The sequence below is a fragment of the Punica granatum genome, chromosome 8 (genome assembly GCF_007655135.1).
Source record: "Punica granatum isolate Tunisia-2019 chromosome 8, ASM765513v2, whole genome shotgun sequence".
Lineage (NCBI taxonomy): Eukaryota > Viridiplantae > Streptophyta > Magnoliopsida > Myrtales > Lythraceae > Punica > Punica granatum.
The window spans coordinates 8,615,951-8,687,045 of NC_045134.1; the positions used below are offsets into that span (position 1 = coordinate 8,615,951).

General features: G+C 37.1%; 5 protein-coding genes and 1 long non-coding RNA gene across 18 annotated transcripts; 4 read left to right on the forward strand and 2 right to left on the reverse strand.

Moving 5' to 3' along the window:
• Positions 1-12,557: 12,557 nt before the first annotated feature.
• On the forward strand, positions 12,558-16,134 carry LOC116188965 (U-box domain-containing protein 15-like). Of its 3 annotated transcripts, none has more exons than XM_031518423.1 (3): positions 12,558-13,293; positions 13,959-14,889; positions 15,800-16,134. In XM_031518423.1, exons 1-2 carry the CDS (start codon positions 12,683-12,685, stop codon positions 14,887-14,889), a joined length of 1,542 nt encoding a protein of 513 aa, XP_031374283.1. In that variant the 5' UTR covers positions 12,558-12,682; the 3' UTR covers positions 15,800-16,134. The 3 variants fall into 3 exon arrangements, with proteins under 3 accessions (XP_031374283.1, XP_031374284.1, XP_031374282.1); XM_031518424.1 differs by lacking the exon at positions 15,800-16,134 and adding an exon at positions 15,017-15,733; XM_031518422.1 differs by having other exon boundaries at positions 12,559-13,293; positions 15,797-16,134.
• Positions 16,135-20,625: 4,491 nt separating this feature from the next.
• Positions 20,626-24,447, reverse strand: LOC116188697 (probable disease resistance protein RPP1). Its single transcript, XM_031518181.1, has 7 exons — positions 24,317-24,447; positions 22,914-23,063; positions 22,478-22,692; positions 21,971-22,386; positions 21,497-21,817; positions 21,274-21,390; positions 20,626-20,988 (listed from the first exon to the last, which is right to left on the reverse strand). Exons 1-7 carry the CDS (start codon positions 24,445-24,447, stop codon positions 20,626-20,628), a joined length of 1,713 nt encoding a protein of 570 aa, XP_031374041.1.
• Positions 24,448-25,463: 1,016 nt separating this feature from the next.
• On the reverse strand, positions 25,464-28,369 carry LOC116189193 (stromal cell-derived factor 2-like protein). Its single transcript, XM_031518750.1, has 6 exons — positions 27,974-28,369; positions 27,262-27,402; positions 27,021-27,161; positions 26,439-26,488; positions 26,216-26,345; positions 25,464-25,745 (listed from the first exon to the last, which is right to left on the reverse strand). Exons 1-6 carry the CDS (start codon positions 28,076-28,078, stop codon positions 25,662-25,664), a joined length of 651 nt encoding a protein of 216 aa, XP_031374610.1. The 5' UTR covers positions 28,079-28,369; the 3' UTR covers positions 25,464-25,661.
• A 4,306-nt stretch (positions 28,370-32,675) lies between these two features.
• LOC116188400 lies at positions 32,676-38,530 on the forward strand. The gene is made up of 12 exons (XM_031517729.1): positions 32,676-33,036; positions 33,704-33,907; positions 34,006-34,187; positions 35,083-35,209; positions 35,308-35,505; positions 35,952-36,815; positions 36,914-37,024; positions 37,207-37,280; positions 37,412-37,463; positions 37,571-37,657; positions 37,747-37,790; positions 37,903-38,530. The coding sequence occupies exons 1-12, from the start codon at positions 32,935-32,937 to the stop codon at positions 38,243-38,245; spliced, it is 2,388 nt and encodes a 795-aa protein (XP_031373589.1). The 5' UTR covers positions 32,676-32,934; the 3' UTR covers positions 38,246-38,530.
• Positions 38,531-42,578: 4,048 nt separating this feature from the next.
• Positions 42,579-51,039, forward strand: LOC116188399 (titin homolog). 2 transcript variants are annotated; one of them, XM_031517727.1, is made up of 13 exons: positions 42,579-42,945; positions 45,589-45,792; positions 45,872-46,053; positions 46,427-46,553; positions 46,640-46,837; positions 47,168-47,989; positions 48,103-48,210; positions 48,538-48,614; positions 48,747-48,798; positions 48,902-48,988; positions 49,080-49,123; positions 49,233-49,286; positions 49,390-51,039. In XM_031517727.1, the coding sequence occupies exons 1-13, from the start codon at positions 42,844-42,846 to the stop codon at positions 50,765-50,767; spliced, it is 3,435 nt and encodes a 1,144-aa protein (XP_031373587.1). In that variant the 5' UTR covers positions 42,579-42,843; the 3' UTR covers positions 50,768-51,039. The 2 variants fall into 2 exon arrangements, with proteins under 2 accessions (XP_031373587.1, XP_031373588.1); XM_031517728.1 differs by having other exon boundaries at positions 48,541-48,614.
• A 12,339-nt stretch (positions 51,040-63,378) lies between these two features.
• LOC116189585 lies at positions 63,379-69,583 on the forward strand. Of its 10 annotated transcripts, none has more exons than XR_004152428.1 (6): positions 63,384-64,890; positions 65,084-65,141; positions 65,228-65,313; positions 67,515-67,619; positions 68,897-69,066; positions 69,158-69,583. It is a non-coding gene; the product is annotated as an uncharacterized LOC116189585 (long non-coding RNA). The 10 variants fall into 10 exon arrangements; XR_004152422.1 differs by having other exon boundaries at positions 63,385-64,890; positions 65,078-65,141; positions 65,224-65,313; XR_004152424.1 differs by having other exon boundaries at positions 63,385-64,890; positions 65,078-65,141.
• The last annotated feature ends 1,512 nt before the right edge of the window (positions 69,584-71,095 follow it).

Below are 71,095 nucleotides of genomic sequence, written 5' to 3' on the forward strand. Positions count from 1 at the left end.
ACTTAAAAAATTGTAGGTAAATAATTTACTTTCACATTTTGTTAGATGTATCTTTCAATGGTAGGACCAATAATAATCTGCAAGTATTATTTCCTATTTGCAATATGGTGATCGATCCAATTCATAAATTTAACCAAGTATATATAAACATCACATCTTATCATGATATATTAGAATTTAATTCAGAAATTGAAAATTTCAAAACATATTCCAAGATTTACAAAAATTTATAGGAAAATATTAAAATTAATTGACATGTTTACGCGCTGAGTATTTATAATGTTAAATTTTTGTATTTGAAAATTTGCCATTTCAAAATCGGAGACGTTAAAAACCACCCAAAAAAGTGGTTTTTCCTTCGCCGGAATAGTTTTTGGGTGATTCTTTAGGCTAGAAAAAGCTACCCAAACAAAAGTCAGCGCCCAAAATTCTTAAAAAGAAAATTGATCCACCCGCCCATTTACAACCCTAGTTTCCGTCTTGTCCAAAATTGATGGGAAATTCAACGTGGCTTACTTTGCACGTAAGCACGTTATCTTTTGAAACGAGACACGTAAATTTTTTTTTGTCGATTTTGGTTGAAAAATTGACGGTGGGCTGCAATTGAAACAAAATCAAAACATTTGGCATTCTAGATAATTTTTGAAAAAAGTATCAAAACTGCCCTTGTGATTTGCATTTGAGACAAATTGTACCTTATAGTTTTTCTAGAGACAAATAACACAATGTGATTCATTTCATGAGACATAGTGGACCTCACTGTTAATTTTTTCATCCTTTTGGTCATTAACCTTTTCTTTTTATCACTATCATCTCAAACTTTCAACTGTTTTGCAATTTGATCCTAAAATTCCGAGAAAAAAGGGGGAAGAGGCTTGGCCGCCGATCAGCAACCCGGACCCCACCACCGAGGTTTTCGACACCCACAAAGGACGTCGGAAACCTCGAGGGTAGGCTCGGGGTCGCCGATTGGTAGCCCTAGCCCCCGAATTTACTGGGATCTCAAGTTCGAGATCTCGATAGATTCGGGGGCGGAGGCTGCCAATATGCGGCCTCGACCCCACCTCCATGGTTGTCGACATTCTCTGTGGGTACATACGACCTCGGTGGTGAGGTTGGGGTTGCCAACTGATAGCCCCGACCCCTTCCCTTTTTTTTCGAATTTTAGGACCAATTGCAAAAAAGTTGAAAATTTGAGTCAAAAAGAAAAGTTTGAGAATCAAAAGTGACGAAAAAATTAATGGTGAGGTCCATTATGTCTCACGAAGTGAACTAGGGTGTTATTTTTGCCTTGAAATATCACAAGATCCAATTTGTCTCAAGCTCAAACCACAAGGGGAGTTTTGTACTATATTGGATGTGATTTGAGATAAACGTCAAATGTTAGGTTGCATGTGTAATTTTTTCAAATTAATTTGTTAGTGAATCTATGTGCATACATATATATATATATATATATGTATATATATATAACATAAGTGGAGCTGTGATGGGTCCCACCAGGTGGCCTCCAAAAGCTCGATTACTAAATGAAATTTTCTCAAATTTTAAAATTTTTAAACAAAGTTTTAAAATTTTTAAAATATATAAATATAGAATTGTGAGATTGACCGTTATTTTCTCTATTTAAAAAGGATCTTTTTTCCATTTTTTATCTTTAAATTTTTTTAAACATATAAATATAGATTTATGGAATAGAGCATTATTTTCTCGGTCTATTGAGCTACTTTTAAAAAAACGAATTTTTTAAATTTTTATTTTTTAAAAAAATTAAAACATATAAATATAGATTTATAAGACCAGCAATTATTTTCTCAGTATTTTAAACTTTCTTTAAGCAATTTTTTTTTACTTTTTAAAGCATATAGATATATCCACAAAAACAATATAGATATAGATTTATAAGACCGGTTATTTTTTATAAAAATTAAAAATTAAACATATTTTATGAAAAAAATCCCGATAAAACAAATCACTGGAGATCATATTTGCTTTTCAAATAACAAATTAGATAATATTTTTTATTGATATGATGTGTTTTATATTTTCTTTATATAAAGTAAACCAGTCATTTTTTTTATAGATGATAGATAATGTGTTATCTATATTATATTATATATATATATATATATGGTATGTCATAAATAGTGTAAATATAAAAGAATCATATTTTGTCCCGCGTAATGCACGGCTCCATGACTAGTATACATATAATATAAAGCTGAGTTGTTATGGGTCGGCCAGATGGTTTCAAAAGCATGCTTGTTGAATAGTTTTTGAATTCTGAATTAAATTATAGTATATTATGATAAGATGCGATATTTATATAACATTTACATTTACGGAAAAAGAACTGATGGAACTAGAAAACTTGGCTTCGGTTCGAAAGGAGGAAATGTGTGACAATTTTCAACCCTTGCTTCTGTGAATCTAAAGTTCAAGCAGTATGTGAGGCCTAATTATATTGAATTAGGGCTAGCTTAATCATCACTCCAAGAACTCTGAGTAGGGTATAGAACGTGATCGATTTTTCCTTTTCACCATTATATCCATGTTTTAAAATGTTAAGAAGTGAAGTTTATAATCAACAAAAATATATTGTTAGATTTAATTAATGACAGCTCGATTTCACTAATACGATAATTATAATGAGCTATACCAAAGAAAGTTAAAAAATTGAATTAATATGTTGACAAATAAATAGATGTATCGGATCATAAAAGTTTTAGAAAAACACCAATAAAGAACGTATTTTAACGTCTTCCGGTAGTATTATCTAATGCTCAAACGGATCACAATTTGTGTCTTTTGCTTCCCGTTTTTATATGGCAATAAATTCAATTTATGATGCCCTATAAAATGAAAAAAAAATTACTACCCGGATCTTATGATAAAGAAATTTGAAAAAATTTAAAATATCGTACTAGGAAAACTTATTAAAAAACTTCACGAAAATTCAAAAAAAAATTCATTAATTTTTAATAAGTAATATTGTGCTTTATGGAATATTGTCGTAAGTAATAGCAACTCATGACCAAATTATGAAAATCCTCGGTTCTATCCAAATCTTATCATGTTAAGAAAAAATAAATAAATAAATAATTAATTAATTATTCATTTAATTTAAAAATTAAAGATAATATTGCTTTACCGATATTCTAATGACCACCAAGACCTCATGAGAAAACTTGAAAAATTTTATGTTCTATACAAATCTTATCATAAACTATTTGAAAATTTGAAAATTTCTTTCGTACTAAAATTTATTAGAAAAACTAAAACGATTGAAAATAAACCAGCAATTTTATATTATGACATTTTTCGAAAACAAGTTTTTATAGAATACTTTTGTACAAGTTTTTTTTTTGGTCAAACAAGTTTGTGTACTGATAAAATATATTTTATAATGTTATAATTATAAATTTACATAAATATATAATACATAAAAAAATATTTGAAATGAATAAATAAATAGATAATTATGTTAGTATTTATTTGTCTGTCAAGCCCAACACTCTTCCACGTTGCGACAGTTACTCGGTATGTTATTCTCACGGTCGCCCAGCGGCGAGCCATCACGCCCTCCTGAACAACGACCGTTCACCCCCTTCTTCGTCACGACCTTTCCACTAGATATAATGCTTAACGAATGGGTTCATTATCATCTTCCATTTTCAGAGTTTCTGTCCAGTTCAACACAAATCTCCCCATTGGCGATCTAGAATTGATACTCCCGACATTGATGTTCCGTTTGATTTTACAGTCATGTTTTTAAAATTTTAACTATAACTTTAATTCTACTCACTACACAACAAAAATCAACACAATTATTACTTTTCCTTCTTTCTTCAATTTTTTATCCATTCAATTCAATTTTTAATATTAAATTCTCTCAACTATCCAATTTTTTTTTTACAATTTAACAGCACAATCATTACTTTTTCTCAACTATTCATTACTTATTCACACTTTTTCTCATAATTCAACAACATAATCATTACAACCCAATTAAAATATCAATCTCGCCAATCCTCTCGAAGACAAGGTATGCATTTTGTAATTGTTCACAAGTATGTTTCGATCTACTCAGAATCCTGAGTTCCCGTCCCTTTTAGGCAGAAGATTCTTTAAACAGTTTTGGCATTTTTCAATTTGTTGCTCGCATCCTGTTTGAAGAGATGTGTCAATCAAATTATTTCGGCATCTCTTGGTCATGCAAATACATGATTTCATGACTTTCATTCAACTTAATATAGACATATATCATTATTGAAAAGTTGTATTTGCCTATTATAAGACTCTTTGTTGTAGGCAATTGATGGGAGATCGAAACATGCGTCGTCCAAAGTTTCCTAATCGTATTTACATCTCGAGTGATGATGAACCCAAAAACGAGCAAGAACCTGAAGAGGCGGGTGAAGATTTCATCGAAGAAGATTTCGAGGATAATGGCAATTATGAAGATCCCCTACAAATGATGGATGAAGAATTTTAACAGCACGTAGTTCGAATTGAAGAGAATGGCATTAAAGGTATGGAAGCCAGAGAATCTTCGAATTGGAGGGCAAGTTGTAACGAGTTCCTGGGGCCAGCTTTGGTGGAGGAGTTGCCTCCTTTAAATCCAAATGAAGAAAAGTATCGGCTCAAACAAGAAATATGCTCTATGATAGATGAGCTGATAGATCAAGTAGACATTTTGAGCCAGACATCGTCCTTGATAAAGTTGAAAGCCGAGAGATCTTGTCACAAGTGATGTTGTCAATTTTATTTTATTTTTGGATTTTTATCCCATATATCACATTGTTTCACTTTTTTTTTAAAAAAATATATCATATACTTTTAAAATTATCAAAAATATCTCATAGTTTACATTTTTTTCCAAATTTATTCCGAAGTTATATTTTCCAATTAATGAAACGTAAGTAGGCTCTAAATATATTCCATGGTTTTATTTTTTTTCTCAAATCTATCTCGAGTAAAATGCCACAGTGGCAAGATCGTTAAATGTTGACGGAAGATATAACGGCGGGTTATATTTGAAAAAAAAATGTAAACTATGAGATATTTTTGATAATTTTAAAAGTGTGTGATAGATTTGAAAAAAAAAGTAAAACCATGAAATATATGGTGTAATTTGCTCTTTTTTTCCTAATAAAGTGTTTGTACCTAGAATTTTGTTGGTATTCTTATTGTATTTGAGAGTGTAAGTATTTCAAAGTTTCATGAGTTAGGAAAAGTCCACTGTTCCTCTTATTTGTTAAAATAATTATCGCCAAATTTCTTCGATTGATATTCTATTTATATGTAGTTGCAGTATGTAATTGCAATCATTGCCTCTTTTGTTGCTCCATTATCAACTTTCACATTAAGTCAAGAGTAAGAAGTAACGAATGTTTTACTAATGACAAAAAAAGGATATGATGGAAATAAACACTTAAAAACAGAAGGCAATGCACATAAATACCGTATTCTACTTTGAAAATGTTAGTCACAGGAAGATCTTTATCATCCTATTATTTGCTTTTATCTCTTTTACTGTTGCACAAATACAGACTTTGAAAACCTCTTTCTCCGGTAATTTATATTAATAATTCTATTATATATTCATATATATATATATATATATATATTTCTGCTCTAAATTTATCTTCTAATTAACAAAGATTGAATATATTTGTTTACCAGATGTCATTGCCATACTTCAACATGTTGCACCATTGCAGGAAGTAAAAAGGTCCACAATAGGTGAAATTATCAAGAAAAGAGACATCACGCTAGGCCAGCCAAGGTATAAACAATTGAAGTCAATCAGCTGCATGTGATATATTTATCATTTAGCAAAATTTCATAAATAACTATCTTTATCGTATTATACTAAAATTGTTACAGGTCAAAGTCCATTATACTTGCACATTGGGATGAGATTGCTGTACATGAAGGTCAAATGCTAGAAGATATAGCCGATATGCTGCCAGTAGTTGCTGTTTCAAAAGCAAAAAGTTGCTTTTCACACCATTTTAAACAAAAATAAACCGTTTTGTAGTAAATACCTTTTAACGATCAACTTTATTTTATTTATAGGAGTTGTTACTCTGTCAAGCCTTTCACTTACAACACTTCATATTAACCCAAAAGTTGTTGAGGAGGAAAATATCAGACAATGGTAACCTTACTTTTACCTCTAACCTTTTTAAGAGTCAACCATTCAGCTCGATGGCCTTCTTCATATGTGATCTAACCATATATATTTATGTGTTTCTCTTCTGCTTTGCCTTAATCCTTTACATTTGTCCAGGGCCGTAACTTCTGATGGTATAACAAGCCCGACAGAGTACTTAATGCCAACCACCAGATCGACTGACTATTTCTGAAATATTGGAGTGCAATGCATCTGAATATAAGGTTGCTTCTACATTTCAATGAAACTTCACTCCTTATATATTACATAATTTTATTCTCCTGATAAGTATAAGGAAAAAATATGTCATAGCACAACATTTCACTTTTGTATTAATTTTGTTCCAACCTACAACATTTTAAAATTACACTATATAGCACATTGTTTAGGATTTAATGTCAATTATGTTATGACGTCAAATTTTCCGTAAAAATTAAACGGAAGGCTAATGTGTCGCATCCGTGGATGAATAGTGAGCCCAAACTCTTGCCATACGCAAAATAACTCATATTCTAACCCGACCGGTGTCTTTTTTACCCACCCGACTTCCTCACCATCAATGCCCGAATCTCATTCCCGCCTTTTCACACATCTCTCGCCTCACTGCAATCCTAAATTTCTCTTCAGTTCAGCGCTTTGCCCTTTCTCCGCCCTCTTCACCCATAAGCTTGACAGTCTCTCTCTTCACACTTCTCACTCTTTTGTTCCCATATAAGAAAACGAATTAAGATTTACATAGTTCTCACTCTTTTGTTCCCATATAAAAAAACGAATTAAGATTTGCATACATTTGACAGGTATTACTTCCCTTTTCTTTCTGACAATTTTTCATCAATTGTTCAATATATGAACTGCAATAACTTCAATATGTATTTTTTTTTCATTCTATTGATGGTGAAGCTATTTTCAAAAAGAGCACTTTTGTATGTGAAGAGGCGGGAATGAGATTCGGGTATTAATGATGAGGGAGTCAGGTGGGTAAAAGAGTACCGGCGAGTCGAAATATAGATTATTCCGTATATTGAAAGAGTTTAGGCCCAATATAAATCCACATGTGCCCTACATTTGTCTTTTGTTTAATTTTCATGGAAAATTTAAAGTCATATTATAATTGACACTATATCCTAAACATTGTGCTATATAGCGTAATTTTAAAATTTTGTGATAAAATTGACACAAAAATAAAAGGTTGTGCTATGGCATATATTGTTCCCTAAGTATAATGATTTTAACATTGTTCGACATAGAATCCATATTGCTCATTCAAGGCAAGCATTGTGGCGATCGATAATGAAGCCAATCCATAGTACGATGCATGCAAAAATTGCAATAAAGGGGTGAAAGTCAATGATCTTGCTATGTATTGCGACAAGTGTGGTCATTCAGTTGAGTCTTATGCAAGGTGATATATCATTTGTCTCTAACAAATGCACATTATCTCACTATCATACATATATATATTTTTCCTATAATTTGTCTAATTATCTTCCTTATTTAACTACTGCTAGGTACATGCTCAAAATCATCGTGGACGATGGACAGCGGCGAGCTCAGTTGACAATTTTTTATGCTGCATATAGAATTATCGGATGCTCTATTGATGATCCCATTCGAGAGACAAAGCAGGTAGTTACCCAAATATCAACAATGAGGTCTACTTGTGATTTACTTGCACAATTTTCCTTAAACAGGGTCGACATCGAGACATCTTAAAGGAGCACATGGACAAAATTACTGAAAGAAGTATATATTTCATACCAGAATTGGGGTCCGATTCAAATCGAACATCGGGAATGACCATTGTTCACAATGCAATTGAAGGAGGCTCATCCTCCCGTACAAAATGATTGCTTCACTGTGGAACATATAATTTGGAAATGCTTGGGTGCCAATTACATCTATATATGTCGGTAGTGTTTAATGACGCTCAACGAATTATAATGTAATAACTCGTTTTGCAATCTCAATCAATATATAACATGATTCCCCTCCTTCAATATCTTCTTTGTTAATACTTGAACTATTTTTGGAATTGTTTGACATACAATTCTGCTTCCACACATCGCATCATGATAAAATTTAAAATCTGTCCTATTATAAAAGCAAATTGCAATTTGGGATTTCCTGAAATGTAACATGACTCACACTTCATGAACCACTGACTTCCATTAAATCAACACCATTTCAATGATGTTTCGAAAACATTGGGCACTCCAAAAATCGAACAATAAAATAGATAGTAAAAAACAAGGATGCACATACCACGTGCAATGCACGTGGCTTTCTGACTAGTTACTTTAAATGGTTTAAAATTTATTTATCATATTGAATATTATTATCTAAGTAAAATTTATAGTAACTAGTTGGGGAGATACATATACTTTTAGTTATCCTGTAAAATTTTTATATTTATAATTAGCATATAATACATGTATACTTTAAGTTTAAAGAATTTACTTATCATATTGAAAATTATTATCTATATAAAATATACTTATACTAATTAATTGGGTAGATATATAATTCTATTTATCCTATAAAATTTTAATATTTATAATTAATTGTGTATATATTGAAATATTTAATTATATTTATATGAATTTAGTGCTATATTTTGTTCAAAAGAATTTATTTATCATACACAATATTATCTATGTAAAATATGCTTATATTAATGAACTAATAGATACTTATAATTTTACTTATTATGTAGAATGACATATTGAAATAGATGTAATTACGTTTATATGAATTAATTGTAAAAATAATTACATTAACTAAACTTTAAATATTTCATAATTTGACCATAACTTATTACTTAATTTACGATTCCACCCTTATTTATTTGTTTGTAGTCAATATAATATAAAGTAGAACTGCGGTGGTCTCGACCATATGACCTCATAGCGGTCGGTTTTTAAATGAAACTTTCTCAAGTTTTTGAGATTTTTAAGCAAAATTTTAAAATTTTTAAAATATAAAAAATATATAGATATAGATTTGTAAGATCATTACTGATTTTCTTATTTTTTGATATTTTTCAAAATATAATCTTCATTTTTATTTTTTAAAATATATCAATATAGATTTGTAGGACTGTTCGTTATTTTCTCAATTTTTTGTGCCTTTTAAATAATGAATTTCTAATGATGTGGGACCTCTCATTATTTTCTCGATCTTTTGAAATTTATTTTTAAAAATATTTTTATTTTTTTATTTAAAAATTTGTGAGTCAATTGTTATTTTCTCAATTTTTAGCTTTTCCAAAAAACGAATTTTTCATTTTTCATTTTTTAAAGATATATAAATATGGGTTTGTGAGACCTATCGTTATTTTCTTGCATTTTCAAGTTTTTTTAAGAAAACAAATTTTTTTAATTTTTTAAATTATAAATATTTGAGGAAAAGATCTAGATAAAACAAAATCATGCGAGATTATATTTGCTTTTAATAAACTTTGATGATATTTTCACAGATATAATCTATTGTATATTTGCTTACCAATCATATCATATTTTCACATATATGATGTGATATCTCTATTATATTATGTATGATACGTTATATATATATCAGAGGTATCATATATAAATTGTTACCGATCTGATTCTGAAAAATATTATTATCACTAGAGTTTTTTACTTCTATTATTAGACTGTTAAAAGTGAGTTCTTCATATTTTGACTTTTTCTTATGCATAAACTTTTGTAAATTTTTTTAATTCTCCAATTTTATGTATGTGGTTATTAACATAGACATGATGTAATACCATGATGTAATGTGGTTGTAATTGTTCTTTTTTATTTTTTATGCATAATTTCTTTTCAAATCGGTGGAAATGAGTTTTTCAATTTGTTGTATTTTTTATAACTTATGTATTGAGGTACTAATTTTTTCCTTATCTTACGCATGGGATTAATTATCATTGGTCTTACATATCTTATAATATATTGCTATTGATTTCAAATTACTTTTTTTAACAATTTATAAGAATATTTCTTATAATAAAATTAGCAAAAATATAAAAGTATCACTCTTTATCTCGTGCAACGCAATGGCTCTACAACTAGTATATATATGTCTGTGTGTGAGAGAGATTTTGAAACGCCTTTGAAGTTAATTTTTTTTAGTGTGTAGTTTCACTCTAATTTTTTCCAGTCATAAAGAACGTAAGGTCTAATGATAGTATCATAATAAGTACTAAATCTGAAATATCTTAATTATCGAGTGAAAGAGCGCATCACTACACTACACCCTCTTTAATACTCTAATTTTGTTACAAATATTGTTTCAATTACGAGCGCATGATATTTTTAATGGGTTTCAAATTATCAAAATTGACGTTAATTGAGTTTTACCTGTATCAGCCAAATCGGTTGGTTGAGCTTCTTGTAGAAACCGTACGAGGCAAGGGGAAGTGAGGAGTTTTGTTGGGGGATGGCATAGAAGTTAGAGAACCCAAGCCAGCACGTGTCACGACAATCGACACGCGCTGTAATGAGGCCTAGCATGGGGTACCATTCGCAGCACCGTCTTGCCACGCACCCAACCAATTGAAATCACCTACCTAACTGAGGTGGGTCCGGCGCCGATTGATTGTCCCCCTGGGGCCCCACCCGAAGCTTCTCAATCTCTGGACTGGACTGACACCCATTAGCTGGACCGCATCACAGCGGAAGAAGATGCAAACCGACGATCGTTGGTGGTGGGCGACGTACGCATCGCACCGTGTATTACATACATGCGTACATATTACAACACTCACCGGCACCGCACGATTTCCCGTGGCGAGCTGCTTCCTGAGCAAGTCACGCTTGCTATACTGGCCCCGAATTTGCATGTATTCTCAGTTCCACCCCTGTAATTTATTTTGTCGCACTTTGGCCCCCGAAAGTTGAGACTGGAAAAGATTATGAGTATTGACTAATGCTATTGCTATTGAATGAAACAATTGTTGGAGGAGGAAATGCTTTACCCGTCCATAGATCGGATGGATATTTCAACCTCTTTTTTTTTCCGATTATAAGGGAAATTTATGAGTCTCCTATAATAAAATAGAAATTCTAATAATTAAGAAATTGACATAAATAGTCTCACAATAATTATCGAATATGAAACCTCTTTGTATTAGACGAGAGGGTGCGCCGCTATGTTGTACTCTCTTTGATAATTTTTAAGCTTTTAGATTAGTTCTACTGATGCTTTAAGTTTCTTATTTGTTATCATAATTCAAGTTCGACAACTGATCGGTTTCTCTCTTGTTCACTCTGGCGGTGTGTTTCAACCTATCGATGAGATCGAGCAGGGTGGTTTGTGGAGTTGAGCGTAGTTGGATTTTCCGTCCGTAGGTCGTGGAACCGACTTAGTCAGCCAAAGGATATTTCGTAATCGTTCTTAGATAACCCAAATTGATAACGAAATAAAGTTGAACGAGTTTTACGAGTGCAATGCCAAAGGATGTTTAAGGAGAAGAGAGCTACTAAATCCTGCGAAATTTCCTCCGAAATGGTCATCCGAATACACTCAGTGGCAGGTAATGTAATTTCGGAAACGTTTTTGGACAATTTAATCATCACCTCAGCTTTGATCGGAATATTATTTTTCCGGCTGAAAAAGCATTTTCCCTAAGGAGAAACGTATTAGAAAGAAATAATCTGTATCACATCAGTAATCAGTAATTTATTTGAATAAACATGGAGCACCGAGTAAAGCGAGTACGATGTAATGACTCACCCGTTTGTTCGCATAATTATAACTAATTATATATAACTAATTATAATTGATCTCCTTCTATCCCCAATCAAATCAACATCTTTTGTTCTAAAAAAAATCAAAATACTCTTGTTAAATGCACTTTCACTAAAATAGTTCCTAAGAAAAATACAAAATTTTTCAATTATGGGATTAATATTGTGTTTAGTTTTAGAGTTGAGTGGAGTTCAGTTTTAGTTTTAATTGGTTTGTAATGATTGTGTTATTAAATTATAAAAAAAAGTGTGAAAAGTAATGAATAATTAAGAGAAAGTAATTATGTTGTTGAATAGTAAAAAAGTAATGATGGTATTATTGAATTATGAAAAAAATAATTAAGAAAATTCAATATTAAAAATTGAATTGAATAATTAAAAAAATAATAATTGTGTCATTGATTGGAGATAAATTAAATTAAAATGGAGTATAATTAAAATTATATTATAAAACTAAACAAGTTATAATAATTGTTTTCCAATACTATTTTTAATTTCTCCCAATTAAAAAGAAAAACAAAAAAAAGAAAATTAAAAGAATAGAATAGACTTTCGAGTTTCGAGCCTCTTTTTTTTTGGGTGAAATCGAGTTTCGAGTTTCGAGCCTTCGACGCCTATAAACAAGAAACAATATTCCTCTCTCTCTCTCTCTCTCTCCACACTTCATCACTCTCACACTCTCTCTCTCTCTCTCTATGCTCTATTGATGAGCCTCTGCCTGTCTGTAAATGCAATGTAGCTTTGAGCAGAGCTGCACATGGCGAAGTGTCACGGCAACGACATCGGCTCTCTCGTCCTCAACCGAGCTACCACCTCCTCCTCCTCCTCCGCCACCGCCAACAACTCCTCCACCTTCAACCTCTGGAAGTCCTTTTCGGCCGCCTCTCTCCGCCGAAAACTCCTGTCCGCCATCCGCTGCGGCGGCAGCGGCCTCTCTCGCCGTCACCGCCGCGAGAGCACCGCCAGCAGCGCCAAAATCCCAGCCGAGGAAACCTCGGTACCGCAAGAAGATACTAAACCCCTGCCTCAACGCGGCGGGAGATCGGAGAAGCTGTGCGATCTGCTGAACCTCGCGGAGATTCACGAGAGGCACGAGAACGAAGCTGAGACGAGGAAGAAGGTCGAGGAGCTTGAGAAGCTGAAGCGAGTGGTGGAGGACTTGCAGTGCGTTGACTGCAGCAGTGGAGGGAAGACGAAGACGGCAGCTAGAGATGTGAGGTCGATAGCGAAGGAGAATGCAGAAGCGAGAGCTACGTTCGCAATGCTAGGTGCGATTCCTCCGCTTGTCGGGATGCTCGATTGTGCGGATCTCGATGCTCAGATCGCCGCGCTCTACGCTCTGCTCAACCTCGGCATAGGCAACGATATGTGAGCTCTCTCTCAGATACTTGAACTTCATCCACATTGCTGTTTGTTGGCGTACTAATCAATCCATTATCATAGTAAGCGAAACTCTGAATGAATCTCTGCCTCAAAATGTGGATTTCTAAGTACTCGAATGCCGGCAATTTCTGCTTAGTTCAGCTGAAATTCGGATTTTCGCAGCCGATCAGTTTATTCAGCTCTAATGCATTGGCTGGAAATCCTTCAATTTTTCCGGGTATTTGATCTGATTTTATCGAAAGCGGCAGTGCTCAGATCTGTTCCTGCACGTTTATTGGTTCAAGTAATCGATCATGGCACGTTCTTTTCGCTTTCAGCTCTGTTTTTGTTGTGTAGCTGAAGAGCTTCTTTTCAGGAGAATCGAGAGTTGCTCTCATTTTTATAATTGGTTTATCTTTGGAAGTTGTTGCATTTACTATACTCGACAAGTCACTTTCCCATTTTTTGAAGCGTTGTTGTCTTGGAGCAGTTCCAAATTCCTGCATTGTTGAGGGAATATGTCATTGGCTTCTTTGTCTTTCTCATTCTTTTATGTCACGTTTCACAGCACATCTTTTTTCGTATCTTAATCGACGAGTCAGATCGATCTTCTGAGTTTGGATGCTTCACATGGGAGCTAGCTAATCTAATTTCTTTGGACCCTTTTCCAGGAACAAGGCAGCCATTGTCAAGGCAGGGGCTGTCCACAAGATGCTGAAGCTCATCGAATCTCCGAATGAGACTGTAGACCCGTCGATCTCGGAAGCAATAGCGGCCAATTTTCTAGGTTTAAGTGCATTGGATTCTAATAAGCCGATTATCGGATCTTCGGATGCAATCCCCTTTTTGGTAGATATTCTCTTAGACTTAGACCGTAGGAGTAGTGCCCAAGCAACTCAAGATGCTCTTCGAGCTCTCTACAATCTGTCAATCTTCCCTTCGAATGTGTCCTTCATGCTAGAAACCGACTTGGTCCCATTTCTCATGAATGCACTGGGCGACATGGAAGTAAGCGAGCGGATACTGTCTGTCCTCAGCAATATCGTGTCAACCCCAGAAGGTAGAAAGGCGATAAGTGCAGTTCGCGACACATTCACTATACTGGTTGATGTGTTGAATTGGAATGATTCGCCAGGGTGCCAAGAGAAAGCTTCGTATATATTAATGGTAATGGCTCACAAAGCGTACGGTGATAGACAGGCCATGATTGAAGCGGGAATCGTCTCAGCGCTGCTCGAGCTGACACTTGTCGGCAGCACGTTGGCTCAGAAAAGAGCTTCGAGGATATTGGAATGTCTACGAATCAATAAAGGGAAGCAGGTGTCAGAAAACTATGGTAGAAATATGGGTTCCGCTGTATCAGCTCCTATTTGCGGATCTTCATCAACTTCAATGACCGGGGTGACAAAGGAAGGCTTGGAAGAAGAGGAAGAAGATATGATGAGCGAGGAGAAGAAAGCCGTGAAGCAGCTCGTCAAGCAGAGTTTACAGAACAACATGAGGAGAATAGCAAAGCGGGCTAATTTGCCACAGGACTTCGTTCCATCGGACCACCTCAAGTTACTCACTTTGAGCTCTACCTCGAAGAGCTTGCCCTTTTGAGTAAGTATACTTTAAACATATATATCTGAGTCTGAGCTTTCCCACTTTATGCGGAGTTCATGATTGCTGTTGCTCTATGGGTTTGATTATTTGACTGGTCTTTCGAGTTCTCAATGAGTTCGAACAGGGAACGTCTGCGGAAAGAAGTCTCCGAGGTCTAAGGCCTGGCTTTCTCGAGCTTCTCTCCCTCGCAGAGTCTACTGGTTGTTGTTTTCCATGGATTCTTCACCTGGGCAAATTGGATCTCCACTTTCTCGAATGGCTTAAAACATGTTTCTTGAGATTCGCATGGCTTTGAAATTGGAAGATTTGCACTAGTCGTATGGTCTGTCAAACCATTACCGGTCGTAAACAACCGTCGACGTGGCCTAGATCTTCTCCTAGAGAACACAAAACTAAGTAGTGTGCCGTGCGAATTCGGAAAAACTGAGGGACGGTGTGGTCGAAAAGGAAAATTTCAAACGGGGTCCCAACTCCCAATAACTGCGGAATCACTCTTCAGTACACTCTTGTCCACATCCTTTGCCCGTTGCCCCTACTAACAATTATTATAGACAACACACATGAATCATGATAGAGAAGAGGTGTCGGTCATTTTCTTCCCGACATGGGAGTAGGGACCATTCGCTGCTTTATTTACTATCATTTACCAAGTGGGGTATCTGGTCCATTGTTGCCTTTTTCAATTCTGGGCCTGTGTTCTGTTCACCCAGAATCTTTCTTTCGGATGGGCAGAGTCGTAACATATATAATGTTATATTTCCTTGCGTTTGCCCTTTGGGAACGTGGGGCCATTAATTTCAACTTCGTGATAAAAAAATAATACTGCGTTAATTTTTAACTACCCTCTTTGTTTAGTGATTAATGTATCCTGACCTTGTCGTTCGGACTGCTTTTTCTATCCCAGCAGTTGCAGATCTCTAGAGATGCAGGGCAGGACGGATCTAATTGGTTAAGGAACAAGGAGACTTTGTGGGTTTACGCATTCGCCCCCACCATGGTACATACAATGAATAGATTTTGCCCATGCGCGGGGTTGTGGGGGTTGTAATAGTAATCTCGTAAATCGGTTCTGTGTAGTAGAAGTCCTTTTTCCCCTGTTGCCCTCTGTCCAATGTCTGAGTTTTTGTTTGTAAATATGTTCTGGTGCATCTATCGTGGATTTCTCGATGAGGCTTTTTTTGGTATTGGCTTAGTGTATCCCTGTATTTTGATGAATTGAAACGAATATGATGTTTTAGACGACCGAGCTCAGAAGCAATGCCCGAGATGTCCCCATACAGAAACTAAAAGTTGTGCCTCAACCGAGTCTTACTATAACCACAGGGGTCCAGCCCGATCTCTAATTAACCGTATCTGTGCAGATCGCCGAACCACCTTTCTCTTCAGAGTAAACGGCAAGTTTTTAGCAACTTGGACCTCTAAAATCGGGTAATGAAGTATGTTCAGCCGCCTGCATCATCCCTCCTATTGCAATGTCTTAAGTATTGGCCAGTTTTATTAAGTACGGATTGGCATTCCTCATCATACGGAAGTCCCGCTCAAAGGGAGCAGACACGATGATAATGAAATGGCATATGATCATGCCAGCGATAGAAGGAATAAACTAGACAGAACAGTCCACCGCGGCCCGATCCTAGAATACGTCCGTCCATGCCATCCAAGAGCAGACTGTTTTTGGTTGATGCACCAACAGTGTATATTACCAAGCACGAGGCCTAACAAGGTAAATTCTCCTGCGCAAGGATGAAATAAAGGGGTGAACTGAAGGTGATATAATTACACTTTGTAAGATCTTTAACGCACTGAAAGGATTCGATTGATACCGATGTCCTTCTCGAAATGCATGCAGTCTCTCGATGATCTCGAGGCATTGGAACTCGAAGGTCCCACGGTAACACAAAGGCACCGATCGAGGGTGGGTGCTCAATGATGACGATGCTAACAACCCGCAAAAAGCCTAAATGAGTGGGTGTCCAAGAAAAAAGGGCAATCGATATTACACAGCCATAGATTAAGGGAGCATAAGTATGGATATGAACATAAATACCGAAAAGGACGAGATGATGAAGAAGTGAAATGCATCGTTTGTCTTTGTTGGCTCATCGATAATCATTAATCATCATATCATAACAATAATGTAAGAAGGGGACCCTACATATTAAGAAAGGTAGCCCTTAGCATCGATTTTGTACTGTTCACGTGATTCGTCAATTTCACCGGCCCCTGACGGTCGGCCCTCCGGCAGGGACCACACCCCCTCTCTTCTCTACCCTTTATAAAGATTTGACAATGACGACTTTGATAAGTTAACCCCACCCTCTTGATTAGGCATAATTAATTCCTTGAGGGCTTTCAAGTTGGAAAAAGATCTTGGCCTCCATATTAAGGTTGTTGCACCTAATTTCACGGCCGATCTTCATCCTTGATCGGGGTGAGAACGGTACCATTGACATCTCGTTTCGATAGTGATTTTTGTTGACGTTATGTCTGGATGCAGCTGTCAGAGGACATAAGAAAGGAGAGGAGATGAGAGGAGAGGAGGGCAGAGAGAGAAGCGCGATGGCGATTTTCGTTGTTATGGACAACGTAAAAGGAAAGATGACATAATAATTCTCCCTCTAAATCCCTCTGTTTGAACGATGTCCTTTTAGCCACAAATATGTTAAGTAACCGGAGACTATGGATCGATCGGGTTGACAATTGACGGGAGTCGTTTGGAGATTATGCAATGGAACTACGAGGATAAACTAGGATTTAGATTATGAAGCATTCACGTCCTATAAATCACAAGTTTAATAAAGCATTTAAGCAATTTCATGTTATCGCATCACACGAGATTAGTCACATAAAAAAGCAAGATTTTTGCATTTTTTTCTTAAATATAATGCGACTTAAAAGTACCACATAAAGGTCATTCTTTTCTAAATATAATACCAACTTTGAAATGAATGGACACTGATAAGTATAGGCGAATCTTGGTTGGGACAGAACACTAATCACCAAATCCTCAAATGGCTTTGTTTTGGTGTGAAGCCTTACAACAGAGTCAAACTTACGTATCAAAAATTGTCGGTGGTAAGATTTTATATGAAAGGATGTGTTTTTTTTTTCTATTTTAATTATGATTTTCATTCATATGAAATTTGGTATAAATTCAATGTGGACTTGTGGATGAGGGCATACCACTAGTTCTTCCTCAACAAACAAAGTATTATTTTTCAGGGATAATCCCCCTCTTATTTTAGGTGCCATAAATAGCACAAAAGATTTCAAAATAGAAATAGTAAAAGAGTAAAATGCATTTTGCCCTCCAATCTTTTGGTCTAGTGGCAAAGTGCCCCCAACCCTAAAAATTTTGCACTATGCCACCTGACCTATTTAAAAATAAACAAAGTGCTCCTCCGATTGTCTTTCCGATCAGTTTTACAGCCAAAAAATAATTAGTTACAAATTTTAGAAAAAAATTTTAAAACTTAAATATATATTAAAAAAATAGAAGAAATAAAACCAGGACATCGGAGAGGGAGAGAGGGAGATGAGATCTCTCTCTTGAGGAGGATGAAAGAGAACTTTGAAAAATTCATAGCTCTATTAACCTCCTCATAAACCCCAAAGCAAAATGTCATTGTTCGCCCCATTGTTTCCCCCAACATTACTTGTTTCAATCCACTTTTTGGTTGTCCTTCTTCTTCACTGCCGTCGTCATCATGTCTGATGGGTATTATAATTATTCCAAGAAGTGTGATTTTATATATTTCTTTTCCTTTGGAAATTTCGGTCATTGCTCCACCAATCTGTCCGGTTAATTGTCGTGGAACCCTAGAACAGTCATGTGGTGGTTAATGGCTCATGAATCTGCACCGCAATATTGTTGTTTGTAATTGGTTTTTGAACTCCTGAGTCCATGAATTAGTGGCTTGTAAATCTATCTCAAGAGGATGATAAAGAGTGCAATTTTGGGAGAGAAGTGGGAGTGTGAGGTCGCTGGTGGCATGAGAGGCGTCCGATGACTTTCCCTTGGCGATGGTGGCCGGGCGGCAGGCGATGACCGCTCCTTCTGTTTCTCCCGGCTTTTCTCTTTGATGTTCTCCTTCTTTTTCTACTTATTTTATTATTTATTTAGATTTGGCTGGAAAACTGATTGGAAAGGCAATCGAAGGAGCACTTTGTTTATTTTTAAATAGGTCAGGTGGTATAGCGCAGAATTTTTAAGGTCGGAGGGCACTTTGACACTAGATCTAAAGATTGGGGGGCAAACTGCAATTAACTCATAGTAAAATGACAAATATATAAATAAACAGACTTGAATTATGGTCGGAAATAGAATGTGACTAAGATTTGGAAAATGATGGGTCCGGGCATACATACCTAAGGAACTCGATCGGTCTCACTTATGTCCTTATATTTAAGTCCAGTGACCCCTTGGGGTCATATTTTCCTTCCATAAGGTTATGACATAGGACATTATGTTGCACCATATGATAGTAAGGCCCATTTGTTTCGAGGTGACGATTTTCCGAGAAAATAAACTTTGAACTGCACCGTATGCCATGAACTGGTCCTTGGAAATGCATAAGTGAATTCAAATCGTATCTTAATGGCTGAAAGGATTTCCGATAGCAAAATATAACTTCCACTCGATATCGCGCTCGTCTCCTCAAACCACCTTGCCAAAACCAACGACAGCCGAAATAATAATAATAATAATAATAATTTGGCCCCTATTCCTTCTCTTATGTGAAGATCGAATTATTGATATCTCATGTCAATGGGTCCAACATTACCTTTAATGATTAACAACATTTGTATGAGTTGAAAATTAACTACGACGTTTGTAAACTCGATTGAATTAACAACATTTATACGACTTGAAAATTCTGAATTAAATTTCTGCTAATCTGCATTCCATCCCCTGCCTCTGTGTTGTTTAGTTTATTATTTTTGAGCTTCGGCCAGTCACTCACTGAGAAATGAAACCCCTATTAAACCATGACCGAAAATTACGTCGACGTTTTATATAATGATTCCCATACCGTGCTCTTTTTACTTCTTTATATGTTAAATGCGGGTTCTCATGAGATCCGATTGCTGAGTCCAGTTCTCTAAGCTAGGGATTGGTGTTTGCTTTTCTTTTCTTTTTTTTTTTTTATTTTACCTTTTCCATTGTGTATCATGGTATTTAAAAGCCCAAAGATCCTGATTAATCAAGTTCGAGCAGGGTCGGCCCACTAAGAAGTAAAGCTCTCACAATCAAAGATTTTTTACATTCTCGATACTTGAACCCGAAACCATAGTTAAGGGGAATAAGCGACGAACCAATCCAACCAACCCTTGTTGGTTGGATTGGTGATTGTTGTCAATCCGATGCATCGTATCTAAAAACCCTGCAAATATAGCAAAAGGAGCGATGGGGGTCCCTAGAGGTGGCAAATTGTGTCAACGAGTCATGTGCGTCCTAGGCTAAATACAGAGGGCATTATATATATAACCTGTTAAGTAAATGGGCCATGACCAAAGGCGATATAGGACGGAGGAGGAGGTGGGGTGGGGGGGGGGATTGTGGAATTGAGGCGGGCATAAACTTAATCATCGGGCCTCTTCTATACATTGTAAAAATTGGACCTTGTTGGAACATGTCGTGAACGTCCGTGATGATACTGGCATTTGGACTAGACCCGCACATGACTTCTTAGTTACTCTTGCCAAGTTAATCTAACAATGCAAAAGCAAAACTTAGGCAGAGGTAAGCCACAAGAAACTATGCGATGTCCTAAGTATATGCTTCAGAACTTTAACTCCGAGCTCCTCGACTGCCTGCGGGATTTCTTGCAAACGATAGCAGTGCTCGGCGTCCAGCATTTCCAGCTTCTTTGGGCTCTGGAGTGAACTGGGCAACTTCATAGTGGCGGAACCTTTCATATTGATCACTTTCAGTTCATTCGGGCTCCCAACCGTGCCGGGCAGTTCCACAACTGCCGACCATGAAATATCAAGCTCAGTGAGCCATGTCAGATGCCCAATTGAATCTGGGAGCTTCTCTATTTTCTTGCAGAAGTGCAACGACAGGAACTCAAGCTTCACCAGTCCTCTGATGGACTGCATGCGGTAGTTCAAACATGTTTGACCTTGAGACTGGAAGGGTCCTCGTTTCCAAGCACACAGAGAGGTACTTAATTCTCGATAATCTTCCGATCGAGGCTGGAAGCCGGAGGATGCTGAACGTTTCCAGCAGATCATTGAGATGGTCATATACTTTGGTCACCATCTCTTCGTTTCTATTTAAACACGACAGTTCTTCCGGGATATCTTTCAGGGAGTTGCACCAAGTGGCGTTCAGGTACTTCAGGCGTTGCAGCTTTCCTAGGGATGGTGTATTTCAACCAGGCTAATGCAATTTCGAAGTATTAGTCTCTCCAGTCTCGTGCACTCGGATAAGCCGGGCGTTCTGGTCAGGTTGTAGCATCCCCTGAGGTCTAGGAATTTCAACTCCTTGTACATCTGCCAAACAACATGACTTGGTTAGGTTATATGAAGTGGATGAGTGTTGAGACTCGAGAGAGATAGATGGTAGTAGTACTAAATTTTTCTGCGAGCTAATTTTTACCCCGATTTGGCGCCACCCGGTCCAGTTGTCCCTTATGTCACTCTCCGAGAGGTCGAGCACGACCAGATTCTTCAGACACAGATTATTTCCCCAAGATCTGGTAGGACAGTAATGCCAAGAAAGCCACGTTAACTTGGGGAGAACATCCTGCAGATCTCCCGAGAATTTCGATTTCTGTAGACTAAGAAATCTCAAGTTCTTGAAACTCTTCGGTTCCTTTTTCGTAAGGAGGCAACCTTGATCAGTTCCTAAAAACTCCAATATCTTGGATGAAAGACGAAGCATATTGACATTTTCTTTCCCTGCCAAGATGCGAAGAAACTAGCAGTTACAAGCGTATATAATCACCCAAATTAGGTCCAGTCAGGTTTAACGTCAAATTGCTTGGACATCAGTCGTACCACGAGGCAGAAAATCCCGCTAGTTTGGATCGTTTGAGAAACAGTTTATTAGACCAGTTGGTCTTACGCTTACCTTTTCATCTTGTAGCACTTTCAGAGCATCCTCGGGCATCCATATTCTACTGCTAGGCTTCCTAGGATCCTTTAATGTCGCCTCGCGAACAATGCTTCTTCCGAGATCCTTGAGCTGATCATGCATCCAAAACTTACTCTTGTCAATGATGTTTACTAGGGACCTGTCGATGAGCTCTTCCACTGTCAAATCCGCTACAATGCCCCAGGTTTGCCACATGTAGATTGGCTTCATTTTCTCCTCGTTGATGAAAAAGCATGCAATATCAAGGAATATCTTCTTCGCCTCCCAGTTTAAGGAATCGTAACTTATCCTTAGCCTGTCTTTTGCCTTCTCAGACGGAATCTTGTCTATGGTGTCTATTATGCGATTCCACCTTCCATGGTGATGGTGCCTTTGAAGCTGTGAACCTATTACTGCAAGTACCAAGGGAAGCCCCCAGTAACCCCTTCTCGGAAACGTCACGGAAGTCATAAGGGGGACTTTCCTTGCCGAAGGCACACCTACTGAAAAGGATGAGAGATTCTTTGAACTTCATCAGCTCAGCCTCCAATATCTCGACTCTTCTTCCTTGGAATGCAGGGACGCTTTTACTCCAGGAGGTGATGATTATCCTGCTTCCATCTCCAAACCAGCTAGCCACTCCCGCTAGTTTCCCAACTCGCTCCAAGTTGTATACGTTATCGAGAACGATTAGAACTTTCTTCTTCTTCAACTTTTCACTAATCATCCAGATCCCATCATTCTCATTGGCGATGACTGTTGATTTAACATCGAGATCTCACAATAGTTGTTTCGGCAAGAGTTCGATTCCCTTGCGCTTGGATGTTTCCTGCACATCTAGAAGGAAGCTGCAGCTGCTGAACTGATCACGGAGCTGATTATAAACAACCTTGGCAAGAGTTGTCTTTCCTATACCCCCATTCCATGGATCCAAACTCACCGAACATCACGAGAGGACCCTGCATCCAACAAGTTCATGAGAGCATCTTGCTGATCACTCCGCCGAGCTAGGCTCCCGATCACATATTTTTGTTTCACCTTCAGCTTCATTGAAAACTTTCCAGCAAAGTCCTTAGCAAATTCTGCATAACTACCATTAGAATACAATACAGTCAAACTGGAAGAATTAATCCAGCAAAAAAAACTAAAGGAATTATGCCAACTAATAAGCTTATGTCGTTTTCACAGTTAGGCGGCCAGCCCGGATCTCATATGGATCCTCTTTTTTTATTAAAAGGGGGTCGTCGGACAGTAATCTCGATGCATTTTCATGGCAAGCAGGACTAGTCTAGACGAATTAATGCAAACTAATAAGCATTATATTGGAAAAGCTTTGAGTGAACATTTGTTCGCTAACTTTATCCTTCTACATCCATTACTATATGTGTTAAAAAAAAGTATATGAAAACTGCTAAATGAATCTATTCTAAAATTCACAACATAAATGCAAATATATAATCAAGTGTACTATGCAAGGCTGTGAAAATCGAGATTCTAACTAGGAAAAATGGAAGGCTCACAAAATCAAAATATCGAATCAAATCGTAAATTTTTATTGAAAAAATGAAATGTTTCATTAATGATTTCACATATATTTCTTGATTCCCACGGCTGAATATTCAGGCGAGACCCCGTACGAAATGTTCTTTTCATTGTACGAAAAATTATTATCCAATACGAAAATATTTCATATAAAACAACACATCAGTCAACTGATTCGTACATGTAATCGACTAATTGTTTTGTACACGTTATTCTCCTTGTACGAAGCGTTACTCTCCAAGTACGAAAATATTTTGTATGAGGAATATTCAGTCATTGAACTCAAGAATTCCCCGTCTATTAATAATATTTTATTTGGGGTGAAATAAAAAATGGACGTATACTGAAATCTTACAAAGCAAACTAAAAGTTTTTTTTTCTCTCTTGTGTACAAAGGAGGCTCATATGACTAGTACAATAAAAAGATATTTTCTTTTGTTATAGTGTTCAAATGTCGATCTTGTATAGATAAGTGAAGTTAAAAAAATATATAAATTAATTCTCGATTTTCCTAAACTGCTGAGTCATAGCTCTAAGTAAATTGTAAAAGTAAATTTTATTTTCATTAAATTGGACATAAGATGACAATAAGTTCATTCTATTTCTGACTTGGTAGACTCAAGTTTCCATTATTTTTACTGAATGAACACGCATTTTTACACGAATTCATCAAATTTAAGTTTTTATAGTGAGCGTTAAATCACCGTAAAAGATTAGAATCCAGTTTTTTTTATAATTATAAGTTTCAACATATATTTTGGTTACAAATGTCCATGACTTACCCCTGTAGTCTTCAGTCACGATCCCTTGATTTTGGCGACCTTCTTGGGTGCATCCTCCCACTGCTGCACTTCCTCGGACCCCAACTGCTTCGCATGATCCTCTGGAGCATCCCCATACGGCTTTGTGTTGAGCTGGACATCATCGGCCATCAAGTTGTAGAAAATGGGGACTATCTTCTTAGCGCCATTCAGCACTCCGTTTTTCGAAAAACTATATGTAAATTTCCTTTAGGCGAAAAATTTTAGGGAGAGGCGACTGCGCCCTCAAGCCTCTCGGTCCATCCCTAGGGGCACATGCCTCCAAGACTTGTGCAACAGGAAACAAAGCATGGTGAATTTCAGTTTTCATTGTCCACCCTTTAAAGATGTAAATTTCCTTTAGGTGAAAAATTTTAGGGAGAGGCGACTGCGCCCTCAAGCCTCTCGGTCCATCCCTAGGGGCACATGCCTCCAAGACTTGTGCAACAGGAAACAAAGCATGGTGAATTTCAGTTTTCATTGTCCACCCTTTAAAGGTGGCCCTCTCACTGTTGATCAAATGACCCGTTCGTTGGATCGGCGTGAACAACTCTGATCGGAATTTGTCGATCCTTGTACATACTTCAATCGCATGAAGCTCTAACATGAGCAAACTACAACGACCAGGATTTACTGCTTTTGGTGGGCGGAGAAGGTGCTGGATTGTCTAGGTGCGGTGCTGGACGGGAGAGAGTGCGAAAGAGCTTGAGTTCCATAATAATGATTTTGGTATATAGTAGCTAAGAAGAAGATATAACAAGCCTTCCATCCATTCTTTTTCCCATTTATGATGGAAAGGACCATTCTCGCTATTACAAAATATTTTTGATTCCTTCATCAAAAATATATATATATATATATATATATGTATGATTCCAGAAACATGTAATGATTCTGGAAACGTGTAACGCTACTTATACCGAACATTTCTATCGAAAATTATGAGACAGTTCATCTGCATAATGAGAGCCGCAGCGCTGTAGCCTCTGTATTTGTCAGCGCTGAATCTCATAGGGAATCATTGCAAATATAGAATAAACCAGGGAACTTGTTAACAGATAGTGTCGGGCGATTTTTATGGGACGTTTTCCGGAGTAAAGCAATTTCTGCTCTTCTTCACAATCTTACTCAGCATCAAACAAGAAGCATACTGAAGTAGTAGACGAAACATTTCTCATTCAATTAGTTGAACCTGCCGTAGTGCGCTTAACATGGAAGGCGAGGCAGTCAGCCCAGCAAAAATATCCAAAATTTATGCCTAATTTCTACATAGTAAAGTAATACTAGTGAGAGTGAGTAACCGAGTTTTCAACTTGATAACACAAGAGAGAGGTCGAGGTCTACTTCTACTTCTTCTCCGTTACAGGAAGGTACACGCCCTCAGCTGCCATCCACACGTTATCAGCACGCTTCTCTCGGACACCACATACCTGCAGAGACTCATTGCACAAAATGCAGATTAACATGACACCCAGAGAAGCATCAGTTGATGATAAAGCTGACTATAACCTCGTCAATGATTATCATCCATTAGGGTCAGATAAAGCAAGGCCTCCATTACCCACGCTAATGGGCATCCAGTTATAGAAGATATTCTCTGGGTCGGTTCTATTAGTGTTGGCCCGGGATGAGTGCCTACCATGCCCTATCCTGATCTTATATTATAATGCTTATCCGCATAGACAGTTACACCTGTAGGTGCTCATCCAGCTCCTGGAGGAAGGTGATTATTTTTCGGCATGCACCACCTAATATATGGAAGTCTAATTGGCCTCGACTAATCTAGGTTCAAACATGTCGGCCGACTAAGGGGTAAAGCTATCCATTAGTGATTTTAGATGAACAATCTCATGTGCAATCTCTCTCTCCATGAACTTCAACTTCGAATCTCGGTTCTCACCTCTTGTTGTCCCCCAGCAATCCGCTGGTACTTCTTGTCATGACTGTGCAAGTAGCCGCCTGTATCCACATGTTGGAGCCGAACTCTTTGATCTTGTCTCCATGTTTTTCCACTCCCTTCAATCATAAGCCTGTAGGATATGCTCATATTATTAACAAGGCAATAATGTCCATGGCCACGTCTTGTAGCAGAAATCAAACTAGTTTCTGCAAATCCACCTTACCTCCAATAGTCACCAGTATCAGAGTCAGATTCCCCTCCGAAGCAGCTAACCTGCATAATCAAGTGAACTCATCACCAATTGGACTGGGAAATCTCGCACCAAGATTTCTAGTACACGATTCATAAAATCCAGATCAAGTCTCTTGCAACCGTTGACGAGACAGGCGACTATATCACAAGAAGGAAATCAACTTTTTGAAAGCAAAGGCGAATGTTCCAGCTCAATATTGAAAAATTGAGCTATGTGATTATCAGCAAAGCAAATATTATGCTTTAAATGCTCCAACCAGCTCAGGTTGCCGTATATCTATTCCCACATTATCCAAGACTTCTTTGTCTGTGAGTCTGTACTGAGGTTTAATTCATTTCCTGAATTAAATTTAGTTGAATAGATTAGATTTTCAGATCCATTTTATGAGATACTGCCCACAGGGATTATTGTTGTCTCAATAAAGTTATATGTATATACATATATATATACATATAACTACTTTCATAAGAAATTAGTGGCATTAAGTAAGAGTTTTGGTTTTGGGGATGAAGAAGCTCTGGTAGTGATTGGAAATATCAAGCAGTGACTAACCTCAAGGTTCCCTGAAATTGGGGAAGCATGCAAATGACTGTGCAACCATTTCCTGGTCCTCATGTGTTGCAGCCTGATGATTGTGCCACTAGTTATGGTGTCTCCTTGTTTAGCAGAGGTACCAGGCTGAGGCCTAACAATCTGCAAGATGATGACAGGTAACTCGTAACAGTAAATATATGCATGACTCCAACTATAAAGAAACACAAGTGCATATAAAAGGAATCAGATAAAAAAGTACCCAGTAGCTATTGGCGTCATCAACACCAGGATATCCAGTAACAGACTGCTGCCCACTTCCAGAGCCGTAAGGCACATCGTGCGAATGCAGCCGAAACTTCGTCTTCTCGTGCATTAGCTTAATAGCTGACCCATATGTAATCTGCAAAACATTTGAAGAAACCAATAATTATTCGCCCAATCAGCCCCAGCAACTTAGTATTACGAACTCATGATGTAGATTACATGTCCAATCAATTACTTCTCAATACTCAGGTTTTCAGAACTTGCATTTAGACAGTTCTTACCAGATAAATTTTCAGGGCAAGCAACAAATAAGGAATTAAAAACCAACACGTTGCAATTTTATGCCTTCACTCCACGTAGCTCAAGATAATATCTTCTTGCAGCATTTCAAATGCAAATAGATGCACAAAAAATCTAGTCTTTTCCATATTTTCAATACAAGTTGCTGCTCTTAAACAGAAAAAGTTTCAATCTTCGCCCGATGGTGACAAGACCACTCACGGCTCATGATCAAATGTCAATCAAGAAGACCTTGAACTGAACACGGTAGTCATCTAACAACCTCCTATTGCTGGCAACTGAAATTTGTGAAATTTCGTAGTTCTGTTGATAGTCCATGAGTGAACATGTCACTGGTAAGGGGGTACAGGCAATAATTGAATGCAAATGTGCAGGAAAGCTTCAAGCTAATGAAGATCGATCCGCACCTCGACTCCTTCGGAAGCGGCGGCGTGGGAAGGGGAGGGCGACCCCTGCTCGAGATCGAGGCCGAAGAAGAGGAAGACGGCGAGAGCGAAGAAGCCGATGGCCATCAGGAAGAGCAACCCGATGAACCAGGTCTGCTGCCAAAACGGGTAACCGGAGCCGGAAGCCTGCTTGGCCTCGCGGTATATGACCCGCGTCGGGGCTGAAGACGACGACTTGGAACCGGCGGCTGCAGGGGCGGACTTCCTTCTCGTAAGCGACGGTGGCCCTGAAGGAGCCACGGTTCTATCCAGAGCGAACGCGCCGGAGGATGGAGTTCGATCCGATTGCCGCGCCGGGAGAGAGAGAGAGAGAGAGAGAGAGACGATTGGTTTCGCAGAGATCTCAGAGGAGGTTGGAGGAGGAGCTTGCTAATGTCGCGGATTGAACTCGGGGCGACGTGGTTCTTGCCAATGTTTGAGTTACACGTGGCATGATGCTGACGTGGGCTTCCATTATTGGAAGAGATCTTGTGGTTTTCACCCTGGACCGGGGCAAAGGACTCGGGGAGGTCTTCTCGAAAGTCTCAGGTCTACTATTGCACAGAACAGCATTGATTGGTTGCCACGTGGATAGAGAAAGCCAATGAAATTTCCTTAAACATGTCAGTGGGGCCATTAAATATTTATTGTGTGTTTGATTTTAGAGTTGAGTTGAATTTTATTTTAATTGGATTGTAATGATTGTTTTGTTGAATTGTGAGAAAAATTGTGAAAAGGTAATGAATGGTTGTATTAAAAATTGAATTGAATATAATGGAGGTGTATGTGAATTTATGTATGGGCCCCACCTTTTTGACTTTGAAGAATTGATTTTTATTGTGTAGTGAGTCAAGTTAAGAGTTAAGAGTTAAAGTTAAAATTCGATTGCGAAACCAAACGGAGTAACATTGCACTAAAAACTATAGGGGTTACCGATGTGGTTGGTTCAAATGGTTTAGCATTTGTTCCGTTTAAATAAGATATCGAGTTCGAGTTATTATTGATACAGAAAATTTATCCAGGGAGAGCTTTACCCTTAGTGGACCGACCAAACTCAACTGGATTAATAGGAGACAATTTTTATTTCGAATAATATGATTCACACCAGAAAAAAATTATATGGGTTAAAACTTTGAGTGTCTTGTAATTGGCAAACTAAGTCGTCTCTACCTGCAGCATAAGAACATAGAGTATACAAGATGCACCCCGTGAAAAAGGGCTAAATCAATCTTTTAAAAAATTGATATAGTCAATAAACTAATGACATCTTGTGCATTCCTTAAAAAAAAATGATGAGTTGAAGGTGCCTGATGAACGTATATAAGAAAGATCTGATGTTGTTATTGATAGGGGCTAGTTCAAGTAGGTCGGCGTTTATTCCCCTTAAACAAGGTCTCCGTTTTGAGTCGAATGAAGAAAATCCTAGATAAGAGAGTTTTACTCTTTAATGGATCAATTCGAGTCAAAATAGATTAGTTGGGGTTCGTTGGGCTACTGGATACCATCGTACACACTGAAAGAAGATGTGAAGTTATTCATTAAGTAGGTTTAAGCCTAAAGATGGACTTGAGAGGAAACAAAGATTGCTATTTCTATCATCAAAAAACTTTATTCTCTTATGGTTTGGTAATTTTAAGGTCCTGGATTCAAATTCCCTTTATGCATTTGTGTCAAAACATTTGCTAGAAGTGTGTCATTCACTTAGACTTGCACGATACTAACTTCCATTAACTATATTAAGCCTTTTGTGGTGGTGCTCTGACGGTGCTAATACTTGCATTGGTTGTTCCATTCATTCGATATATTTATGGTTGAATACGATAGTCCAAATATTACATAACAAGGCCGACAAAGTTGCCTTCATTATTACTCACCATTTTTACCCCAAAAAAAAAAATGCTATTTCTGACATTCGGATCGGTTTCCTATGCTTACATTTGGGGGCATGGATTAGTAATTATGAATCCGGCCAAGTTATGGACAAAAACAAAATGAGTAATAATATTACTGTAATAAATCCGGCCAAGTTATGGACAAAAACAAAATGAGTAATAATATTACTGTAATATGGACTTGGCTGGGTTTATCTATTTCTAAGGATTTAAGGATACGGAAGAGAGTTTTTTTCAATTTAACTCGTTGAATTTTCGTCAATCCAAACTCTGCCACCTCCTTGCCATCACCACCGCAGCTGCTTGATCACTGATGAAACAAAAGCAACTCTTCTAGCTATTCTCAAAGCCAGCCAAGGCCCAATCGATAAATTTTTTTGAACATATAGATACAAAGGGAAAATGGTAATTGTAGATATGCTATATCTTTTACTTTTTTGGTAGCAAACGAAATTCTTCATAAATTAAACAGTAAGAGATTTCATTACACTGCGGGATACAGCCACCCCCACAACATCTTTAAGCAATAAGAGATCCAAACAAGACGGAGCAGTAAGGAAGACAGATAACGGGCTTGTAAAGACACCTCTCTGTCTAGCTAAGAAATCCGCACGAGTTGTCTTCCCGAAAGATGTGATGCGGTTTGATCTCCGCGAATTGTTCGCTAAGTATCGTGCAATCATCGACAAAGATGTGATGCGGTTTGATCTCCGCGAACTGTTCGCTAAGTATTGTGCAATCATTGACAAGGGGTCTCAGTAAAAAGATTGGAGCAACCTTTACCCCAAACCCAATCTAGCAATAAACTGGCATCAAGATCAACGCAAACCCTGCGAAATCCCATGCCAAGGGCAATTGGAAGGCCTTGTTTAAGACCATATAATTCAGCAATCACGCTCGTTGTGATACCTAAGTTCATATTGAAGTAAGCGACCCAACGAATCATGAGCATGTTGGCGACCCAACGACCACAAGCACCTGGATTTCCCCGAGGAGAACCATCTGAATTGAGCTTAAAAGTCCTGAACGGGTGGCATCTAATTAATAAGAACCTGAGTCGAACTCCACTTCTTAACAGGTTTCATAGCACTGAAAAATTCAGCAGCATGTTGAAGAACCAACTGCGACATGTCATTATCGAGAGATTTCCCGGAAAAATAAAGCGAATTTATATTCTTCCACGGGTTCCAAATAGCAACATTGAAAATGATCCTCCATGGGATTCCAAGCAAAGATTGTGAATTGGAAGCGCAATTTGATCGGAGCAAAGAATCGATGTGATCGTTGAAGAAGATTGCACTATCATCTGGTGGGAAGATGGATTCCCAAAATGGCTTGGGTTCCCGCGATACGCAATATCCTTGTCTTGCCTTATTCCTTTCACCACATATCTCACTATGATAATAAAGCTAGATCATATATCGATCTATCGAACCCCATAACTTGTCTTTAACATACGTACAATAGTGTGCCACCTTCAATCGCACTCGTAGTATAAGGCGAACCTAAATGCAGCGAGTCTTGTGGCGATCCATTGCAATTTGGTAAACTAGACAATTGGGAACCTTACGGTGCGTTTGGTTTCGAAGTTAAAGTAATTTTAATTTTGATCGTGGAAAATGACAAATGAGATGAGATTATAAATTTGACTTGAGAAACGTGTATTTTTGTCGTGTAGTGTGTTGAGTTAAAGTTAAAGTTAAAATTTTTGACTTGAAAAATGTGTATTTTTGTTGTGTAATATGTTGAGTTAAAGTTAAAATTAAAATTTTTGTGATTTTAACTCTGAAACCAAACAGAGGGATATAATCTAGACTAATATCTTTACGCACCCCGGCATAATAGTTCCCCTCATACTCGTAATCGTATATGCTTGTTCCTAATCTATTCATTTCATATACTGATTCTCATGATCTTAGAAAGTCACTATGCGTCCCCGACCTTAGGAAGTATAGCTCCCCAGGATCCAAACTCCATGAGCATCGAAATACGCATGCGTGGAAGCGACGGTGTACCTATTTACTAATTTGATCTTCAATAGAGACCCCCAACAAGTCACGAAGGCAATTTTTCATTCGTATCTATATGTCTCCATCGCAACTCATTTCAATTCTGGTAGATATGCCTTTGTTGTATCAGACAACCGTGGCAAAAACCAATCGAACCAATTTGCTAACATAAATATCATATATCCGTCTCTCCCCCACCTGGGCCCCTTTTTTTCACGACTAGACCAAATTCCCGAACCCGTCACGCGTGCGATCTCTTCCATGCAGCGCTCAGTGAAAACGGACTTGTCATTTACAATGTTCATCCCCAGATCTCTACCTCGCTTTAATAATTTTTGACTTTCTAGATCTATAAAGATCATATCATATTTTTTGAATTCTTATTTTTTTAAAAAAAATTTAAGATTAAATCTCAGCTGGTGAATATACAAATGTAGTCACGACACATACATTCATCTAAAACAAATGTAACATAGACTTTTTGGATAAACATCGCGACAATTTGGAAAGACAAAGTATGGAAAACAAACTCTAGGTAAAAAAAAAAAAAAAAACAACACAAAATTTTTCCCCTTAATTTCTATATTCTGATGAATATGTTCCTGTTAAAAAGCCAATCATTTTCCGTAAAATCTATACTTTACCAAATTATTATTTTAATATTCTAATCTATCCGTTTAAATAATAAAAAATAATATCTATTTAATATTCTATTCCTATTTATTTCCTATTTTCCGCTCTCGTCCGCTTCTCCTCTCCATATATAAATTGAGATTTCATCGCATCAAATTAAATTTTCTGCAAAACATACGACGACTCCTTTTAAAAAAAGAACGAACCCTTCTCTCTCTCTGTGTCACTGCGATTTCTCTCCTCCGAGCCAACCATCGAAGCTTTCCCCCCAAGATCGAGGCTTCCGCACTCAGATACCTCACTTCCCCGCTGCTCCAATGGCCTGAAATCCGCCGTTGACCGTGAAGATTCCGTCCCGCCTCGATCTGTAGAGCGACAGGCAGTTGTGCTCTGAGATTCCTCGGCAAGGATGTCGTCCCCGGACAAGGAGTTCGAGGAGCAGCTCGCCGAAGCTGGCAGGAAGCTCCTCGACCCCCCGTCCTCCGTGGAAGACCTCCTCCCCCTCCTCGACGTAAGCTTTACCGTTCCCCTTCCCCTCCGAATTGGTCGCGGATAGAGTTTTCTAGGTTTTTCTGCTCCCGGTTTTGTTTTGGATAATGCGGTGATGGCTACTTTTTTGAGGGTTTTAGTGGTCTTGCGCTCTATACCCCTAATTAGGTTTTGCATCTTTGTGGCTCGTGTGTTCTTGTTGGTTTTGCATCAATTTATCTGCTGAATTCAATATATGTCATCTTCTTTACACTTCGTGAACAGGTAGTGGCTATATAACTCTTAAAGAGGGTATTTGAGACCTTTGTCTGGTGGTGAGGGGTAGGGCTAATTCAGTTATTCCTGGTAATAGAACCATAGAAAGCTTTCTTGTGAAGCCAAAAGGAAGAGGAAAGAAAGCAAACGATGAGAAGAACGATTTGGCCTAATGAATATTATTGCGGAAGTGTGGGCAATTTTAGGTTCTGAGTTATTCATCTTGCAAAACATTCTCCATGGTTATCAGAAGTATGAAATCAGTGTCCTCAAGCAGCTGGGGATGGTATTATCTCGTCAATTGTTGGCGTTTGGGAGACTCTGCATGCTGATATACTCTAGTAACCGATCCATATCATTGGTGATGAAGGTGGGCTTATAATTTTGCTTGTGGCAAGCTCATGCTTAAAGTTGTTTTCCCTGGGTGATTGCAGAAAGCTGAATATTATCTATCTAGAGTGGAGCAATCGCCAAGCAAGTCAATTGAAAGTGCCCTGTCTCCATGTATGAAGGCACTGGTTGCTGATAAACTTTTCAAGCACTCAGACATTGATGTTAAGGTTGCTGTTGCCTCATGCATCAGTGAGATAACCAGAATTAGTGCACCTGAGGCTCCTTATGAGGATGATGTGATGAAGGTACCACAATTCGTTGGGCTAACTTCATTCAGAGGCCGTATATTGATACTCCATGTCTTGTGTACCAACCAACCAACTCCTCTTTATTTGCCAAGCAGGAAGCTTTCCAGTTGATTGTATCATCCTTTGAGCATTTGGATGATAATTCAAGCCGTTCATATGAAAAAAGGACCTCAATTCTTGCAACTGTTGCAAAAGTGAGATCATGCGTTGTGATGCTTGATCTAGAGTGTGATGCCCTTATCCTTCAGATGTTCGAGCATTTCCTGAAGGCAATCAGGTAATATTTATTAAGGTTCTTTCCTGATGAAAGATTTACACTTAGTCGATTTGTCTTTCTTATCTATGATTCCTTTCAGTATTTCATGAAGATAAGCTAGTTGACAATGCCTATCTGAGGCGATTGTCAGTAATGCTGATGCTTCCCTTCTTGACAGTATTTTCTAGCCTTATCAAGGTTCAAGGGTCTGTCTTAGGTGGTTAATTATTTGTACATGTCATATTTTGATGTAAGATATGGAGTGTATTTGTACTACTTGTTCTCTAAATTTGAACTGTGATGGGCTGTCTATTTTTATGCTAGTATAATGTTATGGCAATCCCTTAAGCGCTCAATGGGGGTTGGTACACTCAGAAATTGTAGCAACTTGATATTAAGCTTTTTCATCACTCAATAATTGCAACATCTCCATCTTGTAATTTCAAGCGAAAACAATTTTAGCTACTCCTGTATTCCCTTTATTACAAACATACAGAGTTTCTTATCCACGTATCTTTGCATCAGATGACCTATAAAATTGATGTGTCTTAGGGAGTTTAACATTAGATAAATCTCCTGATTAATGCCTGTTGAGGAGTCACTCTTTGAAGAGGCAGCTGAAATTGGTTGGACGAAGTTCCACTTTTTACTTGTCTATTGATATTGATATCTATATTTTGATTTTCTCCCATCCAATTGCTCGATAATTGGATGAAAGCAAAGTTCCATTTTGTTGGCTTCTTAGTGCACCTATCTTCCTTGTATCTCAAGTTGATGTTTCTCAAGTATGCATACTTCCTGAATAATTATAAGGGTAAGGCCCAGTACTTTTGCTATAAACACATGCTTGCTTGATATGATGTGCTGTCTATGTATGTGTTATTTTTCCTAAGTGATGCTGTTGGACAACTCGCAGGGATTATCACCCTGAGCATGTATTTTCGTCAATGGAGACAGTAATGACCCTTGTCATTGAAGAAAGTGAAGATATTTCTACGGAGCTGCTCTCTCCAATCTTAGCTACTGTTAAAAAGGATAATGAGGTTACTCTCTATTCTATTGTTTTGCCTTTAGATTCATTCCCCCCACCCCAACAAAAAAAAAAGAAAAAAAAGTCTAAAATTGCCTTCTATTGTGTCAGGGAATTCTCCCTGCAGCCAAAAAATTGGGGGAGAAGGTGCTTGAAAATTGTGCATCAAAGCTGAATGCTGCTCTTGGCCAAGCATTGAAATCCTTGGGCACAAGTGCGGATGATTACAGTGAAGTCGTCAGTTTGATATGCCGAAACAATAATGCTGAGAAGAGCAGAGTTGATGCAAATGCTGCAGGAGAGCATGAGGTGAGACTTTAAAGCAGTCCTAGTTTTTCTTTTTCCTATGGCTAAAAACACCAAAAAAAGAATGAGAAGGCCTCAAGTATCCTATTGGGCTTACAGGTTGAGATTTTTTTTGATGAAAGCATGTTAGTTTCTCTTGAATAAGATTAAGAAGATTTTTTACAGACTGTTCTCCTTGCATGAAGTGACATTGCCAGGCTTACTTTTTGACTTTGCAAATACATTTTAGGACCTAACCTTCTACTGTTCTTCTGCACTAGATCTACATTAATGGTACTTGGGTGCTTTTTTGGATCTTAAATGTTCAAACTTTTTGCACATCTTATATAAAAAAACTCTTCTTTTAGACATTCCTCAGGAGCATTCTGGTCTCACATCTATTCTTATTCTTTTTAGAAGTTACAGCATCTGAAATATATTAAATCACAAAATTCTTTGTATTTAATTAGGTGGACAATGAAGCAACTTCTCCAAAATCTGAGGTGAGCAGTGGTGTGAAGCAGACAGCAGAAGATGATCCTTCGACAGATTCCATTTCTGCTAAGAAACATGAGAATGCTGATCAGAAAACTGAAATGGAAATCACTGGCGTCTCAAGCAATGACAACCCTGTCAAATCCGACAATGGCAAGGAAATTAAGACGGCACGTAAGCTCAAAAAAACTACCAGAAAACGAGGAAGGAAACAGAGTACAGTGAAGAAGTCAACTAAACCTGCTGACAATACTCATACTGAAGACGAGGAAGAAGCTGAGCAATATCTAGACAATGATAAAGATGCTACAAGCGACAATGATAAAGATGCTAAGAGCGACAATGATAAAGATGCTAAGAGCGACCTTCCGAGTTCGCCAAAAGAGAATCAATCAGCTGAGGCTGATCTGCCTTCAGATGGTGAGAAGGAGGCTGATGTTGCTCCTTCTTCACCGAAAGAAGAAGAAAATGAGTCCACGGATATTTCTTCCCCATCAAAGAGTGCAGAACCGAAGAAGAAAGAGAGATCGCAGGAGGAATCTGAAGGGCCGAGTGACTCAGAAGGAGAAGCACATGCAGAAGATGAAAAAAAGACTGAAGATGAAGCTACTGATGAGGAAAAAACTCCAGTTACTGGAAAAACCTCCAGAAAGGTAGGTGAAGCAACTGATGATATGGAGACCGACTCAGTGAAGAAGTCAAGTCAGAAGGCACAGGCCAGCACTATTGATAAGGATGTAGCCTCTACAAAGTCACTCAGGCAGAAAAAGGGGCCAGTGAAGGGAAAAGTAGGTCGTCCGAAGGATAAGATGAATTCCTCCAAAAAGGATGCTGAAAAGGTAAAACTTTTCCTGATCAGAGTTTTCTCCTGAAGCCTATTTGATGTGTTTTTAACAATTGTAAGGTGATGATGGCGAGGGCTGCCTTTGGTATGTAGGAAGTGGTTTCTTCATCAAAGTCGGGCAAAAAACGCCCAAGAGATGAAGACCAGCCTGATGAGACCCCAAAGAACAAGGTCAAAGGGAAGCGTACACCAGTAAAAGAAGTGGTATGCTGTTCTGTTCATCTTCATACTCCGTAGAGCTAGTTTATAACAATTTTGCAGAGTCAGAGTCATGATTTGGGGAAATCTAAGTTGGATATAGCGATGCATCTTCTTTCGAAGAATATATATGAGATAGAGTTCAGTTGGTTGTCTTCTGTATTTAATGATGGAAATTGGTATATCAGGGATCTGGTGGCAAAGACTATGGTCAGGACCTGGTGGGTTCAAAGGTTAAAGTTTGGTGGCCTGATGATGCTGAGTAAGTTGCAGAGCCTTCTTTCCACATTTTCTTATTTTCACAGGAAATTGCTGAAATGAAAAAATTGTCTCCTTGCATGAAGCTCGAAAAATTAAAAGGATCTTTTTTGACGTCCTTTTGTAATCCTTCAGATTCTACAAAGGGGTGGTCAGTTCTTTCAACCCTGTGAGTAGAAAACACAAGGTACGGATAATGAATTCAAAGAATTACACCCTCTGCTGTGCGGTGACAGATAAATTTTTTCTACCTCGCCAAATAGGGGGCGCATTAAGGATTATTTTCTTGAACAGATAGTATATAATGATGGTGATGTGGAGCTATTGAGGCTAAAAAATGAAAGGTGGGAGCTTATTCAAGATGATTCGAGCTCGAGTGAGGTATGCAATTGCCATATCAGAAAACATACTAAATTACACTATCTTAAAGCCATTCTCTGTTTTAGATTGCTAAAATCGTTTTTCAACAGGAGCAAGAGGCGGAAGAAGGAACTCATGAATCCTCTCCTGACGTGTATGTTTTCCAACTTTTTTCCACAGTTAAATCCTTTCTTGGGAATTCTTGTCTATTAGATACACAGAGAGATCTTTCGTAATCATCATACTGATTGGATCATTTTAACCAGGCCTTCCAAGAAATCCATTGAAAAGACTCCTAAGGGCAAAGCTGTCAAAGGAGGTGGCCAACTCAAGAGGGGGAAATCCGGGGGTTCAGTTAAGGGCAAGCCCAGTTCATCAAAGCCAAAGGCAAAGCAGAGTGCGGAGGTGGATGAAGATTCGGAGGAAGGGTCTGAGAAACTCGTGGAGTCATCAAAAACTTCGGGAAGCGGGAAGAAGCCTGCCAGCACTAAGACTCCGGGGAGTAAAACACCAGGAAGTGGAATGAGGGGCGGGGGCTCAAAAACAGGAGGGAGCGGTGGATCGAAGACTGGATCAAGGACTGGGAAGAAGCGACGAAGGGGAGCTTAATTAGGTGGTAGTATTAGCTTATTTTAAGTACTCGATGATTGTTGATGGTGAAAGGGAAGCAAAGGTGTTTTTGAGTTTCGATAAATTTTTAAGGTTAAGGTTTAGGTTAGAGACTAGTTCTTAAGTTATTCTGGGGCGCAGGTAAAATCTGTTTAGGTTTCCTCCACGTTCTTACTTTAGATTCGAGATGCTTTTATTTTGTATTTATTTATTTTTTTCGGCTGGAGTAGAATTTCTTTTATCTTTTTTACCCCTAATTATTTATTTATTTATTTATAAACTTTAGTCCAGTAGTGCTGCAGCTTAGCAAACGGATCACATGAGGAAGCAAAAACCATGATAAGCAGCTATCGTGGTGTATTTACCTTAGTAATCCGTTCAATAGAAGGTTGTATGCGAAGAATTGATTTGTTGTCCTGTGATTGGATGTATCGAAAGGCGTCTATTATGTTTCGAGCAATCTCCTAGTGGATCAGTCGCAAATGCTATTTATCCGTGTATGAACGCATTAGTCCGCGGGTAAACTTTTGATGTTAAAGGTATATAAAAAGTTTTATGTGAATGCTGTTTTAAAGATTTATTCTTTTTTTAGTTTGCTGTTTGAACTGTTGATGATACATTTCATTTTAGTTTGTTGTTTAATCTGTTAATGATACATCGCTTAATAAAGTAAATCTGTTGTTTACTTTGTCAAAGAGGTGGCAAGGAGGATGGAATTTCTCACCCTCAGCCACCCTCCTTTTTATTTTTATTTTTCTATTTTTTAAAGAATTTAATATTTTTTTATTTTTTATTTTTTTTGTTGCGTACTACTTGATATTCGGAAGTTTAGCGGCTCTGATTAGACTCAGGTAAGGTCAGCGCACTGACAATTAAGACTCTTTGAATCATAAATTCTCTCCAATTACGGAACTCGCACTCAAAGCCTTACTCAAGGATAACAAATGCCGACTCACTTAAAACCATTATTTTCTTTTAAAAGAAATTTAATATTTTATTCCTTAGTGTGTCGACCTCGTTCAAATCTAAGTCTATTTGACCCATAGGACTCCCGAATGTAAAATGGTACACACCGAAAAAAGATAAAGAAAAATATTAAATTATTTTAAAAAGTTATGAATTTTCTCCAATTGTAACGATAACAAACGCCAACTTATCTAAAACCAACTCATTTTGATAGAAAACCTATTTCAATTCGTAATCAATTTAAGTTTCCTTATTTTTTCAGCAAAACACAGTGTTAGATTACCTGAGACTAATTCTTAAATGGGTAATTAAAAAGGGTTCATCGCAACACGATGTTGTCACGTGTCCCCCGAAAAAAAAAAAGATTCCTCCTTTTATTCCTATTCAAAATTGGTTTTTTTTTCTACCACTTTAAAAGAAAGACAATTCTTATAAATATATACTAGGAAGGAGCCCGTGCTCTGCCGCAGGTCTCCAAAAACTTTTTTTGGTCAAAAATTAAACTTTAATATAGTCAAAGTATGAGAACCAATATTAGTAATATTGGAAAGTATAATAACGAATTAATATAGCGTGACTCATTCTAAAACTGACTGAACACTTTAATTTCAAACATGTTTCAATTTTGTGAACATACGTGAACATGGAGGGAAAATAAATAAGAAACCTTAAGAAATGATATCATAAGATCATCATGAAAATACAAGAGATTATATGAAATTTTAAAAATAATGATTAAATAGTTTTTGTTTGAAAGAGAGAATGAAATGGGGAATGTACTTGAATAATAAGTGCAAGATTAGAATGAAAAAGTGCAAAAAAATTAAAGATCGTAGTAAGTTATAGAAATAAAATAGAAAATTATAATAAAGCAAACATTTTGAAGGAAGGTCTACAAAGTCTTATATTCCTTAAGATATGGACATATATTAATCTAAAGTAAGAAAGATAAAATACATTTTTCAAGTGGATGGTTAAAGGTCTATCTGAATGGTTTTTGTTAATTGGTTATGCTTTATGTTATATTGCATGTTTAGAAGGGTAAAACAGAGAATTAGAAGAATTAATAAACAAATCAAGCTAAAAGAAGAGAAAAGAAGAGAATACAGGAAATTATGTACCTATATTTCTTTTAACATTATAAAATAGTGCTATTACAATCTCACAATTCTTAATAGTCGCATTATAATATTTTATATGCTTATATTAAGTATAATATTCAAGAACAAATTTCTTTCTCTAAGTTTTTCCCCTTATTCCTTTTCTCGTATGTTTCTCTCCTATCTCTTGCTCTCTCTCGCATTATTCCTTTTCCATCCTGATATTAGACAACCCTACATTTATCCTTCATTTATCAATCAATTTTCCCCCCCAAAAAAAAAAACAGTTTTCATTATTGTTTATTGAAGTAGAATTTTTCATAATTTTCTCATATATTAGATATTTTGTTCAATTCAAATTCATGTTACAATCAACGAGCATAATATATCATATACTATATATGCGTAACACATGTCTATACCAATAATTTATATTTGTTTTGTTATTTTTCGATGGTAATATTTGTTTTGTTATTTGATCTAGTGGCCGTGCATGGGGGTACATCATATCCCTCTGATGTATAACAATCCTTACATGGCTATACCCTTCTATCCGCCGTGAATTCGACTGGATATGTGGGTTATTATCTCCTACTTTTACCTGGAAATTAATTAAACCGTTATTTTCCTATACGTGAACATTGATGACCCATGATATACCCAGTAATTATGCATACTCAATGAAATATTATATCATATTTTACGGAAAAAGTATTATTTTCTATACATAAATGTTGTTTCGGCTGAGTTATCGTCGTCTTAGTGATTCATGTAAGTTGGCGATTAGGCTTACAGGTCTAGCGTTGCTGAGCATGCAATTCTTTTTCCATAGATAGTAAATTTTACATACTCATGCACTCTCATATATATATATATATACACACGTAAACGGGCAATTTTTGCTTGCTCGATCTTATAATCGAAATAAAGCTTTTCAAATCATATTACCAAAATAAATTAGTCCCTATCTCATAAATAAATAAATAAATGAATGCATTTTGCATGGTGTGATATCTCAGGAAAAAAAAAAGACTACCTTTTATATCTTTTGGCAAATAAATATTCTCCTAAATATGATATAAGATATTTTCAATTAAGAGATGACCAAGAAAAATTATTATTAAAACAACAAAATGAGGAGGGAAGGGGAAAAAAATCTGAAAACAACATGCCAATCGTTATTCTTATATTATATGTACAATTCGAGTCGACATTGACGGTTTTCTAGGTTGCTCATAGAAAAAATTTACTCGATGTATATGGACTGATAGGAATCCAAGTGTTAAAAATGACCCGATCGGTACTACCTGTCATGTAAGACGTTCAGTATCATTTATTGAAATGGTCACTTGGTGCATTTGCATCGAAAGGTCAAGAAAAAAATTATTTCTTTTATTTACTTGTAAAATATTATTTAATTTAGACGAGCTGAATTATCAGCCGTTATAATTTAATACATCATGATTTTTAATACCTTCCCAAATGAAAAGTAATATGGTTTTTTTTTTCCGTTATTTGATATGACGATGGAAGCTAAAAGTAATAATCTCGTATATAGCAACTCTTACGTAATCATGTACTTTAATCTATCGCAGATTGATCAGACACCTACATGAATCATGTTCCTGCCCTTCATGATCATGGCATGCAAAGAACTTGATTTTTTTTTCCGCCAATAAATTTGCTACTGAATTTGCTAAAATAAATAAATATGGATCAAAATGATTCGTGGAGAGGGCATTAAATAAAAAAGAAATCCACAAAAACAGACGAAAAAGGAAATTAAACATAAGAAAACAAAACAACAGCACGAGAAAGAGCGGTGTATTTACCAAAAGAGAGAGAGAGAGAGCAGTGTAAAGCGGTCCGAGGAAGCCAAATGTGGGCCCCATAGCCCCGAATCGAAGGTGGATTTGAGACCCTGAATCAACTCAAATTCATAAATTCCCCGCGAATCCGAATTCCGCCATTTTTCCAACCTGAAAAATAAAATAAAATAAAATATACAATTTATCAAAATAAAAAAATATAACAAACAGGAAAAGGCATTTTTTCTTATTTATTTTTTTGCTACTTTCGTTGATTTTTTTTTGCCGAAATAAATTAAAACACTTGCTTTATACGGGAGGAGGGAATCGACGCGTATTAGACAGAAGACGTAAGTAGAAAAATTAAATCCCGAAAATTGCATAATTACATTTTGCATTTTCGCTCAATAATTAATTTTTCAAAGGCAACCGATTTAATTTCCTGCATACTTAATTAACTTTAAATAGACCCCTCTCTATCTCTCTCTCTCTATCTCTCTATCTCTCTCTCTGGGGCTCGCTTGCCCGCTGTCTCTCTCGCTCTGCGGTTCCTCTCCTCCATAGCAATCAAAGCTTCTAACCCCGAAGATCGAGTGCTCCATGGTTTGTACTGTTCCAAAGGCCTGAGATGAACCCTAGACAGTGACTGCTCTGCCCGATCTTTAGCCGTAGAAAGCGATAAGAGAGGTCTTCTTTGCTCTGGTACAACCCACACACCCAAGCCATGTCGTCCTCGGACAAGGAGTTCGAGGAGCAGCTTATTGACGCCGGCAACAAGCTCTTGGACGCCCCCTCCACTGTAGAAGTCCTTCTCCCCCTTCTCGACGTAAGCTTTGAATTTCGGTTTTTTTTTTTTTTTTCATTTTTGCTCTGGTCTTAAATCTTGCCCCTGAATTATCCGTGTATTTCGCTGCTACCCATTTCACTGTTTATCGTAGAAGTTGATGGCATGGCGAGCTTTGTCACCGGGGGTGGCGATAGATAGTGGTTTGGGGGGTTTCAGTGGGTCTCTCTGTGTGTGTGATATTTGCTTCCGCTTGTCTAGGTTTTGCATGTTTGCTTTGTGTTCAGATTTTAGGTCGTGGTTGCTGTTCTTTGAGCAGTTTAAGGAAGTCTTTTGATTGTGCAAAGTGTGGTTAGTGGTGGCTTGCTCCATTTTGTGAATTATCCGCGAGGGTTATTGCAGCAGTGGAAGTGTCGTATGCCTCGTGATTAGTCTCCGAGGTGGTGAGTTTGGATCGCCATTAGATTGCACAACCCTTGGTGAGATTACCATCACGTCTGCTTCCACAACGGCCTTGTGAGGGTGCTCATGGGCGCAGGGTTGTTAACCCTAAAGTGGCGTCCCTCATTGTGTATATATAGGGAGAGAGAATGATTAGCTTGATAATATGGGTTTTCAATGGGAAAATTATTGTGTTTGATAAGCATGCAATGTGTTGGGAAAGCCGTTGAACCGGGGAAGTTAAAATCTTGTGTTGTAGGTTTCCTATTCTAAGCTGCGCAACGGATGGCCAATAGGCACGTGTTTTTAGAGTGAATTATGTAAACTACTCTCTTAGCTCAGTGATAATTTATTATGTTCCGCATTTTGCGGAAATTCTTTGATTGTTAATTGATTATTGAAATCTTTGCCATATATGCTAAAACAGTGTGTTCAAAGAATTTAGGTTCAAATCTTGTGTTGTAGGTTTCCTACCCTCAGCTGCTTAACCGATAGGCACATGTTTTTAGGGGGGATTTTGTAAACTCTCTTAGTTCGGAGATTATTTATTAGGTTCCGCATTTTTCGGATATTGTTTAAATGCCAATTGTTTGTCATATATATATTCTTAACTGATTTAGGTTAAAATCTTGTGTTGTAGGTTTCCTTCCTTTAGCTGCTGAACTGATAGGCACATGTTTTAGAGGGGATTATGTAGACTCTCTTAGCTCGGAGATTATTTATTAGGTTCCGCATTTTTTGACTCCAGTGGTAAGAAAGAGTCACTCAGTGAACCGATAGGCACGTGTTTTTAAAGGGGATTATGTAAGCTCTCTTAGTTCGGAGATTATTTATTAGGTTCCACATTTTTCGGATATTGTTTAAATGCCAATTCTTTGCCATATATATGCTTAACTGTTTTAGGTTCAAATCTTGTGTTGTAGGTTCCCTTCCTTTAGCTGCTTAACTGATAGGCACATGTTTTAGAGGGGATTATGTAAACTCTCTTAACTCGGAGATTATTTATTAGGTTCCGCATTTTTTGACTCCAGTGGTAAAGAAAGAGCCACTCAGTGAACCGATAGGCACGTGTTTTTTAGAGGGGATTATGTAAACTCTCTTAGTTGGGAGATTATTTATTAGGTTCCACATTTTTTGGATATTGTTTAAATGCCAATTCTTTGCCATATATATGCTTAACTGTTTTAGGTTCAAATCTTGTGTTTTAGATTTCCTACCTTTAGCTGCTTAACTGATAGGCATGTGTTTTAGAGGGGATTATGTGAACTCTCTTAGATCGGAGATTATTTATTAGGTTCCGCATTTTTTGACTACAGAGGTAAGAAAGAGTCACTCAGTGAATCGGTGGATCACACACTCGAAAATGTTTAATTGCCAATTGATTATTGAAATCTTTGCCATATATGCTTAACTGTGTTTTAAAAGGATAGAACTCTCTTAGCTTGCATATAATTTGTTAAACTTCCGCGTTTTGCGGACAATGTTTAATTGCCAATCAATTACTGAAATCTTTGCCATACATGCTAATTGTGTGTTCAAAGGTATAGATAAATGCTCTTAGCTCGGAGATAACGTGTTAGGGTTCCGCATTTTTTGGACAATGTTTAATTGCTAATCTGTTATTGAAGTCTTTGCCGTACATGCTTAACGGCGTGTTCATTCAATGCTTGTTACTGATACGTAAAAGCCTCAGGCTTGGTTTCAGCGAGAAGTTCGGGATGCTATAATTAATGGACAGATAAAAGGGTAAAAGAAAATTTAGGAATCAGAAAGTATATTAACTGTTTTTCTTAATCCAATATCCGAGCACTTTTGGTCCTCATATTAACGGGCAGTGGCTTTGTATAAATACTCAAGTATTAAACCTAATTAATTTATCTCTAACTGGATAAAAGATTTTCATGAGTCATCTAGCCTGGTATGGAAGTCAGGGTCTGGGTCTGGGTCAATGTCCTACATTCATTCGGTACTCAAAAAGCTGTTTAACCAAATGGAAAAAGAAAGATACTGGAGGAATGAATTCAGTAAAGACAATTTCAGCTATCTGGGTATCAATTATCTAATCTGATAGTTTGCGAATACCTACATGGGGATGGATCATTTACTAACTAATACAGCGTGAGGAATGCTGCTACTATAATATTTACTGCACAATATATGTCGTTGGAAAGAGTTGCTTAGTTTTTTTCTTGGTTTTCGAACCATATGTATATGCATGCTTAACATTGCTTCCCTCTGGTACAGAAAGCTGAATATAATCTTTCAAGAGTGGAACAATCGCCAAATAAATCGATTGAAGATGCTCTTTCGCCATGTTCGAAGGCGTTGGTTACTGATAAACTTTTCAGGCACGCAGACACTGATGTTATGGTTGCAGTTGCATCGTGCATCAGTGAGATAACTAGAATTACTGCCCCTGAGGCTCCTTTTACTGATGAGCAGATGAAGGTATCTGATTGATTAGCTAGCTTGTTTGAGGTCATATCTTGACTCATGGTGTACCAACTCCTTTTGACTTGCCTTTCAGGAAGCTTTTCAGTTGATTGTATCATCTTTTGAGCATTTGGATGATAAGTCTAGCCGATCATTTACTAAAAGGACCTCAATTCTTGAAACTGTGGCTAAAGTAAGGTCATGCGTTGTGATGCTTGATCTCGAATGTGATGCACTCATCCTTCAGATGTTTCAGCATTTCTTAAAGGCAATCAGGTAATACATGATTTAGGTCCTTTCCATATCAAAATATCATCACTTCTGTTCGTTTTGTTTTGTCTAATTTCTTTAGATATTGTGTGAGAAACTGGCTTCATGGTAGCTGATTCCTTTTCTTATCTATGCCTTAGTTTAATATTTCATCAAGATAAGCAAGTTGACTGTGTCTCTGTCTGAGTAGATGGTCAGTAATTTGGATGTTGTACGGCTCGACAGTGCTTTCTTGTTAGGGTTATTTTGCCAGCCATTATGAGAACCTACTGTTTTTGTCCAGTTTGGCTTGATATTGCTTCAGTCATATGCAGTTTGCTATGTGTTTATGATTTTTTTATTTTTTTCGTTGATTATGATGCTATTGGACAACTTACAGGGACTATCACCCTGAGCAAGTCTTCACGTCTATGGAGACAATAATGACCCTTGTCATAGAAGAAAGTGAAGATATATCCCCTGAGTTGCTTTCCCCAATTTTGCATACTTTAAAAAAGGACCAAGAGGTGAAACTCTCTGTTCAATTATCCTTTTCAATTTTCCCATTAATTTTAGTTTGGTTCAAAGGTTTAACTGCCTTTTGTTCTCTTAGGGAGTTCTGCCTATAGCTAAAAAACTTGGGGAAAAAGTGTTCGAAAGCTGCTCCGCTAAGCTGAAAGCTTACCTTGGTCAAGCATTGATATCCTTGGGCACTAGCGTGGACGATTACAGTGAAGTTGTCAATATGATCTGTCAAAATGGTGGTGTTGAGAACAACAAGACTGATGTAACACCTGCTGGAGAGCAAGAGGTGAGATTGTTTAATTGTTGCAGTGTGTTATTTATCCATTTACCTATTGCAAACAAGCATAGAAAAACTAAGCTTCCTGGACGTGTGAACTGTATCTTAGAATTCACAGTAATCCTTGTGCTTGTGCATCAATAAGCATGGGCACTGCTTTGTGTCCCTAAGAAACAATAGGATAAAAGCTTTTTGTGCCATCCCCAATTTCATTTTACCCAAAAATGCTCCTCTTATAGACATATCTTATAGCATTTGAGTTTCAGATATCGTCTATTCCTTAATCTGACACTCGTTTGAACTATATTGATTAACTAACCCTTTGTGCATCCTAACTAGGTGGAGACTGAAGTGGCTTCTCCAAAATCAGAAGTGAGCAATGGTTTGAAGCAGGCAGCTGAAGATGAGGCTATGGCAGATACGGTTTCCGTGAAGCAACCAGAAGTTGTTCCTCAGAGAACTCGATTGAAAATCACTGGCCTGTTTAGCAAGGACAAATCTGGCAAGTCAGATACTGAAAAGGAAACTAAGATACTTGTTAAATCTAAAAAGACTAGCAAGAAACGAGGAAGGAAATGGAGTTCAGCGAAGAAATCAACTAAACCTGTCGATAGTACTCCTATTGATGGCGAGAAACAACCGGGGAAATCTCTGGACAATGGTGAAGATCCTAGCAGCAATTGCCCTAGATCACCACGAGAGAACCAGTCTGCTGAGGCAGACCTGCGTTCAGGTGGGGGGAAGGAGGCTGATGTTGCTCATTCGCCAAAAGAAACAGCTATTGATTCTGTAGATGTTTCTTCTCCATTAAAAAGTGAAGAGCCAAAGAAGAACGAGGAACCATCAAAAGAACCAAAGGGACCAATTGACTCAGAAGTGAAAGAAAATTCCGAACTTGGTAAAAAGTCTGGGGGTGGAGCTTCAAATGAGGATAGAACTCCGATTAAAGTGAAGATCTCCAGGAAGGGAAGTGAGACTACTAATAATGCAAAAAAAAATTCAGTGAAGCCCTCTAGTGAGAAGGTAAATGCAAGCATTCCTGAGGAGGATGGATCCTATCTAAAGTCACTCAAAGGTAAAAATAAGGAGGGGCCAGCAAAGGGAAGAAAGGCTCAGCAGAAGGATATGGCGATGTCCTCCTCTGAGAAAGTTGCTGATGAAGTAAGTTTTCGATGATAGATTCCCTTCCCGCTCTCCCTCTTCCGCTTCCTCTCTCTGTTGGTCTATTTTAATATTCTTTATATGATGATATGGGGATTCTGTTTGTTATGCAGGAAGCCGTTCCTTCATCAAAGTCAACCAAAAAACGCCGCAGGGATGAAGATCAGCCTGTTGAGGCCTCCAAGGAAAAGGGCAAAAGGAAACGCACTCCGGCAAAAGAGGTATGCTGTTCTAATGCTGTCTTTATTTGCTTTGGGACTAGCTTAGGAGATCATTCATTGTACATGGCGATAAAAAGAGGTATCCGAAAAGCAGTAATAAACGTTTTTTTGGGCGGTGTAGCATTTGTTTATTAATCACTTTTTGGAACAACATGAACTGGAGGGTATGCATGTCAATGTTATAGGTTGAAATATTACTAGCATCATTTGCTGGTCATTCAAATGCTACATCGTCTGTGTATAGCTCTATAAAATAAACTTATCATTGCGTTAATTCTTTGTAATATCCTCGTCTCATCTCAACATAATAAGCGGCAATTGGTGTAGCAGGCATCTGATGCCAAAGAGTATGGCGAGGAACTTGTTGGCACAAAGGTGAAAGTGTGGTGGCCACAGGATAAGAGGTAAGCTGTGGATTTTTTTTTTGACATATCTTCGTTTGTGTACAGATAATTGCAAACAAAGAAATTTTGTCAATTTCCATTGATCATTGAAAGATGAATATGCTCCTCTCATGTCCACTCGAAAATTTTCAGATTCTATGAAGGCGTCGTGAATTCTTTTGACTCTAAGAAAAAGAGACATAAGGTTAGAATTTGAATCCCGAAATTAGTTTCATTTCTGCTTTGCTGTTGGAAATGAATTTACTCTTCATCGAGGAAAGTATTAAAGGATTCTTTTCTTTTAACAGATTCTATATACCGATGGGGATGTAGAGACATTGAATCTGAGAACGCAAAGGTGGGGGATTATTCAAGATTACTCTGTTCCAAATGAGGTGTGTGGTCTGTTTCTCGAATATTTACCCATGCACTTCTCTCAAAAGGCTTCATATGTTCAAGATTTTAAAGTGTGTTTCTTCTCGGCAGGAGAAGAAGGTCTCAGAAGAAACTCGGGAGTCCTCTCCGGAAATGTATAATTTCATTCTTATCACAATTGATTTCTTCTAAAATCTCTCTCTTTGTTTTTTGCATGAAATTCTTGTTTGTAAACAATCATCTGATTATTTTAGTTGTGACCAGGCCTTTGAAGAAGTTGCTAGAAATGAGATCCAACAAAAAACTTTCAGCCAAAAAGTAAGTGGGCATTTAGTTAATAAATTATTTAGTATTTTACCTTTGGAAATATCTAACATACTTCTCGGAAATATATGATAAACTTCTCTTTTTAAATCTGTAGGGGTAAAGGCACCTTGTCGAAGAAGTCCGAGGTTGTTCCTGCAACTCCAGATCATAAACCTCGGGCAGATAGCAAAAATGATGAAAACTTGGAGGGAGACAGCAGTTCGAAAGCTAAGGACAATAATACCCCTAACATAGGCAGCAAGTTGGTTGGATTAGCTCGACGAATGACCAGCAAATCCAAGGGTAGCAGTGACAATGAGAAAGAAGATACTGAGACCAAGAAGGTGAAATCGAAGGACCTGGAAACCACCGGAAAGGGTAGAACCCCGAGAAGTGTGGGCAAGCCCAGAGTCAAATCTGGTGGTTCTGATAAAGTGAAGTCTAGCACTTCGAAGGCGAGACCAAAAGAGAGCAAGGATGCGGTTACAGACTCAGAAGGAGAGACATCTGATAAGTGGAAGTCCAGTTCATCGAAGCCAAAATCAAAAGAGATGGAGGTGGATAAAGATTCTGTGGATGAGCCATCTAATAAGGTGAAGTTTAGTTCATTGAAGCTGAAAGCAAAAGAGACCAAGGAGGTGGGTAGTGATTCTGGAGAAGAGCCATCTGCTAATGTGAAGTCTAGTTTATCGAAGGTGAAGGAGAAGCCAAAGCCGAAAGAGAGCAAGAGGGCAGACATGGAATATGGGGAAAAACCATCTGATAAGGTGAAGGCTACGTCCTTGAAGGTGAAGCAGAAGCCAAAGCTGAAAGAGAGCGAGAATGTGCACATGGACTCGGGAGAAGAACCATCTGATAAAGTGAAGTCCACCTCCTCAAAGCTGAAGGAGAAGCCAAAGCCGAAGGAGAGCAAGGATCTTGACGTTGGCTCAGGAGAAGAACCATCTGATAAGCTGAAGTCGTCTTCATTGAAGCAGAAGCAGAAGCAGAAGTCGAAGCCAAAGCAGAAAGAGAGGGAGGAGGTGGATGAGGCTTCAGAGGAAGAGACTTCTGACAAGATGAAGACTAATTCATCTAAGCCGAAGGCAAAGCCAAAGCCTAAGAAGAATGAGGAGGTAGAACCAGATTCAGGAGAAGAGCTTTCTGACAAGCTGAAGACTAATTCATCAAAGCCAAAGCCCAAGGAGAATGAGGAGTTGGAACCAGATTCAGGAGAAGAGCCCTGTGACAAGGCGAGGACTAATTCATCGGAGCCAAAGCCCAAGGGGAATGAGGAGGTGGAACCAGATTCTGGAGAAGAGACTTCTGACAGCGTGAAGACTAATTCATCAAAGCCAAAGCCTAAGGCTAAGGAGAATGAGGAGGTGGAACAGGATTCGGGAGAAGAAACTGAGGAAGGGATTACATCTAAGAAAGAGAAGCCACTGGCGCGGACTGTGAAGCCACCAGCAAGTGGGAGTAGGACTGGCAAGAAGCGCCGAAGAGGAGCTTAGTCCTGCTGAGCTCTCGACAATGTTGCTGATCGCATGCTGTTATATTTTGATTTATGGTGGGTTGCTGTGCCAAAACTGTAATTTCCGAACCTGCCCGGAATTGTCTTGTTAAATTTTAGGTCTTAACTTAGTGTAAGTTGCTGTATGGCTAAACTCAAGTCTTCCTTGATGTTCTTGCTGTTGATACAGAGTAATTTGTAGAAATCCAAAGAATTAGCTCATTGAATAGCTTATCTTGAAGAGTTAAGAATTGGATTTCGGGATTTGGAAAATTTTTGCCTGTTTTGTTGATCTTTAGTTTACTCTTCGTTCCGGATCCGGATTGCAGCTTGTGAATACTAAAATGGCTAGTCATACCTATGCACTAGTTTGCTGATACGATGACGGGTTTGGTATTTTCACAGCAGCAAAATCTCACTAGTTTTTTGAATTATCAAGCAATGTGCATCTTGGTGCAATTTGATGGGTGAAAAATTGGCTGAATTGAATCTGTCAGGCAAACAAGAAGTCAAGGGGCTGACAAGGTGGGCCCTCTTTGGGCCCGTAGAGTGGGCCACAGGGCCCATGATCAGGTAAAATGACGTTTCCCTTCTGTCATCTTCTACTTTGTTCTTTCTTGTTTTGTAGAGATGAGCCATGAATGAAGGGCTTCAGCAGAAAGTCAATTTTCTGCAGCACACAAAGTCGAAGTAGGCCCGGAGCACATGAAAAAGAAGAAGACGACGACGATGTCGGCAAAATGCGCCCCGTATGAAACAATGCAATCAATGATAGAAAGAACCCTCCAGCAGCTGCCAAGTAGGTTTATCAACTTGACACCTTCTACTTGCTTCGGGTAGCTTTGCACCAGCTGTAAGTTCTCAAACGGGATCGAATGGATTAATTATGATGACACGAGAACCTATCCTATATGACCTAACCAGATGAATGATTTAACGGTCTTTTCATTTCACGACATGATACTTTCAAATACCGACCACCTCTCTCTGCAACTCTGTTTGATGCCCCATTTGATGACACGAAGATAAAAGCACGTTCACGCATTGTGCCTCTGCACTGCCCGACGAGAAAGTTGTTCGAAGTAAGTTTATGTCTTAATTACAAGACAGTAAAATACTAATTTTAAGTCTTTTTCCTGAGATTTCTTGCAGAATTGTTTAGAAAAAAACATCGCTCTCAGTCTCACATGCATGTAAACATCAGATTGCTCCCCACCCAGGAGGCTTTCTAGAGATAGTAGTTTGGGTTTTGTCTGTCGTTGGGCTGTTTTCCGCCAGCGAATCAAATGCCTCCGAGACCCTTCTTCTGATCATATCTTCTTTTATTATTATTATTATTATTATTATTATTATTTATTATTATTTATTTACCTTGATATCCAAACAACTAAGCCAGTTCAAGTCGGGTTAACCCACTATTCCAATCAATAATTTTCTCCATTTATAAGACTTAAATCCCGAATTTTACCTAAGAGAACAAGCGTTGAACTTTTTTTTTTGCGCGTAAATAATTCGTTTAACTCTTTTTGTTTTTGGCAGAAATTGTTTGTTTTTCAGGATTATTGTTATTGATAATAATATTAATATTACAGCCTTCATCATGGCACCATTTCCGGGTCGTTTTCTTTTCTATACGATTCAAAATTAAACAGAGTCAAATGTCACTGCGGGAAGAGAGCAATCGAAAGACTTTTCTGGTGGGTGTTTGGGGGAATTGGATGAACATGTTCAATCAATTGTGACAGTTTATTTTGTCCTCTACTGCCTACAAACTAATGCAGACAAGATCACTTGGAATAAATTCCTCTTCCCCCACGATGCTTATCTCTTTCTTTCATAGCCTAGGTCGTGTGGAACCATCGAGCCGGCTCTATACTCAAATCCGGAACACGAATGGTTCAATTCACTTGCATAAAGATTCCCGATCGGTTCAGTATTCCCATCAGAAAACAAAAAAGGAAAGACCACTACTGGAGTATGATGCTGGAATTGGATATTACAATCTTTTGACATTATAGCACTAATCAACCCTAGCTAGTTCATATGATAAAAAAAAAGAAAAAAAAAAGAACCTAGTTCGATGTATGATGATTAATTTTGCAGGGTGCATGCAACTTGGTCAAAAGTTTGTGGAACTGTTGAATTAACAATGATAATAACGCAAAAAAGAGAGATAAGGTCAAAAGAGAATTTGCCCTCTTCCTTCCTTCTGACTCCCACATGAGCCCTTGGGATGGGGGGTAGTTGTTGGCCGTTAATAAAAGCAATTAAGGCTTGAAATTAGAGAAAATATTATGCACACATATAATATATTGAAAAATTAACATTTTTTTTCTTTAATTCAATCTGATATATAACATTTTTCAATTAAAAAAATGCCAATTTGTAGCGTCAGGCTAAGGATGTGCTTTCTTAGCCTTGAAAGAGATCAGGAGAACAACAAAGTCCAATCATATATATATCTATCTTTTTTTGTCCTAGATTTTTATCCGATATTAAGTACGCCCGACGAGAGATTTAATCTTAGTTGATAAGTTAAAAATTTTTTAATAATATTCATCAATATATATATATATATATACATAAATTATGATGAAGGTATATTCATCCGGTCCCCCCATCCCCCCCCCCCCCCCCCCCCCCCCCCCCCCCCAATGTTAGCTGGGGATCGGGTGTCTTCCGTGTTTGCGATCCACGAGCTTGTATTATTAGAAGGTAATCCAATTAAGGTTTTCGTTTGGTAGTACAATGGCGGTTGTATACATGCTTTCCTACTTAATTTTGAGCAGAAATAGCATTTGGTGAACTAATTCAAAACCATGATTTTTGTGATTGAAAACCTGATTTTCTTCAGTAAATTAATAAATACTTATAAAAAATGTTTCGACTTATTCTTCATTTTAAATATTAATTTTAATTTTAGCAGTTTCAAATTATTATCTCCTAAAAATTAGGTCAATCCATTACGGGTAAAGCTCTTATAACGTGTATTTTTTAATTCACAATGACTCGAATTCGAGATCTTACTTAAACAGAACAAATATCGAATTATTTGAACTAATCCATATTGGTGATTTCTTCCTCTCTTTTTCATTATATATATACATATATATATATATATATATATATTGATTTCGTAAGGGAGCATGAAATCAAACCCTAATGCAGCGAAGATGGCGGTGGTTGCTGAACTAAATCAGTGGATTTCTGGAGAGAGAGAGAGAGAGATAGATTGATAGATTTTCTGGTTTTTTTTTTTTTTTAAAGAAAAACTGCTAAAAAATAAAGGGCTATAGATAGGGTTTAATAGATGCAGAGGGTACTATTTGTCACGCGTGCGCTCCCTTTCATGTCATTTTCTTCTGGGCTACCTCATTTAATTATATAGATAGACGATTAACTGTTTTTATATAATATATCCAGAGCAAAAATAAAACAAAATTTATCATACAAATAGGAAAATTTCATCCATTTCTAATTGCAATGAGGCCAGGCGCTGCCCAATTGAATCAGGACATTGAGATAGATGTTCAAGATATCCGCAAACAACTCGCTTATGGGGCTCGTATCTTACTTATAAATAAAAATAACAATGAATAAGTAGGAAAAAATAAAATTAAGTAGGGAAAAAAGGGAGAGATACATTTTAATGGATATATTTTATATTTTTTATATGGTTGAGAGAGTATATCATATGACAATTTGACCTTAATTTATCTATCTATTGATAAAGATTGAAGAACGAGCCTTTACAATTATAAAGTTCGAAGGGTTTGTTTTATTCCGAAATCATCCATATAATTACGCATATATTTTAATTAATATAAGTTATTAGATTTGAGAGAATCGTAAATTTTCTAATTAAAATATATATCCTTAAATTTTTTTTCTCCACTTATTCTCATGTTACCTATTTTTCTTTCCTCTACTCTACCACCCTAATATCTTGCAATGGATCAATATTGATAACTTTCTTTATAGAATAACTATTTTGTGATTCCCAAAACCTAACTAAAGGTAATTTTAAAAAAAATAAACGGCTTTCTTATACGGTTATTTGTTTTCCATTCGGGTGATCAACTATTTTAATCTTATAAAGAAAAGCATCAAAATCGGGAAGAAGGCTTTCCTTAAAAATGTACATTAGTATACATATGGATATAATATAATCTTAATATACTTTATTGTGTATTAATGGATCAAGTAAAATGTGAAGTCTATATATACATATTAAACAATCGTCAGCATGTACAGGCATTTCTTTGAAGGTCAAATGGTCAATATCATATCAATCTGTACTACTTCAAGTACTGATGAATCATTTAACTAAAGAATATTTAATCAATTCATTCTAATTTCATAGATCCACACAAGGCATGCGGATGTGTCGTCCCTGCATGTTTATTGATTATTCTTTGTCAGTCGTCTAAGATTGGGGGACCATCATATATGTTATACGTGACTGAGATATATTCTAATGTGCTGAGATCCAAAAATATTTTTATTTATCTAATTATAATTTTATAGATGAAGATGCAATTTTTTTTTTAAATTTTTTCCTCTTCCTGTCTGGAGTGTTGATATTAGCAGCTGAAATGACCAAAAAAAAAAAAGATCTGCAATATGTTTATATTTTACGTGAGAACTTTTATTGTCTCTTATGCAAGTGGTTCCATATGTTTATACCCATTGCTATTCTCCTTAAATTGACGCGAATAGTAATATATTATGCTATCTAGGTTAAAAAAGCACGTTACCATCTAAATGAATTTGACATGCATGTTTTGCAATTAGATTCAATTTTGACATTAGATGTTCTGTTTACCTTTTTCTTGATTAATAAGTTGGTCCGTTATATGGACAAAAGAAATAAAAGTGGAATTATAGATTTTCTTTTAATTACTTTTCCCAATCTAGAATTGTCCCCAAGACGTAGATTTCCTGTCATTTCAGGAGGTACTTTTCATCTCTGTCGTCAATGAACATCTTTCTTATTCTATAATAATTTAACATGTCAAATGACAAGATGATAAATTTGAGCAATCGACCTTAACTTTCATTAGACGTCAAAACCGTATAATAGACAGGTTCTGCTTCTTCTCAGACAAGAAAGAGATGCCAGAGAAAAAGGAAATGTCCAAGGCCTACCTAAAATATGTACATACTATCTAATAATGGTGAAACTAAATAAGGTACATATAAATATTATACAAAGAAGAAAATCTTCCCCTAATATCAACTTATATTTTTTTCTTTAGGTACAAACTCCTTTTATTAAGTTTTGCACGTTATTGGCTCTCAAAATGGACTAATTTCTCAAGATTCCTAGATGAATAAGTCTCCATTTTAGTCGCGCATGACAAATAATATTAGATATGGTGTCAGTTAAGGGAACGAAAAATATGACATATAAACAGCTCCTCGCTATGAGGCATATAATTACATTTTATCCAGTTATAGGTCAAAATTCACATAATAGTATCATAAGTGCATATATTAATTTATTAAGATCACGTATATATATATATATATACACACACACTCAATTTTATTAAAATAATATGATGTTAATTAATTGTTCAAAAAATAATCTGTAGATAATATATTATGCGGATGATCTCCTCCATCATTATATGTATTACACTGATAGAACTCTGGAAAATCCTGGAAAGTTGAGAAATCGACAATAGGCAGACAGTTTTTTTTCCCATTGACAATAAGCAGACAGTTAGCAGGCACGATTTAATTATTAGGCCTGGAAAAACCAGATTTTTCTAGACAGTGCTTATGTCATGATAGAATTAATAAGCACTATCAAATTCTTCCAACCCCAAAAATAAGAACGCTATACTCAAACAATATAATTTAGTAAATTGACTGCAACACTATGGTAATGGATAACAAAAGAGAGTTGAGGGATCAAATATTTATTTATTTATTTATATATCTTATTAATAATTAAACTCTAACAATTTAAAAAATATTTATACGTTACATTTTTCACAACCATTTATCATTAATAAGATGCACCTGTACAATTTTGTATTTATCTAAATTTACATGTAAGTACGCTCGTAATGTGTTTAATTAGAATTATGACTAGAACCATCTCTGCGTGATGCATTTCCGACTATCTTGCTTACGACTTAAATGAACTGTGGAGGCTGGAAGAATGTATGAGGTATATGCACTTAGTCTATGATTAATTTTTATCAAATATATATATTAGCTCCTGAATGTAGCTTCTTCAAAAATGCGATTTTCTGGTTCTGATTCTCTATTGATTGTCCAAATCCCTAGAGCCACTACGGGGACTGCATCGCCATTTTCATTGTGTGGCTTGGGATTGATTAGAAGGGACATTTCAAAAAATATATCCAGTCAAAAGATTACGGCATCAAGGGGCATGTTCCTTTATTTTTTCTATTTATTTGATTTGTTTAATTAATTAGAATCTCTCTTTCCAAGTGAGGCTATTAAAATGACCTATGAGCCCTACTAAAAATAAATATCAATTTTTGGTCATTATTCCCAAGAGGGATTTCCAAGTAGAGCCTTTTACTGCCCAATGATGTTCTCACAATTCAATGCGTGTCCATTTAAATAATTTTCTTTCTAATTGGAAATATCACATAAATGTAACCCAATGAGTGGTCCATGCAATTTCTTTAATGTTTGTTAGTTTGTAGGGTATGATGAAACATAGATAAATGGGACATTTCGGGTGTTCTTTAAGGGCGTGGTCTCTTGTCCCCATGACTCCAATCTTTTAATTAAGTTAAATCACTCGCTCGAGGCCTCAAATTGATGTATCAATAATTTCCATATATTAGAGAATCTATAGAATGGAAGAATTCTCTCTTTTTTTCTCTATCGGGTTCAAAAAATTTACCGGAATATGTACGTAGAGCTTTTTATATATCTCTTGATTTGATTGAAGTTAATATTCGAGAGCGAATGAGAGGTGCATAATTAAAGCGAATATGCTTCCACGCACGCCATGTTCAAATCCAAAAGAATGACATGATTCCTTTGATGAGCAGTCTCAGGATAAAAACATGCATCTACTGCTGAATATCTTACCAATTGAAGTATTCACCGAGCCCATTGATTTCTTCTATCAAATATTCTTTTTCGTTTTTTGATGAGTTTTTTTTAGTATGTATCACTTGACATGCAGAAATCTAATAATATTAACTAATTCAAATTCAAGCACAGTCGGCTCTTTAAAGGGCAAAAGACCTCCAATCATGAATTTTCTCATTTCACCTGACTCGAATCTAAAATCTTGATTAAGTAGAATAAATGTCGAATCATTTGAATAAATTCAGGTGGGTAGTTTGACATTATTACATTACATACACATGAAAACAAGGAAAAGAAGGTGTGTAGGATAATAACTGTTGGCCGTATATGCATCTTTGAGTTGGGAGTGTACGACAGATCATATTAAAGAGGAAACATCGGGTGCCCCCATTAAAGAAGGAAGTGTACTATATCAGCCTAAGCATCTATGTGCTGACTCTTAAATTTAGAGAAGGGGTAAAATGAGAAAATCATATATCCTCAGTTTACTGGGCCTTTTCCATCATCACATGTCATATATGGTTGTCAACATGCATGTTTGTCCTTTACAATTATATAAGGGGTGAAAGATATCACAGCTACATGCTTCACCATACTATTACCTTTTTTGAGTTTGAAAAAGGGATCATCTCAACTCATGAAAAGAAAATGAGTAAAAAGTATATGAAATAATAAGATAAATCGATCCATTTTGGATGAAAAATGTTTACTCCATGTTAAGGAGGAAGGGTGGATTGAGGTGTCAAGAGAAATTGGGAGGTGGTGGTGGAGCGAAACCCACATTTAATATATATGGGGCAGGGAGGTTTTTAAATTCCACCAATCCCCTCCAAATCAATTAATTCCTAGTGGAATTTGTGGGGTTCGACAAGGAAAAAAAAAAAAACAAAGAGTATAACTTCATATATCTTCTTATTATTTAGTCCACCCAAACAAGATGAAGATTATGGAGACTTATTCTGTCAGCCTATGCCTAGCCCTTACTCATGAATGCCAATTCTCCCCATTCCACCCCTTCACCCTTTAGTATCCAAACATAGTGTTATGGTATTTATATGCTTGGATTTCATTTCTGCTTTGTTCGTATGCAAGGAAAATGGAAGAGAGATAGGGAGAATGTATTGGATTGTTCCCTTCTATATACTGCCCATCCCGACAATCAATATTTGAAAAAATAGATATTTGTGCAAATGCCACTCAGACTTAATTCACACTCACGACCAAAAGGTTAAGAATTTGATTCATATCAGCGTATATTTCATGAGAGTACCTTAGAACAAAAAATAGAACTTTGCATACATTTATATTTGTTTCGGTGGCATGCATACATTTATATTTGAATTGCTGTTTAACTTTTGCCATGCAAGAGTTCCTGATTTTCTCGTAATATATTCAATATTTTGACTGTTGCTATATTTAATCTTACTGGTAAATTATTCACATATATTTTTTGTTATAAGAGGACAATGATAGAGCCACTTTAAGTTTTATGGGAGGCAGCCCGCCTAGATCAGCGAAATTAAGTAAATATCGATACATACATACATATATATATATATATTTATTTATTTTTTCCCTCCATAAACAATTTTTAACTTACCTCTACTTAATTGAGAAGAAATTGTTATGCTTTTTAGTTTTGAGTTTTATAAATTCAAGAACTAATAATAAATTGTGCTTTGCTAAGATAGAATATTTCTACTTCGAGAACATTTTTAATAGTCTTTTTAATTTCAATGAATTTCGTTTATTATTTATTATGCACTATATATAGTTTCGTATATCACATTGATTATGTATACTAATACAAAAGAACGAAGGAACGTAATTTGTGTAAAAGTACCCATTATGATATAATAAAATATTATCCGTTAGGTTAAGTAGGAGTTAAGGGTAAAACAATAAATACATATATATAATTGGTTAAATAGTTAATAAATCTACCTGCAGATTTAAAAATATTTTATCTAAAAATAAGTAATAATTACATAATATCATATGTTTATAATTTACAAACTGAACTTAAATTTAATGTGGCGCGTAGGGCAGGTGACACTCTAATAGTTTCATACATTGCTGTTCGGGATAAATTTCTGGTTTTATCCTTAAAGGTTAGCAAATGACCTAACACAGAATGGGAAAAAATGAAGGAATAAAATATGAAAAATCCCTATTGGACAACATGTACGGTCTTTGACTGAAATTACCTGTGTCGTGGTGGACCGTGAAATTAATTGGACGAAGCCCAAACATAATTGTATAAAAAAAAAGTCCTAATAAAAAAGAATATATTTCAAAACCTCTTGATTTTGAGTTGAAAGGATAAGTGTATACTAAAACTCTTTCTCGTTATTTCTAATTACTTTTTTTTGGTAAATAAACTATTTCTATTTACTTAATTTCTTGTCTAAAGTGATAAAAACGAAAGAAAATAGAGGAAATTTTGTACGAGAGCTTTTGAAAATCTCATACAAATTTCCAAATTCCTTTTCTTTCCCTTCATTTCCTCCCATTTCCTCCATCTAAACAAAGCGTAAGCGTAAACCGGTTTTGCACAATTGGGTCTTCTTTTTTTCTCATCTCTTTTCCCAAATGACAAAGGCAAATACATTTCCTTCCAAAAGCGGAAGAAATCAAAGATAACAAAAGGAAATATATATACATATATATATATATATATAATTATAATAAATGCCATGGGAAGAGGACAGGGCTTTGCAATTTGCAGTACAAGCAAGGGACAGTTGGTCCCCGCCCACTCAGGCGTTAAATAAATAACCATCTTTATTATTATTTTTTCTTTCTTTCCTTTGGGTACATATTGGAAGCATGCTTTGCCTTAAACCCCATCCTCCAAAGTTAACAAACAACTAATTAATTGATTAATTAACTGATTCATCTTTGATTAGTCACCCGAAGCAGAGATGTCGAGGATCGTGTACTATCCATATATATTGAAACTATGAAAATTCGACTCGTATGTAAGAGTCATGCATGGATAATGTCGTGGAGTAACATAGCCCACAGGCTTGGAGAAATATTGACTTTTGAATAACAAATTTTAATAGAGAACGTTTAATCTGGATGGAAAATTAACAAGATCGATCTTGACTGGCTAGGTTAGTTTCCATCTCACATTGAATGTGTATATATATATACATATATATCCTTTTCTTTTTTTAGTTGGATTGTATGCATGTCTATATCCTTTGTTAGAGCACTATCATGTGCTAGAAATATTTGTATCTAAAGTGGCTCCGCTTTTTCTATCAAAAGAACGAAACCGTAATAATTCGACCACCCAAAAAAAAAAAAGTGGCTCGGCTTTATTCAAAGTTTTGAAACAACTAATCGAGGAAGACTGTAGCTGAGGGGCCCTAACGGGGAGGGAAATAAAATTAAAAAGTTTTCTTTTTTTCTTTAGTTATAAGAAAGACTCGTGAATTCTATATAATGAGATGAAATAAAGCAAAATAAAAAGATATATAAATCATATTGGTGAGACTTAAATCCAATATTTTTTAGTTTCGATATCTTATGTTACAACTCTAAAACTCCTTTTAGGCCGAAGAAATAAGGGGTTTTTGTAGGCATTTCATATACAAAGAGACATATATATATCAGATCAATTCCTTTCCTAGGACATATTCATGAAAATTTCTTCCCACAGGCAGGCCGTCTTCTTAGTTGAGCCCATTTTTATCGATTGTTATGCACGATTTTTCCCTATTGGAAAGTGACATCAACTACATGGTGACGTGCCATGCACCTATTGTTTTCAAAAGTTGAAGCTTTAAAAAGGTGGAGATGCACTTGATATTACCTAAAGCTATATTGTATGGTTTCGCATCCTAAAAAAAACGTCTAATTACGGTTCACTTTGAGTATCGACTTTTTCTTGTCATTCTTGTTATTCCTTGGTACGTTGCAAATTGCTTGCATGTGAGGTGCACTAGTTGATACACTTTCCCACAACTCGCACCAGATCTTGAAATGAACATGCAAGTACTGTAAGGTTTCTCGGCTATTAACACAGCTCATCAATTTTTTTTAAAAAAAAAGATAAATCATTATCAGAATGCACCTAATATGTTTCTATCCACAATAGGGGTAAGAATTATCTTCGGGTGCTATCATTCACCATTACCTTTACCAAGGATTGATGAGGTCAACGACTTGCCTTGACCCATAATCCAAATGATTGATCTTCTATATAAAGATGGAATTGGAAGAGGAGCACCAACTACAACAAGTGTTCGAAGCTTATAATTATATAATAATAATTAAGTAATTAGCAGGGGGGCCGGGGGGGGGGGCACTGTTATATTGGGTGCCACGTAGGCGGGTGCAAGGAGGGGGTGCGGAGAAAACGGGTGCAGGGGATTAGGGCACCGTTGGTCTCCCCGGAATGACGCAGTCCCATCAAAGCGGTGTTTTGACCCAATTCCCCATAAAAAAAAAAAAAACACACTTACCCCCTCCACATCTCCAAATGCGGACAAACTCACAGTAAACACGAAGACTTCCCCCCTTCATCTCATTCCATCCCATCTCAATCCTACGGCAGGGATTCAGCCCCTCACTCTCTCCACCGGTCAAATCCACGGTTCCCTTCAAATCTCCCCCGCTCCTCCCTCGCCTTTCGAATTCTTCATTCTAACTAAACTCAGGGGGTAGGAAATCCTTACCCCAGCTTATAAAAAAAAAAAAAAAAAATCTTACCCAAGAAAAAGAATTTATTAATTCTTTTGGTTGAAAAAAAATATATTAGCTGGTTTAGAAAAAGAGTGCAGGAAGAATTCGTCAATTGATTTAGAAAAAAAGTGCAGGAAGAATTATTAGCTGGTTTAGAAAAAGAGTGCAGGAAGAATTCGTCAATTGTTTTAGAAAAAGAGTGGCAGGAAGAATTATTAGCTGTTTTAGAAAGAGAGTGCGGGAAGAATTCGTCAATTTTTTCATGTTCGATGTTGATCAAATTACAGTTTGCGTAATATAAGTAAGTAGCAATAGCCTTTCAACGCTGATAATATCACAGTCCCTATCACTGTGAACGAGTCAGAAAGCTGAAGATATGTTAACGAAATGATGATGATGTATAATTTGAGTTCTGGTCGAGATAAAATCATAGGGATCCAAATGGTCGATGTCGGTTGCTTGTCTTTCCACCCACAAAAGATAGTTCGCGGGCATTCACCGCCTTGTAGCTCTAATTACCCTCCCAGCACGACAATGTTCACATCGGGTTGATGTTCGACCTCTGAACACTCCCGACCCTTGATTTCTGGATCCGTCCAGATAGCTATCTTCCGTGGTTTTTTTCGTAACCTCCTTTTCATTAAATTAACTAAAGAGGTTCCATCACAATATTATTATATATGATGGTTTAATATTATCTAATTAATTAGTCTTGATAATTATTTATTGACAACAAACATGAAGTGAAGTCATCACATAATGGCTTGCTCCCATCCCATTCGATTTGCCAATAAAAGCTACACGTAGTGTATGTGCCCCTCACCCCCTCACCCACCCCCTCTCTCTCCCTCTCTATCCCTTCCCCCTTTTCGAGAAGATAGATAGATAGAGAGAGTTATTATGGAGGAGAGGAGATTTATTTGATAATAACACAACACGCCCCGCAGGAGAAGGGGTCTCTCTCTCTATCTCTGTGTATGTATATGATGGGCTTCCTTCACTCACCACCAGAGAGAGGGAGCGCACAGAGCCCCCCACCGCAGTCTGAGAGACATTTTCCGCCCCCACTCTCTTCTCTGTCACCGACACCTGTACGTTTTGCATGGAAGAGAGAGAAACCCACAAAAAGAATTTTTTTTAAAAAAAAAAAAGAAGAAGAAGAGAAGAAGGGCTTTTTTCTTTCTTTTATCATCTTTATTATTGGATACCCTTTTTCACCTTTATTAATGTCCGGGTGGGATGAATGGCTTCGCTTGGTGGATTCTTGGTCTTCTCTTCTCTTCTTGTTGTTGTTTCGGTTCTTGATGGGCAGAGAAAACCCTAGAGGTCGATTCTTTCTTTGGATTCAATGGCGGGGAGGGAGGGGAAGACTTATGGCAACTTTCCTTAAATGGGTTATTCTTCTCTCATGGATCTGACCGCTTCTCGGGTTGGGGTAGTACCTTTCCCTTTTGGTCCTCCCTCCCCCCATTGATGATGTTTTCACATTTTCGTGTGTGTGGTCTGCCCTCCTTTCCTTTTAAGGTAATGTGTTCAATGTTCATATTCCCCCCACATAGATTGCATTTCGGATTTGTGGGCATGGAGAAATTGACAGAAGAGAGTGAGCACGCAGAGGGACCAATTGTATAGATGTGCTATACCTTTGCTTTTGCGTGCTCACTGCTCTTCCTGTCAGATTCCCCCTTCCCCCCATTCCGACAAGGAATCCTGATCAGTTCCCAGCCGGGACTCGGTGCATGTATTGTTGCCGGTATGGTCTTCGATCCGTGGCCTCCTTAACGGGTGATCGTGGCCTCCTTTCATGATCTAAAGAGAGGAGCTTCAGTGGGGCGTGACTTTTGATGAACATATATATGTGTGTGTGTGTGTGTGTGTGTGTGTTGGATGATGATTCCTAATCTTGTGTTTATTGTATGGGACCACGTTATCATATAATCCATTTAGTCTTTGATCCTGTATATAATATAAATCTGTATTTATCTAGATTGTAGCTAGCATGGTCCTTGGTCATAAATCCTTCCCCATTCTTCTACTTTTTGGTTTCTTTCGACACGAATCTGGCTAATGCATGGTGTTATGTTTGCAGTTCGACAGGTAATGTACTATATTTTATGTGACCATTTAAGCATAAGGGTACCAATTATTAGGTTTATCCAGCTATTATGAGTTAATCGGGGATTAATTTATCCTTAGATTGCGATTATGCTCACGTCTTTTAGCCAAGACAAGACCAGATCATATCGCACTTCCGATCCAGAGAAATTTCATGTGCTCTTTCCCTGAAAGAGATATTCAAGGTTTCATGTATCAAAAGACGCTACGGAGAACACATCTTGTAAGGTAATTTTGACTGTATCAGCTGCCACAATTGCATCAAACAGAAAAGAGATGTATTTTTGAAAAGTAACTGTAATCAGAGACGGTCATCTTATCTATATAAATAGAACATAATCTCAAAACCTGATATTCATAAATAACATTTACAGAAATGTGAACTTTGCCTATAATGATTTCAATTTCTGATCAGGAGCAGAAGTAGATATGCTGGATTACTGTTTCCTTTGGTTCACGCAAAGCGCCTACATCCAAATGTACCATTTGTATGGCAGATTTGAGGAATTTTTGTCCCTTTGTACTGTCAATTGTCCTTTCAAGGTCCTTTTTGGGGTGCAGATAGGTCTGATTCTGGCTGTGGATTCTTCTCAACTTTTGGAAGGAAGCTGCTGTCTCAGAAATTTAGAAGAAGACATCTTGTCAACACAGGTTAGGTGTCATCATTCCATCGCCGGCAGATTCAATTTTTTCCTCGTACTTCACTGTCCGTGCTTTGTAACTTATTTATCCATTTTGCACGATAGACTTTCCCCCTTTTCCATTCATGGGCTGCTTTAATTATCTAGTGAGGAAAATAAAATTGCCTGATGGAGCTGAAAATTTTTAAGTAGCTAGCAATCATTGGGTGGAGCAGCTCATAGCATTATTCATTGTATCGGCTCTTGTATTTGGCGGCTTGTCGATGTCCTTTAAGCAACCTACTCTTGATTTTCAGCACCATTGGCAATCGACATTTAAGAAATTAAAGAAAACTTGATTTTATAGTGGCATCAATGAGCAAAATTTATGATGTATTAAAATAATCATATAATTTGAGATCGCTGTCATTTTAAGTTAAGTATTCATCACCTTACAAAAAGTTTAGGGTGGTAAATCCGGGTATATGAGGTGATTGAGGGTCAATTCGTGGTATATTGATCGGGGTATTTGGATAATTCTTTTTACATGGTTTCATGAATATATATATAAACAAAAAATTCTTCAATTCAGAATTATATTATCACGTGGTTTGTTTGCCGGTTTTATTGGAGTCTACGTGATAGTGTTAAAATGGTTATGTTATGATAATGTTGTGGCTCAACGTTACCTAATTAGTTGAGTTCTTTTCACTTCATAAGGAAGTTACAAACCAACGATGTTTTCACGGTTATTGAAATCATTCTGGTGGGAAGATGATCCAAACAGTAAAATTTCATGTAGGATGTCTGAAGCTAAACACCAATGTAGGTTTTTCTTTTTCCTTGTTTCTCTTTTTGCTTGTTATCCATTGAGTCTTATTCCTTCCAGTAAGTTGATTGTGTTGATATTTAGCCAAAAAAAAAAAAAGAGTTGATTGTGTTGATTTTCTTTGATTGTGGGGTTTCTTTAAGTTGGTTTCTTACCCTTTTGGTTTTCTGCTAACTAAAACCATGCCTTTAATTTCACATGGTCAATATTGAATACAGCATAACTGTCTGTCCACTTTGAACAACATGCACCATCATATGTCTTTTACCTGAATTAGCTGGTTTGCTAGGTGATGTTGGGGATTTTAGCTTCTCATGTAGCATTCGGCAAGAATGTATTTTAAAACAACAGGCTGAAACTAAAGAGTGATAATAAAATTATTTGTTTGTTTTTTTTATAAGACATAAGCGTCTTTGAGATTTACCTCTTTTGCAGTTTCCACTCAATAGTTTGTTGTGCAATATTCGAACTACTTGACATTTTTTGTTATTGAGGCGAGGAAAATTAGGGAGGACTAAACAGGTCTCAGTACATAGAACTTACTACTGGCTTTTTGGTGATGCCCAAGAGTTTCCAATAATGAGTATTCATCTATGCCGTTATACACAGTAATTTCTTAGGCGAGTTTAAACAAGGGGAAATGAAAAACAGAGGGAAGGAAAACTCCATTGTAATGCACCTTTAACTTCTATAGCGTAGGGTCCCTCCTATTTTCAGCAAACAAGACTTATATATTGGTTTTTTCTTTTATAATTGAAAGACTGAAATAAAACAAAATTGGTCGCCTAAGTACGGCTCCAGTAGTATAAACTTTAGCATTTTATGTCATTTAATATCAGCTCTTATAGAGAATATATCTTGGTATGATTTTACGATGATAAGACAAAATGTTTGTTTCTGGCAAGATAGTGCTCGATCGTCATTTTTATTAGACGATGAGCTTCAAAGTAGAGAGTATGTACTTATCACGTTTAATGGGAAATCAATATTTCATAGTTTTGTACATTATAGATATTGTTCTTGATCCTGTAGATTATGGCCAATTGGTATAAGAGCATCAGTTGGTTTTTTTGGAACTTTTTTATTCCAAAAATTAAACCCTTTTAGTCTTGTTTAGGTAAATGAGACCTGTGGAATTGTGAAACATATATGGATAAGTGCTGTTGGCCTGGGGTAGTTGGGCCTGCTAAGAACATAAGGACTTGATTTTCCAGACGTGGAAGATCCTGAATTTGAAACTTTCCTTCTCAAATATGTATTCTTGTAAAGATGTGTATTCATGCTGACTGAAGGCCATCCTCATGAAAAAGCTTATGTTCCACTCCATGCGGAAACAGTCTTTTTGTGAACTTTATCTTTTACCCTTACTGATCAAGAAACTGCTGGCTTCGTGTGGTTGGCAGGAATGGGAATCTCTCAAGTAATCAGGTGTTCAGGAGCAGAAGACATCTGTGGGGCATAATGCTATTTGTCAAGTATCGGGCAATCGTTTATGCTGAACATAGATGGTATGTCATTTTCTCAGAAAATGATGTCATTTTCTCCACATCCATTTATTAATGCAGATGGTGATGAACGATTTGGGTGTTCTCTGCCTTCAAAATTGTTTTTCTACTCTAGGCTCTTCAACTCCCCTTTGCGATTTTTAGATGCATTGATGAATTAGACTTTTTTTACCACGTTAAAGAAAATTCTGGCATTGATATTTATCTCTATCTTGTTTGCCTTTTTTTCTTTTTCACTTCAAGATGGAAAGTATGTTATTTGACACAATTGACCCGACCAAAAACTGTCTTTTGGCAAATTTATAAGTTGGAAAAATGAATTAGTTTAATATTGTTAATATGGTTAACAAATCCCTTTACAAATTTTAATCTGAGGACGGGTGTATTTGGACTTGATATGCCTATTCTCCGATTAGGCCTTATGCTTTTCGGTAGTATTTGACAAAATTTTCCCTCTTGCCACAATTTGTTAGATGAAGTTCATTATTCATATGGTCATGTTGGAATCAGATGTGATTCAATGTATTGGTCTATAATGAAAGAGACAAAAATTTATGAATTGCGAGGCTTAGGAACATATTTCTGGTGCTGTTGTACATATGACTAGATAATAGAAATAAAACAACAAAAGCAGATTTTCTGAAGAAAATACGCTATTGTTTTGGGGTTCTTTATGGTAATGAGCATTGTTCTTTATGCTAATGAACATAAATGCTATTAATTAAGGAAGACAATTCCTGCTGTGTGTGCTTCTAAATGTAAGAATTGATAACAAACAAAGAGGGGAAACATATATTTTTCATTTTAAAAGAATCAATGTAGCATCTTTGCTCAGCAAAGTTTGATTAGTGGAATATCTTAGTGGTCTGATCCCCAACAAGGGGTAGTTTGTAGCTGTTTCTGATAATGTATCCACTGAGATCTTATTGCTGGTTACAAAAGTGGCCGTTATTTCTGCCCGAAAAAGTTTGCCGCTCGGAAGATGAGAACTTCAATTCATTCTTCTAGCGGCTGCGTTGCAGTTATTGGCCATATGCTTTGTTTTGAGAGCTGATGAAGTTATGCGATGCACACGCAACTCTGGATCATTAAACATTTATTACAACAGGGCCTGGTGAAGTTAGAGTCCCCCAAGTTTAATGTTTGTAGCTGCAAACCATAAATTTATTATGTTGTTCCTGTTGACACCCAACCCCTTGGGTGTTCATTAGGTTAACGACTGACTCATTACAATTTTCATTGTTCTTTTTTTAACAGCTCATTTTCGATGTCTAAATCAGGCCTTATTAGTTACTAGGATGGCGATACTATGATTGCGACTTGCGGCTTCCACCATAGTTCGAGCCAACACTGGAAGTTTAAGGGAGGTTTATGCAATTGAACTGAGTGCCGGAACACATAAACGTTAATTCTAGGCTTCTGCACTCATATACAGCCGGAGGGGTGTTTGGTATGGATTCTCAAAGTGCTAATTGCGTAGTAGAGTCAGGTCATCAGTCAGACTTCCTTGATCTAACACGATCCTTCTCACTCTTTCACAGCTCTACAGTACGATGCCAGAGTTGGATCCGTTTCCTTTGACTTCTCTCAGATTTCGGTTGAGACTGGACATGTTGGACTTGAATCCTGATTATTACTAAATCAGCTGGCTTTCTTTGCTAGAACCTTTCCTGTTGATTTGTTTTAAAGTAGGCTCTTATTCTTTTCCCATCGTTTACAGTGTTCATCGTGGACATTTCCCACAGTCCAGGTTTTAAAGTAGACTAATGTTCCGGGGGTTGCTTGTGGCTATGAACACCTTGTCCTCCGAGGGGCTGTGCTGGAGAAGGACTGGCAGGCTGGAGCAGCCAGATACCTCGCTTGCCTATCAAATAGAGGCAGCGCGACATCAGCTTAGATCGCATCTAGACAAATAGAAGCAGCGTGATGAGCAATGCAACACGAATCATACAGCATTGTTTTCTCAACAGCCAGAATTGCTATCTCAATATCTTGCCTTCAAAATGCCTATATGAACTCAATTAATTCACCATTTTGGCTTAAACGGAAACGTAGAAACAAAGATAAAAGGTCCTGAGGATGGAAAAATAGTCGCAAATTTTTCTTTTTCTTGGAAAAAGAATGCTTTTCTTCCTCTCCTCTTTGCTTTGCGTCGAAAGAACAAATTCAAAAATGTTATGATTCAATCCCAAACGCGTTTGAGTGCAGCGGACAAAATCCTCAAGGATTGACTGGAGTGCATAATTTTGCTATTACCACAAAGCTACTACCTCACTCGGAATTCGGAAGAGAACAATGGTTATTTTGCAAGTGTAGCAAGCAGAGATTGGGTTTGGCTCTTGGTATTTGTGGTACATATCGGCCGAGGTTGTCCGGTCCTAGTTCTAGGGTTTATGGAGCCAGTTGTCTAAATTATGGATCCAATCAAGACATGTAATTCATTATTCACGTCACAAGCACACCCCTAGCAGAGAAAACACAGCGAACTTGCATCTCATTCTTCGGCAAAACCGAAGCCGAGCTGCTGCAACAACCGTGTTTTCAAACACGAAGAACGCGCCAATGTATTGTGAGGGAAAGAATATGCAATTCTATGAGGTTCTGGCTTTTTTAGTCATAAGGTCCGATTCCGATTTGGACGTGCCCCTAAAAATAAATGAAATGTCAGATAGGAATTGGACCGATACCGAACTGAAGCACCCCCACCTTGCCCAGCCCAACAAGGACGCCTATCTTGCTTTGTGGGCTTTACTGAAGCTAGACGGGCCGAGGTCCAACGTTAGCCGGCCCATTCTACTGCAACTGCATGCCAACGGTTTACAGCTGGGCTTACTTGGATAAAAGGAATATTTAGCCGTCGGCCCACGGATTCATGACCGACCAAGTAAGCGGGCGGGTCCCGTGAATGTGTTTTCCATGGGGGATTCTATATTACGTGAAGCGCATGGTCCCGTGGATGTTGATGCTCCGTGGAATCACTGCGACTGGTTGATCGTAAGGTCGATGTCGGGGCCAACTATTCCTTAATTCCATGTAATATTCGATTTCAATGAGTTTGTAGCTTTACACGAAGTATCGTGACGTAAGATATATTACGTTGAGTTTCTAAACGTGGTTGTCCCAAGCAATCTCTTCTACATTGTAATTAATAGAATTTAAAAAAAAAAAAAGATGAGACTAACACATATATCGTGGTATGCAACCCTCCACTTAGTGTCGTGCATATTGTCCTATGTAGCCCATGACACTTACATCTTTTATATATATATATATATATATATATATTACTTTTGATTGGGACTAGCATGTACCATTGTAATGCGGTCCTATGTATACGGTGATTCATGGCTTTAGTGGATCCGAATAGAAAAATTCGAATTCATTTTAACTTTCTCTAGTACGAGTCTTCCCTTCTTTTCTAAGTCTTTGTCAAAAGAGAAATCAAGTCCTTGGAAGATTTTCCATATGATAAAGAATTG

Bases quoted from the DNA above. Each gene is read 5' to 3' on its own strand.
- LOC116188965 (XM_031518423.1), top strand. From the start codon at position 12,683: ATGGCGAAGTGTCACGGCAACGACATCGGCTCTCTCGTCCTCAACCGA. The intron at 13,294-13,958 runs GTGAGCTCTCTC...ACCCTTTTCCAG, and splicing joins CTCGGCATAGGCAACGATAT to GAACAAGGCAGCCATTGTCA.
- LOC116188697 (XM_031518181.1), bottom strand. From the start codon at position 24,447: ATGGCCGATGATGTCCAGCTCAACACAAAGCCGTATGGGGATGCTCCA. The intron at 22,693-22,913 runs GTGAGTTTGGAT...CTGGATGATTAG, and splicing joins GGGTCCTCTCGTGATGTTCG to TGAAAAGTTGAAGAAGAAGA. The intron at 22,387-22,477 runs GTAGGTGTGCCT...TGGTACTTGCAG, and splicing joins AGAATCTCTCATCCTTTTCA to TAATAGGTTCACAGCTTCAA.
- LOC116189193 (XM_031518750.1), bottom strand. From the start codon at position 28,078: ATGGCCATCGGCTTCTTCGCTCTCGCCGTCTTCCTCTTCTTCGGCCTC. The intron at 26,489-27,020 runs GTTAGTCACTGC...TTGATTATGCAG, and splicing joins CAATTTCAGGGAACCTTGAG to GTTAGCTGCTTCGGAGGGGA. The intron at 26,346-26,438 runs GTAAGGTGGATT...CATATCCTACAG, and splicing joins GATACTGGTGACTATTGGAG to GCTTATGATTGAAGGGAGTG.
- LOC116188400 (XM_031517729.1), top strand. From the start codon at position 32,935: ATGTCGTCCCCGGACAAGGAGTTCGAGGAGCAGCTCGCCGAAGCTGGC. The intron at 33,908-34,005 runs GTACCACAATTC...TTTGCCAAGCAG, and splicing joins ATGAGGATGATGTGATGAAG to GAAGCTTTCCAGTTGATTGT. The intron at 36,816-36,913 runs GTAAAACTTTTC...TTTGGTATGTAG, and splicing joins CCAAAAAGGATGCTGAAAAG to GAAGTGGTTTCTTCATCAAA.
- LOC116188399 (XM_031517727.1), top strand. From the start codon at position 42,844: ATGTCGTCCTCGGACAAGGAGTTCGAGGAGCAGCTTATTGACGCCGGC. The intron at 46,554-46,639 runs GTGAAACTCTCT...TTGTTCTCTTAG, and splicing joins CTTTAAAAAAGGACCAAGAG to GGAGTTCTGCCTATAGCTAA. The intron at 48,989-49,079 runs GTGTGTGGTCTG...TCTTCTCGGCAG, and splicing joins ATTACTCTGTTCCAAATGAG to GAGAAGAAGGTCTCAGAAGA.